Consider the following 72,089-nt stretch of genomic DNA (forward strand, 5'->3'; position numbering starts at 1 on the left):
GTTCCACCCAGACAATCCACGACCGCAGCCAGTTTTGGTTGAGGGGGAGCCTGAGTACGAGGTGGAGCGCATTCTCGACTCACGATACCGCAGGGGGAAGCTCCAATACCTCATCGACTGGAAGGGGTATGGGCCTGAGGATCGTTCATGGGAACCAGTGGAAAACGTCCACGCACCTGCCTGCCTCCGTGATTTCCATGCAGCTTACCCCAGCAAGCCTGGTCCGGCCCCTCAGTTGAGGGGGAGGCCTGGGAGGGGGGATGGTGTGATGGCCTGGGAGTCAGACTCTGATGCTGAACCTGAGGGATCCCAGCCTGCACAGGATTCCCCGCCTCCAGAACCAGCTGAGCCGGGGCCAGGGCTTGAGCCTGAAGGATCCCCACCTGTGCTGGATCCCCAGGTGCAGGCATCAGCAGAGTCTGCTCTGGCTCCTGATGGGAGGGAGGACCCATTGCCTGCAGGTGCTCCACTCCCAGCCTCTTCAGAGGAAGCTGAGGCATCCCCTGGGTCCAGTAACCCACCAGCCTCTCCTGAGCTACAGAGGCTCAGGGCAGAAAGGCGAAGGGAGTTAAGTGTCTGCAGGAGGAGTGCTCGCCTCCAGGCCCGGAGGAGAGGCGAGTCTCCAGAGGATCGGGGCGGCCCTAAGCATAGGGCCAGATAAAAGCCAGCCAGACCCAGCCCAAGTTGCGTGAGCAACATAGTTGCAAGCGTGTGCTCAACCTGCAACCTTGTGCCTGAACCTGCCTTGGACCTTGACCTGCTCCCTGCCTCGCTCCCCGCCGGACTGACCTCCTTTGGACCCCTAGACCCAGGACTGGACTTGGACCTCGCTTCATGGACAAACCCTTGGGGCCAGCACAGGGCACTTCCCTCCTAAAAAAAAGCTCAACAATTCTGGGCAATCCACCCACCCCACGCACGCTTCTCCTCCCTCTAATGACAATGGGTAGATCACTGCCAGTTTTTTTTTTTTATATACTGGGAGTAGATCACAGTCTCTTGGGAGTTGGACATGCCTGATCTAGAACACCCAGAGCCAAGTCACCCCCCGTGGTTGAGTGCCCGGCCTCTCCACAAAGACCTCCAATGACAGAAAGCCCACACTCCTCTGAATTATTTGTTCCATTGTTAAACCGTGCATTACCTGCCCTGTCTACATCAAATATATGCAGATTGGTGCATATGTCCAATATTAAATATATGCAATATATATTGCATATATTTAAATTGGCAAAGCACGGTCAATGGGAAAAAAATCTGATACAACCGTTTATGAGTGCATCACAATGCTAGTGCAGTGTTTCATTTTTACCTGTGTCCTCCTGGACATCAGTAAAAAATATGATTAAAACTAAAGGGGGGCTGTCAGCACTGTGCTAGCAATTCCCCCCTTCAGTTGTCCCTCCAATGGGATTGTGTAGTGCAGCCACATGCATTTTTTGATATGCAACAGCAGTACAACTCACCACCATCTCCACTGTGTCCCCAGATGCCCATTTTGTGTGTGTGTGTGTGTGAGAGAGAGAGAGAGAGAGAGAGAGAGAGAGAGAGAGAGAGAGCGCACTGTAGTGGCTGCCCGCTAACTTTGTTTACCCAAAACGCAATGTCTCGATCTATAGATCTGTGAAACTAGGTCGGGACATCGCATTTTGGGCTAGTTAGACCGGTGAGGGACCTTCTGAGTCCCTGCAATTCTCAGCCAGTGCATAGCTTAGCTGACTGCTGATACCGGGTCTGCTATGTACAAAATTAGGGCTCACCCTATCATTAGGCAAAGCAAGGTACCAAGCTTCCTACCAAACTCCTGCTGCCCCTAGTTTCAGTTTTAGTCTTCAACATTGAACTAAGGTTCAGCCATCAAATTACTGGGCTTTTGTACATAGAATTATATGAGGTGGCCTTATGTCCTTTGTCTCAGGAAACAAAATGCCTTGGGCTAACCATGTTGCAATCCTACATGCTACTCATCCACAGTGTTCTGTTGCAGGAAGGACTAGATAATTGGAGCAGTGGAACATTTTGTTCTGTTTGAATATCAAACCACGCAATTTGGAGAAAGAGAAATCCTAATCCAGTCAAAAAACTCAGATGTGGAGACTTTTAGATATATTCTTACAAAATTCATTGGGAATGGGGGGGGGGTTAACACTTTCCTAATCATGAATACACATTCTTGCACATTGAATTATGGAAGGATTTAACTTCTACTGGACCAACCTTGTCACTGATGCTTTGCTGCTGAGCAACTTACTGAATGTCATTTTGCGGCTTGGACGTCCAGGAATTCCTCAAATCTCTCCAGAACAAGGAGCAGCTTCAAATAAATGTGTTTCTCTCAGCAAGGAACCAAATGGGAGTCAGAGGTGAGAAAAGTGACTGGCAGTTTGAATTAGCTTTTTGGTCTTCCGGTTTTCCCAGTTCACAGAATCGTACTGCTATTAAGGGGGCTCCAAAGGGCCACTTGGGTTTAAGCTTCATACCAAGTGCAGGTTAATCACACCAATTTCAGCACTGACAAACCACCACCTATTCTCCCTTGTTGTATGTGATTAAACCTCCACCTAAAATAAAATACGCAACCAACAGCAGCATCAGTGGAGGGAACCCATGTGAGTTTGATAACTGTATGTGTGGCAAAGATTTGTTTATAGCATTTAATGAACCAGTTTGATTTGCCTGTGCTCTAAAATGAATGCATCCCAACCAATAGGCAGTGCTGGCTGATGCCCATTTGGGGTGGAAAGCAGGGAGAGCAACAGTAGGTGGCACCAAAACCAATAGCAGGCAGATATAACTAATTCTCATTTTGCCCCGCATCTTCCCTGCTGGGTTCCACATGGGGCAATGCTGAGACTAAGGAGGAAGAACCTGCAAAACATGTCACCCCTTGGACTGGAAGTAAGAAAGGCGGCATCAGCATCATTATTTTTTATTTGCATTCCGTCTTTCCACAGTTAAAAACAATGCTCAAGGTGGCTTACAACATAACAAGATTTACATAATTACAAAAATCAAAATAAACAAACCACATCAAAAAATACACAACCAAATGGAAAACGATTTCCACATAAATCAAAATCTAAAACTAAGAATACAGCATTAATATCACAGTTTAAAATGACATAGGTAAAAAATAACAGAAATGTAAACAAACAAAATGGAGCCTTCTCTGCCCAGCAGCAGCGGCAGCAGTCCTTTATAGAACCCATCAGGCCCTGCCCTAGGCCAGGTGGTGAGTGGCAGGACTGGGGCCCTCAGGCACTGAGCAGGGGAGTCCTCCTGGGTGGTAACAGCCACAGCAGTTCTTATAGGCCTGTCAGGCCCCACCTTGGGCCAGGTGGTGAATGGCAGGACTGGGGCCCTCGGGCGCTGAGCAGGGGTTGGTTGAGGTTGGTGGGACAGTATTGCATTCTCTCTAACAGACCAGACTCCACTGTTGATGGGTACCAATGAGTATTTGTTCTGCTACTATCATGGCATTTGTAGTACTCATTCTGGTAGCTCTCTTGCCCCAGTGTGCCCCAGACATCTTTTGATGCCCACTATTTTGAGGGAGGTGGATCCTAAAAGGTTAATACATGGCGCAGTAGCAACTCTCAGGTCCCAGGTATAGAGACATAGGGACCAATGTTTGTATTTGATGGAACAGAGGAGAGGAGATATATATTGCAAATTTAAAAAAACAAGAATGGAAAGTTATAAATGGAAAGAAACTATGAATGCTGAAGAATTCTGATCTTTCCCCAAACCAGTGCTTAACAGGGAGAATTGGGTATTGAGGAATGTTGAACATGTGTGTGCCCGCACCTCTGCAAAGCATAAAGAACTAAGCATAAAGAATCTGGATGTGCATGCTTTGGTTCATGTTGTGTTGTGACCCCTGCAAAATAGCTGCCAGGCAGATTTTATGAATAAGGAGAAGGAAGGAAAACAATGAAATTTCTATCATAATGCCAATGAAGACTTAAAAAAATATAGGTTTCTCTTTGTCACACTCTAGTGTGACTATGAGACAAGACCTTGATATCAAACCTGGTTCTCAACACTTTCTACAGAACCTGACCATCTGCACTGTGGCCTCAAGGATTATTCCCTGATGTGGGCAGATAAAAGGGGCAAAGCAGAAATCTGCCCCCCCCCACAGTAGCAGGGCAGGAAAATTGATTGAAAGCACAGCAACTGCAGAGCACTCTCAGGGACCAGTATAGTGAAAGGAGATTCCTTTGACCAGAGGTAGCTAATGTGGTGCCCTCCAGATGTTGCCGGACTTCAACTTCCAACGTCACTGACCACTGGCCATGCCGGCTGGGGCTGATGGGAATAACGTCTGGATGGCACCACATTGACCATCCTTGCCCCAAAGTTGCCACTCAGGGCTGTGAAACCTAGGAGTGGGGAGGGCAGCCCCAGGGCATCCCAGTTATTAGACTTGGTGAGGCAGGCACCTCCGATGGAAGGCTAGAGACAGCTGGGGGAGCCACAAATGCAGTCCCCATGAGGAACATACCACTTGTGACCTGGGAACAGTAGAGCCACTACTGCCACAGCCTGCTATTCACTGGCCTCCTTTTTTTCTCCCCCACTGCCTTCAGCGTATACTGGAGTTTCCCCAGGCTGTTTCTAGTGACCTCAGGTGTTGGTAGTGGAGGGGGGCATTATTAATATATTGTCCACCCACTCAGAATATTGGGAATTTGGCAAGGATCATGTGTCAAGAGAATCTCCATCCCCATAGGTGTGGCCAGCTGTGGCAGAAGCAGGCGAAACGCTACTTCCAACTAAGGGCAGGTTCATCTATAGCCAAACTTGATCAGGCTGGAACTACTGTTAATGAGACTAAGGTGGCTACCTCAGGCAGGTGGTTTTGGGTATGACAATAGAGCAGCCAATTGTTAGTTACTTTTACTGCCAGGGAGAAAGAAGAGTGCTTTGGAGATTTTCTGCCTTGTGCCAAAATAAATTGATTGGCTTTCGATACTCTGCACCATGGCTCTGAGGGAGGGAGGAGCATCAAATGCTGTTCCTCCCTAGCATCAAAATACATTGCAGCGGAGGTCATAAGGTCGCTGCTGTCTGCATTTCTGCTTAGCTGACATACTGTCCTGCAGATCTCCTGCATTAATGTTAAAAGATGTGGCCTTCGATTGCCGAAGACATGTGTCTTGCCTCTTTATTCCAGGTGTGGGTGCAAACGGCAGGTTTGATTTACACCATTCAGAAACTGCATAATGAAAAAGAAGAGAAATGTACAGCAGCGTCAACTTCTCCCCCACCCTGCCAACTTTTCTACTTTGCATATTACAAGCAAAATGTGTGCTTATTCAGGTACTAAAATTCATGCTGTATCCAGGGGGAAGAGTGATTTATAACCTTACTAAGATCAGACGGGAAACAGAACTGCTTGACACTGAACATATTTTAATTTTTCAAAGACTTGCACTGCACTAACATCAAAACATTATGGGGTTTTTTTTTGGGGGGGGGGAGAAGGAAACAGTAGATTCCAGACATAATAAAAATGGTGACTGTGGGGAGAAGAAATATGTTTGCTTCTCTTTCTCATGAAAGAGAGGACAGGCTGCTTCAAATGCAGTTTTTCCTTAGAACCCAAGAAGACCCTTGGTGGATCAGGCCAGTGGCTTATCTAGTCCACAATCCTGTTCTCACAGTGGTCAACTGGATGCCCATGAGAAGCCCTCAAGCAAGACCCAAGTGCAAGAGCAATCTCCACTGCTATGTTCTCCAACATCTAGTATTCCAAATCATACTGCATGCCACCATGGAGGTAGAAAATAGAAGTGGGGTGAAGTGGGCTTATGCATGCTCCACCAACACGCATGGTGCCGTGCATGATGATGCAACCCTCTGACAGACAGGGCCTATAGAATCTACCATACCTAGATGTGTGACGAAACAAGCTTATATATATATATATATATTCCTAGCTGGATAAGGAAATACATAAACAAACATATTTTATGTGGGGTTCATTCCATGATCAAGCTGCTTGGAAAGGTCATAGCTCAATGGTAGAGCACGTGCCTTTCATGCAATCCTCATCATCTCCAGGTAGGACATAGAAAGACCCCTGCTTGAAAGCCTGAAGAGTCACTGGCAGTCAGTGTAGATAATACCAAACTAGCTGGACTAATAATCCGACTCAGTATAAGGCAACTTCCAGTGCACAGCCTCTGTGTAGAAAATCAACTCTATGGAAAGGCAAGTGGAGACTGAAATTAAGTTACCCATGTTCTCCTTTCCTTACCAAACAACCGATCAGCATGATTGCTGTTCATTTGAAATGCGCATGTGCAGTGCGATCACCCAACATGTACAAAGTTCTGTTTCAGTTATTTGATTCTGTTCTCATCTATCCTAAAGGTTTAAGTTACACCTCCCTTTCTGTAGTCGGAAACTCATAAGTTATCGGTCTGTCCCTGGTGTCTAAGGACGGATAATTGATTCCCCTATTGGTTTTGTCATCTTTTTCAGATATTAGAAACTTGCCAACATATTTCCCCTTAATCATTTCCCCCTCAGTGAAATATTGCAGGGCCAACTTTCAACACCCTTTTGTGGGTGAGATTGAACTCCTAGCTGTTTAATTCTTAACTGCTTTTCCTCTTGAGATTTTGCATTCATCTTCATAAATACAATATTGAGAGAAAAGCATTGTTTTAACTAAACATTGAAACAAAACAGTATTCTGATTCTTATAACTATAACCACTCATTGCATTTTCTCATTGATTTATTATTGTTGTTGTTATTGAGACATGTGGGCTTGAGAAAGCCAGATCTTCCCCTTTCAGTTTTGTTCTTATTTGCCATTTCAGGGGCAAGAGTGCTGAATTTGGACGCATCTTTTCTTTTAAATCTTTCAGCTATCAATTTTTACATGGGTAGAGCAGATGACAGAGTTGCTGCCAATCGGTAGAGACAGTACTGAGCTATATTGATCAACAAGGCACCTTCGAATAAGGCAGTTTCCTATGTGAGTTTTCATTTCTTGTATTTCTTGCTTTTGATTTTATGCTTTTATGGTTTATTTTGTATTTACATTGGGGTTTTTTGTGCTTATTTATTGTAAGTCACACAGAGAACTTTGTCATCGGGTGGCATGTGAGCTTTGGGAAGTTGCCAAAATAGGCAAGCTACCCTCAGCTTGGAAAAGATTTCTCCCCCCCCCTAACTATATAAGACTGTGTCTAACTACAGAATCTGACAGAGGCTGGATAAGAAGAAAATAATCCTTACCATGGCATGGTTAAAATAAAGCACTGAAGTAAAGGTAAAAATACACACAGCCCAGTGTTTTATTTACAGAAATATATAACGATGTGGAATCAATTATTTAAGAAATGATTTCACACACAGGGGTGGGGGAATACTCACACAGCTTCTTGCAACATGGGTGTGCAGTGAGAAGAATAATGTGGTGGAATGAATTATTTATTAAGTATTATATGACCAGTTCCAAAAAGGAGTCCAAATAGCAAAATGCAGTGGCAACTTTATGCTTCTGTTCAGGTTGCTGTTCTGTTTCTAACACTTACTTTCAGGAGGATAGCACAAAAGGATCAATTGCCATTCAAAAGATGTATTTTGCAATGTTTTGTACTCCATTCTCCCAAGATGTTTGTGGCGATGACTCTTAGGAAGAGCGCTATTGGGTCAGACTATGGATCCATTGAGTCCAGTGATTCTGTTCTTCAAAGTGGCCAACAACTTGTCTCTGGGAAGCTTGAAGGCAACCAAGGCATGTTCCACTGTTTGAGGATCCTCTTGGCAGACTGGCCTGCCTTAGACTACTACATGGGGCACGGGTGGCACTGTGGTCTAAACCACTGGGCTTGCTGATCAGAAGGTTGGTGGTTCGAATCCACACAATGGGGTGAGCTCCCATTGCTCTGCCCCAGCTCCTGCCAACCTAGCAGTTCAAAAGCACATCAGTAGAAGTGGATAAATAGGTACCTCTGTGGTGGAAAGGTTAATGGTGTTTCCGTGCACTCTGGCCTCTGTCATGGTGTTCCGTTATGCCAGAAGCGGTTTAGTCATGCTGGCCACATTTGTCTTTGGACAAATGCCAGCTCCCTCAGCCTGAAAAGCAAGATGAGCACCACACGCCATAGTCGCCTTTGAATGGACTTAACCATCCAGAGGTCCTTTACCTTACCTTTTTACCTTTACTACAGTAATTTCCCACAATGACTGAATTATGCTGCTATGTTGGGGACATTGTGCAAAATTGAAAGGGTCATTTATAGCAGCTGCCACCAGGTAGATCCTCAACTGACAGAAAGTAATCTCAATTCCTCAGCCAACAAAATTATGAGATTTTAAAGAAACGTTTAATTGCCCTGCAGTTGAGGGAGAAAATCCCCAGAAACTTGTTTGTGGAGGAGAGGGGGAGAAAATCTATGAGAAATTAGGGGACAGGCTTCAGCACAGCAGTGCTATAGACAGATGGCAGCTTCTTTTTGATAAGGTCATTTCTCTCCAGAAAACTTATTACAAGCGTTGAGCAATGAACAGAGATATTCAAACATCCCAAGCGATACAGCTCAACTTCCAAATTATAGCTGCGTCTGAAAGGCAATGACTCCACTAGATGTTTGCAAGTTATGGCTCTTAGTTAAAATGGTGGTAGAGGAGCCCAAGAAAATGACCCATCTTAATCACCATCAGGTAATTGGATGAACTACTGCCAAGGATCAGGGGGCTATAAAGCAGTCACCATTACTCTCATGCTTCCAAGACAAAGATAAGATTTTATCCATGACACATAATCAAAAGGGTATTACTTTTTAAAGATAAATACATCATGGTATGATGAGATCTACATCTAATGAACTGAGATGAAAACCTGACCCCTTGACATCATGAGATGTTACTATTAGAAAAGAAGACATTGATTTTCTTCTTTTACTACATTTTCTGAAAATAATTGCCTTATGTATACCTTCAGCTGTTTATACTTTGAAGTTTCAGATACTAAAGTTATCATCCCCACCCTGCAATGTTTAGAAGGAACAGTAAAGTAGGAAATGCTGGCTTTGGTCTTTAACGAATTTCATAATAAATGCAAGGGGTCCATATTCTGTGGAAGATGGCATAGCATGCTGGATTTGTACATGAGGTCCCTGGTTTAAATCTAATCTCAGAACAGAACTTATTCAGTAGCCTTAGGGTGCATTACTATGGGCATCTCAAGGGTAATAGAAAAGACTTAATCTATGCCTCTGACACTAGGGACAGAGCTTCAATGTCAGAGCGTGTGGAGAGCAGGGAATTGCTCCTCTATCACTCTGGCCCAAGTCACATTGGAATTCGGATGCCAGTAGGGAAAAAAATCAGGTATCTGGAGAAGGAATGAGAGGGAAATTCAATTCATATTTACAGCCAAACTTTCTAAATTTACACATTCTAAAACAATACATAAACTGAAAAATTCACACTTTTCCAAATTGTGCAATGCAGTCCTCCAGCCAAGTAATATGTACAAACATGCATATACCAGGGGAAAGTGTATAAATGTATATATTAGTAAAATAAAAATGCAAAAAAACATTTTATATTGGGGTAAACTGCTTTCCAAAAATGTATCTTGGCTGTTCCTAGGGCTGAAGTTTGGGCAAGCTGTGAAGGGTGGTCTCTGTTGGGGGTGATCTCTATGGGGGAGAGGGACATGGTTTGGGAGAGCTGTAAGGGGATGCAGTTTGGACAAGCTGTAAGGGGGCTCACAAAGTGAAAAGTGAGGAGGGTTTGGCAAGGTGTAAAGGAATGGGTTTGATGAAGAGTTGTAGGGCTGGAGAGACGGGGTAAGCAAGGCTGGCAGGCAAAACAAGCAGGGCTATAGCTCCTAGTGCACATCACACAAAGAAAAGTAATGTTTCTCTTTCCCTCTTTCATGATGTTAGATTCCATTTAAAGTGAATGCTAGGAGATTTGGGTAAAAGGCAGCCCTTCCTCACAGAGAACATGGTTAAACTATGGAATTTGCTTCTGTAAGGCATCCTGGTAAAGGTGTTAAACAAATTTATGGAGGACAAGGCTGTCAGTGACTCCTGGTAATCACGGCTAAATGCTACCTCCATTGAAAAGGGCAACATGTCTTTGAATATCTATTTCTGAGAAGCAATAGGAGGTTGGGAAAGAGCATTTTTTTCTTCATGTCCTGCTTGTGGGGGCCCCATAGGTATCTGATTGGCTACTGCATAAAACAGGGTGCTAAACTGGAATGACTTTTGGTCTGATTCAGATGGGATTTGCTTATGTTCTTATGAGTGCCTAACTAGATCTGGCCCATTGCACCATTCCCCCTCCCCTCAATATCAGTACCCCCACATTCATCATTGTCATCATCGCAATCATTTTTATATGACACAGAAGAGATGAAAAGGGCAATTTTATTAAGCTCGCTGAGTAACAATTAAAGCAGACGTCTCCAGGATGCGGCCTGAGAGACTTGTTTATCTGGCCCAAGGCAACCCCCACCGCCCACTGCTGCCACCCGCTCTTACCGACACAGCGCAGCGCTGTGCGGCTGCCCACTTCCGAGTCGGAGGAGCACCGGAAATAACATGTGCGCACGCATATGGGTGCGCGCTCCCCCACCTTCCGGCCCGCTGTGCAATCGGCACTGGAGGCACCGCCGGGTAAGTTTGCCAACCCCTGGATTAACGCTTTCCAGTGTTGTGGTTTTGATCTGGTTTAGTGTGTGTGTCCGTCTGTAGTACAACACAGATATATTAATCCCAGATTAAAGCTATGCTACTCAAATCAGGAGAACCATGTAGTTCAGGGTTGCAGAACCTGTTATTTGGCTACTATTCCTGGCATCTTTAACCACTAACCAACAACATTTGGAGAAACACAGGTACCCCATGCCTTATGTGTATACAGTCATACCTTGGATCCCGGACGCCTTGTGACTTGAACGTTTTGGCTCCTGAACGCCGCAAACCTGGAAGTGAGTGTTCTGGTTTGCGAATATTTGTAAGCTGAATGTCCGACAGGGCTTCCACGGCTTCTGATTGGAAGCCGTGCCTTGGTTGTTGAACATTTTCGGAAGTCGAACAGACTTCTGGAACAGATTCCATTCAACAACCAAGGTATGACTATAGTGCAACTCTGCCTGAATTGTACCACTGCCTATATTGTACCACAGGTTAGAAGCCTTGCTCAATCATTTACTCTGAAAAATACAACTTTCTACAGATTGGGGGAGGAACCAAGGCAGGGTGTAGCATATATGGATTTTCCCTTTCCCAGCTTTGAATTGTTTGCTACATGCAGGAAAGTGTTCTGTTTGGGGGGTGGGGGTGGGGGTGGTAGTGGATGGCAGCATACGTGCTCCCTTTTGCAGTCTGAAATGGAGCAGTCTAGCAAGAAGTAAACCACAACACTCTGCTGTTGGTAGATCCTAATTCTTCAGCTGTGCCTTGCACACTCCATGTTCCAAAATGGTGTTTCATTTATAGTACAAACCGTCCTTGGCATTTTAAACCCACTACAGATGTGTTTGGATCTACTTGCCTTCCATGAACCTTTGTTCTTCTAAACAAATCCGTGTCATTCTATTTCTTCTCTTCTCTCTCTCTCTAAAAAAAAAAAGCAGTATAATTGTCCCAGAATAAATTCATGTTCATAAATGGTCAGAGTGAAAACATTTCAAACAGGGAAATTGTCATGGTAATGGAGTGAAGGACATTCAATTTCTCAGCTATGATATACTTCACCTAGCATTTGCTATCACCTTTATGTGTGCTTTATAGCAAGATTTATTGGACAAACACAACTGCTGTTTAACTTCTAAGTTTAAAGGGCAGAATGGTGGATACAATTGGATGATTGTTGATTACAAAAATTGAGTTTTGTAATCATATTGTTATGGCAACCACAGCTATCTTTGCTAACAACAACCAAAGCAAGGTTGAGATTCTAATAAATGTGATCTCCAACTCCAATCCCCAGATTCCATCGCCAGAACTGTTAATTTATTTTTAATAAATGCTTGTTGATATTAAAATGCTTTCTCCATTGGTTCTTTATTATTTAAAGTTGCTCATCAAAGTACAATTAATTTTACAGTCATTGTCTTGCTTTGCTGGTGTTGTTTTTTTTGGTCTTTGGTTCAGCTTCTGAGTTTTACCTTTAAATCCAGGCCACATAGATTTTTGTCCTTAGCCCTTCTTCTTAATTAGGTCCTTTTGCAAAATGATCCATATGGAGGTTGCGTCCTTGGGCTTCTGCCCCAGGAATCCTCAGGCTCCATATGAACATTCCGGTTACATTTGTGGGACTATTCACGTGGGTGTTTCCCATTGGATTAGTACCAGTACAGGCTGATTTGTTAGTGTGAATTGAGCACCTCTCCTGCAATGCTAGCCAGGACCCACCTGCCTGCCTTCTTACTTACATCCTGTTATCCTTGTCCTCCTTAGTCTTTAGTGGGCTGTGCCCTGATCCAAGGTGGGTCATAACAGGAGCACTACTACCATGCAAATATAGTATGATAAAATAGTAACAAATGCATACTATAATGCCTGTTTGGGTTAAAATGGGGTATGGGGTCTAAAAAAGTTGAAGATACCTGGCCTTTGTAGAACTCAACGAAGTGGAGGATGGGGTCAAAGCTAGAATTAGTTGACTCAACCTGTTGGCTGCACCTGTTGGCTTCTATTCCATCCACCCCATCAGTCACAATGGGCACCAGCTGTCAGGGTTGAGCCAGATGAGGAGGAGTGGTGGCAAGCCCCCGCTGGCGAGGCTGCAGCCACGGAAGAAGCTGGGGAAATGGAGGAGTTCATACCTGGAGAAGACTGGTGGCGGCACTCCTCGGAAGAGAAAGAGTCAGATGGAGAGGGGGAAAGACCAGAACAGGAGGAGGAAGAAGTCGAGCCAGAATCAGGCCCTTGTGAAGAGAGAAACCGGCAGGGCCCCTCCCCTCCTCCCTTCTCAGCTGTAGAGCTTAGAGCTGAGCGACGCAGGGAACAATTGGAGGCAGCTACAACTTGTAAGAGACGTGGTTACAGGCCAGCTACTTAAGAAAGGCCGGCTGCTCCCTTCGCTAGCACCTGCAACTGCTGTGCTGAGTGCGTGGTTGCTCTTGCTTGTTCTGTTCCTGTGTTCCTGACTCCTGGCTTGTTCCTGACTCCTGGCTGGTTCCTGACTTGGACTGTTCCTGACTTTGGCTTCTCCTGACCCTGTGCTGATACCTGACTTCAGCTGGCTTCTGACCCGGACTGTTCAACCTCGGCTTATCTGACTGTGACTGCTGCACTTGTTGGCGCCCTAACACCAGCTAGCACTGATGTGCATTCTTGCTCCCCCTGAGAATACATATTAGATGGGAAAGTCCCAGTCAGGTCTCTCACATGGATGTGGCTGCACTGTCATTTAAGCACCCTTCACACATCCATGCACATATACATACCCCTAATACCTAGAAGCAATTTCCCCATGGTTTAACTGTTTTAAATGGGCACTTAGCCCATAGTACAGCAAGATTTGACTCTCCCAGAGAAGTACACCTGTATTTTGCAAAGATAAAGTACACCAAAACAGTGTTTCCACTCCTCATGGTTCACTTGCAAGGCTTGAGCATCAGGTGAGATAGACTGCTGGTCACGCGGGGGGGGGGGGAGCCTGAACCAGAGCAGACAGCATTTGTACCTAGAATGGTCACCAGTGTATCAGTGTATCAGAGTAACATCAGTGAAACAGGTTTTCATAGAATCACAGAATCATGTAATTGTAGAATCTGTAGGGACTCAAAAGGTCTTCTAGTCCAACCCCCTGCAATGCAAGAATCCTTCCCACAGCCATTCCTGGGTGGGCTTGAACCAGCAACCTTCCGGTTAACAGCCAGAAGCACTGACCCATTATGTTTTCATTTTCACAGATGTGCCTGGTTAGGTTCATCCATGGCTCCATCAACTGAACATCAAGATGTTCAATCATTTGTGCTCTGAGGTGGCTCCAGACAGTTGCTGGAACAACATGCCTGTTCCTCTGTTTCTTGGTATGCCTTGAATCTTGGTTAGGTCTTGATTTGAAACAATCACACAAAGAGCTAGTCATAGTCCTCAGCTGATGTAATGCAGCCTAGGCCCTTACCTCACTTGGGCATTACATCCCTTCAGATTCCACACTGGATCGGAAGAGTCTGTAGAATCTGTCTTGAAAGATGGCTTACCATTATGGCTGTGCACAGCCTTCTGATCTACCCTATGGCCACTATATGGGGTACCTCAATCAGCCTGCTCCTTCTCAAGCTGTTTCTCTGCAGGGAATCCCGAATCGGGTGACAGTGAGCTCCTACCATCTCCCAAAAAGACAGTCGGTGGTTACGTAGATCTCAGCCTTTTTTGTGGGTTTTCCCATCCAATGCCTGCCTCTCCTTCCTGCCTCATGCCCTGACAGCCCTGGATCACTCTGAACCATCTAACCTGACCTGCAACGATCCATGGCTGGCCTAACAAATGCCCCAATTCTTCCGAATTGGCTTGGGGCTCAGCCATATCCAGTGCACAGCCATATCCCAGAATTAGGCCTAAAACTTGTACTCCTATTCATCTGATCTATTAGCTTTGGCATTGATTTGCCCAAGCCCTGCATATCAAGAGAGACTCATCTAATGTGCAATATCTGATTTCCTGATTTCCCCCACAGATACAACATTGAGAATAAATATCTTGCTATATAAAATACATAAATCTTGCTGCATAAAATACAGTTTCATTCTTAGTTGGGCATCCGTTTACATCAACCTTGAAATCTCATTCAATATTGTCTACCTCAGGTGTTGTCAACCTGGTCCCTACCACCCACTAGTGGGCATTTCAGGATTCTAGGTGGGCGGCAGGGGGGTTCTATGGCACAAGCTGAATCCTCCTTCCATCGAGCACTGGTGGGCGGTAAGGAAATTTTACCATCCAGAAAGATGCATTAGTGGGTGGTAGGTATAAAAAGGTTGACTACCCCTGGTCTACTCCAACAAGAAGGAGCTCTTTGTTATCTTAAGATGAGGTCCATTGCAGCCCTGCAGACTGAGATTCTGTTACTTTCCATAACATTTCATGCCTTTCTGGTCCATGCCAGATGTTTGTAACATGAATCAGGTACTGTTTTTTTTTCCTTTCCCAGGAAATGTGCAATTTGAATTGGGAACTGCTTTTAGGAAACTTGAATTAGCTACATTTAAAAATCTCTCTCGAACAGTATCTGTCTCCGTCTCTCTCTGTGCCTTTCACCCTTTGTAGCTTTTTTCCCTATTTCTTTCTTCTCTCCATACCTGACATTGCATGGCATTGTTCTCTCTGGAATTGTAAAGCCCAGGTTAAATATTGTCTGGTTTTCCTTCTCTTCACTGCAGGGGTGTTAAAAAAAAAAGTCCCATCAAGTCATAATTAAAAATGCAATACATATGTAAAAGCTTCCCTGATTTCCACTGTGTTCCAATCACTCTTGATATCTCAAGCATTTTATTTAAGATGGGCAGGGAAGTAGGGTAGGGGTGGGGAGCAGCAAAGGCTCCACAGGATCTTTTGTGCAGGAAGAGGGCAGTAATATTTTCGCAGCAGGGGGGAAAGGCCTGATAGATTTTGATAGTGCTGTATGTGAAGCAGTTACACATTATTTTTATATAATTGTATGGTATATTCCTTTGTGTGTAAAGTAAAATGTTGGCAGCATGCTGTGGCAGAAAAAAAAATGACGACTCTCTCTTTTCCTATTTAATGCTTCATTAAAAGAAAAAGAAAAGAACTTAAGGGCATTTATTGTAGACTCAAGTTGGGTGTCTGTCTTTGACTGGATATAATTTATGCTTCTTTCAAAATGCATTCTTTGCAAACAGCCTCCACAAATGGTAAACTAATTATTGAACAAACAGATCTACAGTGGATGGTCTGCTGCAGAAACATTAATCACTCTGTTCCGCATCTCAGAAAAGCTATCCTGCCAGCAAGAAGACAATTGGGAGCTTTCTTCAATTCACTCTGAAATCTACCAATGAAATGAAATGAAATAATGAAATGAAATAAAATAAAACATACACTAATGCAACATCGTACATCGTCCACACATCCTAGAAGGAAAGCACAAGACTAGTATGGTGAGCCACAGCCTAAAGGATCTGTTGTGGAATAAATAGGTGGCTGTTATGTAGCCCAAAAGATGGTTTTAAAAGATTAGACAAACGTGTGTGTGTGTGTGTGTGTGTGTGTGAAAGAGAGAGAGAGAGAGAGAGAGGGAGGGAGGGAGAGGGAGGGAGGGAGGGAGAGATGGCATAGTTATTTGGGTACTGGCTTTTTAACAAAGACTGTAAAGTGAAACTAAAGTATATCAATTTAAGACAACATAAGACATTTCACAGACCTATTTGATAAGGACAATTTTATTTTAAAAAAAAACTTTCAGAATGTCTCCAATTATATGTATGGTTCAGCAATTTCTTGTGTTACATGACACCAATACATCTTAAAGGGACTCCATTTCTCAATGAGCCGGGTGCCAGGACTTTATCTTACTCGGTGTTAGCTTTATCAGATCCATAGAAGAAAAGGCCATCAATAGCTGCTAGCCATGATAACTATATTCTACCTACAGTACTTGAAACCCTGAAGTGCCGCTGCTGGTCAACACTGAGCTAGATAGACCAATGGCTTTACTCGAAGTAAAAGAGCTTCCGTCGCTGCTATGTTCTAGTGTATTTCTCAGCTCCAAATTTCGTAGCTGCAAAAAGTCTCTCTCTCTCTTTAAAAGTGGTACAGTTGTGCTAGGGTGACAATTTTAAGCCACTTTAATTGCATGAGCCCAGCATGCCCTTGAATTCCTTCTGCAAAAATAGTAACAGTTTGGAGGCACCCGGAGTTTTTAGACAGCTTACAAAATCAAAACAAGAATAGTGGCTAAGCACTGGTTTGTTAAAACTCTTTATGGATTTAAAGGAGGGGGGGAGAACGCAAGTCAGTAGGGGCCAGTTTGGGATAATGCAGGATTTTGTTTCTGTTGTTGGTCAATAAACACAGACCTCCATCTTGCAGGGTTATTCATTTTGTAGTATAACAATGCCTCTCTTCCTTTGTGTTGCTAATATCTGGCTTGCCCAGTAGTTGGAATCACTCTGCGCACCCCCACTACCTCCTGCTATTTATAATCCACTCTACCAAGTTACTTGTCAATTATTATTTTTAATTTTTTTTTGCCACTCCATGCTATGCTATTGATAGGCAGTTTATCTTTATGCTGCATTCTCGCAGCCCGCGGACCATTGCTTTGAAGAGCATCTTAAAAGCGTCACTACTTAAAGATACTAGCCAGGGCTTCATCTCTAATCCTTCACATTTCTCGCCACCAGCTCGCTCACTTTCTCTTCTTAACTGTGCTCTCTCCTGGGCTGCATATATAAAACATGGGATAAACCTTGCAGAGGTTTGAGATCTCATTTTCACCATTCTACTCGGAGCTATTGAAACATCCTTATACATATGGGAACACAAGAAAGCTGCCTTGTACTGAGTTACAACGTTGGTCCTTCTGCCCCAGTATTGTCCGTTCTGATTGGCAGGAGATCTCCAGGATTTCAGACAGGGTTCTCTCCCAGGCTTTGCTGGATATGCCGGAGATTAAACCTGAGACCTTCTGCATGCAAAGCAAGTGCTCTACCACTGATCTACAGTTCAGTTGCAGGATGCCTTTTCCAAACACCTTTTCTGGGTGTTTTTGCTGTTATCAGAAAAGGTGCCAGCTTAAGGTTATTTTGTTTGCTCAGGCTGAGTGAATCATGAGGTTGATTATACAGTTGTTTTAGATTTTATCAGTAGGTAGTTTTGTTGTTTTATCATTTGAAACTGAATTCTGTTTTTATTGGTTTGACTGAATTTGTAATGCCATGTTATTCTAATGTTTTACTCTTGTTTTATTTGGAAGCCATTTTTTAAATGAAAAGGCAGGGTACAAATTGTGTTTATTGGGTTAATGGAAGTTAACGAACATGGCTAACTTTGTGAAGTTCATTAATTTCAATGGTTCTACTCTGAGTAAAAATTTGCTGGCTACAATCTATTTCTGTTAGCAATTCTGTCTGCTTTTCACCTTCCTAAGGTGGCTACCAAAACTCCAGCAATCAAAATAATAATTAAACGTGTCCTTCAAATAATAAAATAAGGATCACAACAATAATACAAACAGCATTAAAAAACACAGACCTTGAAAAGTAAGTCAGTCAGTAGTGCATGACAACTTAAACAGAAACAGAGTGAAAAGCTATCTGATTGGTTACAATGAGTTTGGGAAACTTACCAAAGAAGAGTTTCAACTAATCAACAAGCAGGTTGTTGTTGTTGTTGTTGTTGTTGTTGTTGTTGTTGTTGTGTGTGTGTGTTTATCAACTACTGGAATTAAGGGGGGAAATGGAAGGAAATACTATCCCCAAGCAATTTATTTTCTTCAGTTGAATTTATTCTTGTAAGCATTCATTTTACTCCAAGAATAATGAACAGAATCTTTGGATTGAGCATGGGTGAAGAAGGAGAGGAAGGAGGAAAGGGGAAAACAAACAACAACAAAAATCCATTACAATGGTACCTCAGTCTTCAAACAGCTTAGTTCTCATACTACTTGGAACCCGAACACTTCAAACCCAGAAATGAGTGTTTTGGTTTTCAAACTTTTTTCGGAAGCTGAACACGCTCCGATTTGAGTGCGCACTTCCATTTTGAGTGAGTGGCTTGTCCCCAGCAGTGACTGCTGCTGCTTCCTTCTCTTCCCTTTCCTCTGCTGGGAAGCGCCTCTCTCCTTGGTACAAAGTGGAGTTGGGTGGCTCCTTGGAATGTAAGTGACTCCGGAGTAGGGAGACTTCAAAGTTGGCTACTCTCCCCCAGCACGCAGAGAGGTGGTATGGGGCGGGGCGTGTGGTGGGGGAACTATGCTGGGCAGGTTGACCTTCCCTCACTTTCCCTTCTTCCCCCCATCCCAAGCCCAACCCCAAGCGAAGTCCAGGCGAGGCAGTGCAGGCGCCGCATTCCCAAGTTGGGGATCGGGGCACTCACATTACACACAGGCTCTAGCCCTCCTCTCCATGCTCTGGTGCTGCTGCCGTGTCCTGGTGCTGCCATGCCAGTTACGCACAGGCAGGAGAGAGAGAGAAAGGGCTGGCTTGGGCAGGGGGAGAGAACTTTTGCCTCCCTTTCCCTCCCCCCCCACTTAAACTCTCCCTTCCCACATCCACTTGGCAACCTTGTTCCCCACACGTATTCCTCGTTCCTCCAGATTGAGTGCTCCCCCCCTTAAACACCCCTCTCCCGCCTCACCCCTCCAATGGCAATGGGTAAATCACAGCCAGTTTTTGATACTGGTTAGTAGATTGCAGCCTGGTTTATTGGTTTCATTTTATGGATCAATGGTCTCATTAGATCGTAAAATTGATGTTGAATTGCTGTTTTAGGGGTTGTTTTTAATTGTCTGGAATGGATTAATCCATTTTGCATTACTTTCTATGGGAAAGCACGCCTTGGTTTTGGAATGCTTTGGTTTTGGAACAGACTTCCGGGATGGATTAAGTTTGAGAACCAAGGTACCACTGTAATTAACTGCTATATAAAATACATGGCTGTGCATAAATACTATTTCAAATATTAATATTGCACAGTTTGAAGCAACTGGATGCATAAAAACTGGCTCTTCTTGGAATGAAGCATTGTATAGGCCCATTAGATTGTTCAAAACTTTACTTGCAGAACGTTATTCAACAAAGAACAAAAACATCAAAGATACATCCAAATAATTCCATACAATATCTTGTTCAAGTCCAGCACTGGTTCATCTTCTTAGAAATAAAAGATATTCCATCTATCTATACAAGCTCCATTTTGCTGTTTTCTTGGAGAACTTCATTTATATGCTCACTATCACAGAGCTTGGGAACAAAGACCGAAGGGAACTCCCTTTCAAAATGGAGTTTTGCAACTCAATACCTTTGTCATCTGATCTAAGGTTAAACACTCGTGTTAGCTAGCAGAAAACAACAATAGTTAATTATCAATCCATGAAGGAGTTCAGAGATCACGTAGTATATTCCAGTAGAATATTCCGACATTAAATCTTTCAGCAATACACACAGACATTTTCAATTAAACTTTGTCAATTAAACAATCCTACATAACATAAACATATATACTCAAGAGGGCAGTTTTGATATTCCAATAATACTCAACCTTAAGATAAGAACTTGAGATAAAAAAAAGAATCATTACTGAAATGAAAGGAAATAGTAAAAGATGTAATACTGATTTAAGGAGAGTCCGTTCAGGGCAGTCTATTCAAGAAACAGAAGCTCTAAGACTATTTACCTCTTCGTCTATAGCCCTCTTCAGGTGCTCAAGCCTGATGCAATTATTGGGACTGTAGAACCGAGGCTCCTGCCTTCTGTGGGAGAGACACTCAGTTTGTGTTTAAGGCCAAACTTACCAAATTCACACTTTCTAAAACAATCTGACAACCAAAACACAGCCAATTGCCACTTCTCTTATTCTTTTCAGTACATTTCTCCAACCAATGCAACATATATAAAACAACAACACTTATGTTAATGAAAACAACAACAACAACAGAATTATATTAGATGAATTTTATTTATTTATTTTTTAAAAAGTATTTATGATAAAGGTAAAGGGTAAAGGGACCCCTGACCATTAGGTCCAGTCATGGACGACTCTGGGGTTGCGTGCTCATCTCGCTCTATAGGCTGAGGGAGCCGGCGTACAGCTTCCGGGTCATGTGACCAGTATGACTAAGCCGCTTCTGGCGAACCAGAGCAGTGCACGGAAACGCTGTTTACCTTCCCGCCAGAGCGGTACCTATTTATCTACCTGCACTTTGACGTGCTTTCAAACTGCTAGGTTGGCAGAAGCAGGGACCGAACAACAAGAGCTCACCCCGTCGCAGGGATTCGAACCACCGACCTTCTGAACGGCAAGCCCTAGGCTCTGTGGTTTAACCCACAGCGCCACCCACGTCCCTCATATTAAGTGCACATTAAAATGTGGATCAATTTCCATGGGGACTGTCAGAAACCCTTGAGAGTCTTTGCCAGTCATGACAGACAGTTCTGAGCTAATGGTCTTACACTGTATAAGGCAGTTCCCCATGTTCCAAACTTTGCGTCTCTCTGGTACACACTGCCTTGTTAACAGTTCTCTTGGGCTTTCATGCACTTGTCTTAGCTTCTTGTATACTAAAACATGTCTTCTCCTCGACATTCTATGCATCAGTGGCTCTACTTCAAAGCTGAAAACTGGTATTATCTGGAACTCTGCTGCCTTCTTGGCTTTGTGACAGTGCTGTTTAATTTCCAACTAAATATATTCTTATCAGCCGAAGCCTCTTGTTCTGCGTATCTGTGTGGCACGCACATTAGAAATCATTTTGATGCTGGCAAACATGAGTAAAATGAAGCCAATAGATTTTTATCCATCCGTGGAAACGCCAGCTATCATGATTGCTCGTCAGATCCACTCCCGTTTATGCATGACATGGGCTCATTTGAACCAGCAGGAAGAGAAATCCATAAACACTTAAGAAGATAGTTATTATTTGTCTGCCATGTAAGCTTCCTTAACTATTGGGGGGGATTGCTCCCCCTTTTGCATGATAACAGAGAACTGCAGTGAGCTACTGGGAGATTGGCAGGGACCAATTGATTCACGGTTCGGAACCATTGGTTCAGAGGAGGAGGACTTTGCCATTCATTCAATGTAGGCAGTCCCTGAAGCATTTTGGCTTCAAGTATGCACAGTATGGGTTGTATCTAATGCTAATCCTGCTCAGCATAGATCCATTGAAAATAATGGACTTGAGTAACTTAGGTCCATTATTTTAAGTGTGTCTCCTCTCACTTGGACACAACTCTATGCTCCTATAGGAACAGACAGCAATTTCGATAGTGGTAAAAGTAGTAAAATTGGGGATAATTGGATGGGTGCAGAAATCTTTTGACATCACAATGCAGGAAACATAGAACCTGCAACATTTTTTAAAAAACAAACAAACAAACAAAACATGTAGTAGTAGTAGTAGTAGTAATTATAATTATATCTTATTATTATTTTACAAAATAAGGATAGGTCTTAGCGGTCCACAGAAAAATGGTACTGGGCAGGCAATATATGACTCATAGATTGTAGGTTATCCACCCCTGCCATAAGTGCTCCCCTGATTCTCCATATTTTTTCTTTGGGATTTAGCAGGCTTTGCAGGGGCTGAGTGTGTTCTTCTGGGTCAGGTCAACCCAGGTTTAACACAATGACTGTGAGGAATGGGAAAAGACAAAGGATCTGTGAAGGTACCATCTCAAAGCCTTAGGCTTCTCTCTCCCTATTCCTTCTACAATGTTGAACTAGAACAATGCTAATCTTTTTGTTTTCTCTGTTTTGTAAAGAGTGGGGCATCATGCAGGCAGATTGTTCTCTTAGTTTTCCTGGTTATAATGCTAGCAGTTTCTAGTCCAGATTTTAACATTTACACTGCAGTATCCATTAGCATTATGGAACTGCATACCCTCCACCGTGATAAAACCAGGGTGCCATCTTCTGGGTCTGCAATCTCCCAGGTGAGTCATCTAACCCATTCAAGATTGCACCCCTAAAAAAAACACCACATTTTTCAGGCACGGCACCAAGAGAGGGGGGGAAAGTGTGTTTTAGGCCACTGTGCAAGATCACGGCCCCGAAAAAAGCACTTGTGGGGGAGGGGGCAAGTTCGCATCCTGAAATTGTGCAAGAGCATGACACCCAAAATAGCTGCCGTGCTCTCACATGAAAATAACTGGATGTCCTGGGTTTTGGGGGGGGGGCAGCTGAGGGGTATGAAACTGTGGCTTTTTCATTGATATAACACCATGTCACGCTATATTCTAAATGTCAGGAAAGAACTGTTCATGATAATGTCCCATAGTTACACAAATGAAAATCCAATGCAGAAGTCCAGTGATTTTTCAGGTTAGCAGGGTGGCAAATAAATGCTGCCACTCCCCCCACCCCACCCCACCCTACCCCGAAAACAAACCCTAACATGGAAATGAGCACTAAACGTCTGATAGATTTCACTTGCTTTCCTGAAGTGGTTTTTGCTTTTGTGTGAAATCACATAAAATGTGGAAATTACATAAGGAAATGTAGGGGGAAATGGAATAAATTGCTCTCTAAATGCAGCCCAAGGTTGTCACTTTATTACTCTTTCACAATTAGCTTTTACATGTGCATGTTTCACCTTTGGTCACTAGGTGGCAATGTTCCAGATCAATGAGTTACGAGTTATTTTGTCTGTTCTGTGTTTGGGACTGATCACTTGGAAAGATTTTTATTATTATTATTTGAGAAAGAGAGAAGGGGAAAAAATACTGTTTTCATCCATTGTTAACTGTTATGATCACTAAAATGAATTTAATTCAGTAGCACACATTCCCAATGTGTCACACATAATCATGGGATGTCACTGATCTGAGACAAAATAGCAGTGTCTAATTTATTTAATTATCAAAACCTGGTTTAAAACGTTCTTCTTTTCTCCGCTGGTTATTAAAGTGTTATTCACATCCAGTGTGTACCTCACAACTTGAAATATTACAATGAATAGAGTAAGCTGTCAGTGTGACTGACTCTGGGTTTTAAGGCCTGTTCTTTGACAATCACTCTTTCTCAACCCGGAAGGGCCCCAATTTGCTATCTGGCTCATTACTTTTTCAAAAAAAGGGCTGGGGGCTGGGGAGAAGGACACTGGCTATAAAACTAATTAGGCCATTAGAAACCTGTTATCTTGTCTGGGAGGATTTGATTTTAAAAGTGAATGCGTTTCCCCAGAAGACTGTAGTTGGTTTCCACTAAAAAAAAATTTACAATGCAATCTTAGCCATGTCCACCATATAGAAGTAAGTCCCATTGAACTCAATGGGGTATGCTAGATTAGGACTGCAGTCTTATTTCCCTTGTATCTGGTTCCATATTGCCAGTTCTTACACCATTCAAAAATGCAGACAAGCATACCCTCCAAATGTCCCAATTTCCAAGGACAGTTCTGGGGTGAGCTCCCGTTGCTCTGTCCCAGCTTCTGCTAACCTTCAAATGCAAACCAGTTCAAGTAGATAAATAGGTAGCGCTGCGGCAGGAAGGCAAATGGCATTTTTGTGCGCTCTGGTTTCTGTTGCGCCAGAAGTGGTTTAGTCCTTCTGGCCACATGACCTAGAAAGCTGTCTGTGGACAAACGCCGGCTCCCTTGGCCTGAAAAGCAAGATGAGTGCCACACCCCATAGTCACCTTTGACTGGTCTTAATCGTTCAGGGGTCCTTTACCCTTTTACCTACCAAAAGACACCCCAGCTTCTGTTTTAATCCCAGAGTCTCCCTATTTTCCCCACCAGTGCTGCTGCCACTGAGCTCAGGGAAGAAGATGAGCTGGTGCTTGCCCTGAGTGATGGCAGCAGCGGTGGTAACAGCTGCAGTGGAACATCCCATTGCCTCTCCATAGCCACCACCACTAGCCTCCCCCCCCCTGGGCAGCTTGTAACACCTGCTGGAGACAGCGGTGGAGGAAGCCACTCGGGCGCCTGGGGCAGCGCACCCAGAGGCGGGGTGAGCCGTCCATAGGGGTGGGGTGGGGGTGGGGCAAGCCGTCCATAGGGGTGGGGTGGGGCAGGGCGAGGCGTACCGTGGGGCCTCCAGAGTCTGCCTGCTTCCTCCCACTCAGCCGCCCTACAGCTTGGGTGTGGTGTGCGCCCAAGCCACCACGTCTCTCCCAGGAGAGACATGTGGCTCAGGCACATAGCTGTCAACATTTCCCTTTTCTTGTGAGGAATCCTATTCAGAATAAGGGAATTTCCCTTTTAAAAAGGGGAAAGTTGACAGCTATGCTCGGGCATGCTGCAGCGGGGCTTGGAGGGGAGGAGGATGGAGAAAGAGGGTGAGAGTTGCAAGAGGAAGGAAGGAAGGAAGGAGGCAGAAGGGAAGGTGGCAAGTGGGTGGAGGAAGGAAGGCAGGCAGATGGACCAGAGGAGCAGGAGCAGCTGCAGAGCAGACCTGTTCCTGGTGGCAGTGGAGAATTCACTGGTTCTTTTTTAGTTTCTGGACCATGGTCTCTCCCGGCTTCAAGGGTATCCATACAGCGCCATGCCAAGAAGACAAGGGAGCTTAGGTAAGCCTTTGATGGAGGCAGCTGTCCATCAAATTCTGCCCTTCTCCAAATTTTACATGTATTAAAGGAAAGTGCATATAAAAATGTGTATTAGTGGGGGAAAGCATGTAACATGCTTCATATCAGAGAAAACTGCTTTGCAAAAATTCCTTATAAAAATGTGTGAATTAGGAAAACATTGCACTAAAATGCCGATAGATTTTCATGTGGATTTTTTAAAAAAATAAAAAAATGGCAAACTGATGTGGGAATGTGGTGAACTGATCTGAAGACTGGAAAACTGAGAAACCGTGTGGGGGGGGGGATATATAGATGTGTCAATCCATATAACTGAGACAAATCAAAAGGTGCCTATCTTCCTGGCTGATGAACAGCATGGGTTTCAGTGAGCCTGGCTAATTCCCCTAGGGCAATGCATATAGCCTGCTTTCCAATTTGTGGCTCAATTCAGTGCTTTGGAGTGACTCCAATCCCAGATCAGAGTCCTGAACCAATTCAGGGGTCTTGTACAGTCAGAGCTGGGGGAGACAGGTCATATGCAGCCCAGTTCAACTATGGATATGAGATTCAATCAGATCTGGTGCAGTGCCCAAAATTCCTGTTGCAGAGTGAAAATAGGATAATGGTATGTGAAGACCAATAAAAAGAGACTAGAACCTACTTCACGCAATTAGCCAGGTCACGTGTAGACAAAAGCACCCAAAGTCTCCGAGTATGAATGACATTTCTGCCTCCACCCCAAATAACTGGGTAGGCCTTTTCCATCCTCAGCTTTTGTGTGCTTAGCACAAAGGTCCCAAGGAGCTCCTAAACATGAAAAGGTTGAGTAGAGAGGTTGCATTCAGTAGCAGTTTTAGGGGAACAGTGTGTGTGTGTGTGTGTGTGTGTGTGTGTTAGCACTCACTCCCTACCACCACAGCCCAAATCCTGAAGAGAGTCTCTGATAGGTGCCATCTGCATTTTTAGGAAAGACACCTGCCATATTAAACCACATTTCTAATGCCATGTGTTATTTGGCCCCGAGTCTTCCTGAAAGGAGGTAGAGTTCCAGGTCCCAGACCAAGCATCTCTTGCCAGAAGCTCCACTAGGAAGGAACCTCTCTAAGCTGTCCTGAGTCTATTCAAGAGGATACCGGTACTTATTTGAATAAAGATACTTAGCCAGATGAAAATCTGCCATTGCACAAACCTTGTTTACATGACAAATCAGATTCCTCCGATGCTTTGCAAACAAAACCATCAATTTAGTTTTGCAGAATAGTCAGAATGCCATTAATTAGCAAAAGAGCTGATGAAGCACAAAACATAGATCTCTCCACAATGTGAAGATGACAGTAAGCTGATCTTGCAGGTTTGCTGTGTTTTTAATTGTCGGCTGGTGGCAGGTTGGGCCAATATTGCTGCAGACGATACACATTGTGCAGAAGGCATTTGTTCTATTAATATATTAAGATGAAACTTGCCGGGAGAGGTGAGTATAACTATGGCGCAACTGCAGACAAGCTGTTGCAAACCTCATTGGCTTGCTGTTCCTTTTGGGTAACCTTGGCAGAAGGTGTTAGACGGCTAGGAATTGATCAAGCAAATCCCATGCTGGGTGAATACCATTCCCTCCTGGTGTTGTGCTCTCAAAAATCCACAGGGTTTTTTTTGCTGACTTGCTGCTGTGAAAAGCCTGCTATAATTTGGTGGCAAGCATTCAGATAATACCTTATTATGCAGTAGTTTGGAGTGTTTCATAAGTAAGCTGCTAAGCACAAAATAACAGGTAACAGCTAAGCCAATAATACAGGGCCACTCTAAGGCATACGCTCAAACTGACCCCTTTCCCCAGGAGATGCCCTTGTTTTCTGGTACTTTCCCATGGAAAATTGCTGTCCCAGTGGTGCCTTTTTAAAGTTTTGCTGGAGTGAGAGATACTAGAGTCTTCATTCTTCAAAGTTTAGGTCCCTCCTCAGACTTCTCAGAAATTTATGTTGCAAGCCTATATACCCTTACGAAATAGTAAGTCCCATTGAGCTCAAGGATTGAGTTAGACAAGCATAGGATTGTGTGGGTTAAGTGTTTAATATGGGCTAGTAGCCATATTCTACTCTGATTCAGTTGTGTCCATTAATTTCAGTTGTTCTACTTTGAGCAGAATTAGTTTTGGATACATGCAAATGGATGCTAAAAGATGATGCAGCACATTGCTGCCCTCGCACAGAGTGCAGCTGCTAATGTATGTCAGGGGCGGGGAAACATTTTTTCAGCCCCAAGAGCCACACCCTCTGCTCAACAACCATCTGGGGCTCACATGTCAGAGGTGGGTGGTGTTAGCTATGTTGTCTGCAGATGCTGGAGGAATGCCAACACTAATGCAGCCCCCTTGTATTCCAACATCAAATGCATTCCTCAACACAGTTGCCCTCAGTGAAAAAAACTCACCTCCATGTTACAAGAAGCCAATAGTCATCAGGCTGGGGCAAAACTAACTGAGTTTCATTAGCAAAGAGGGAGTTCCAGCAAGGGCAGGAAACCTGCAGTCTTCCAGATGTTGTTGGACTCCAACTCCCAATAAACTCTGGACAGCATGGTAATAGGGGTAATGTGAGTTGAAGTCTTAACACCTCTACCCCTGGTTTAGAGCCCTTACCTCCAAAGTGGAAATCACCCATGGATGCTGTCGCTTCCACACATGTCAATATTATAGGAATGGCAGTAACTCTTTATTAAAATGCAAGGATGGGATAATGGCCTTGCTCACATTCAGTCCATGTACCAATGGATTTGATGGATTGTATCATTATTCCTGGAAGGTGCCTTAAAAAATGACATTTAAGAAGCACTGGATTAGCTTTTATAGCATGGAAATGTCATTCGCAAAGGCACTATGTTTTATATGATGGACACGGCTGTGTCTTCGAAGGAAGATGCTGTCCAGGCATTGATGTGGGTTGCACAATGCCGCCAGGTTTACATGTTGTAGCCCTTCAGTTGCTGATTGTGTGTTGCATTTGCTGAGTCGGCTGCTGACTGTGACACATTGGGGTGTCATATCAGTAGTGCTTATTAATAGACAGCCTTCAGCTTGTTCCAGTGCACATTCCCAAACCCTTCTGAGCCCCAAAGATCCTGATCTCAACATTTTATTTTATTTTGAAATCTTCAAGGCTAGCTTCTCTTAATATACAGATTTTTATTTGCAATTTCCACTAATATAATGAAATATTTTGTAAGCTATTTTCACAAATATATGCATTTTATGCAAAATTTTCCAGTACATGTATTTTTGTACACATTACTTGGCTGGAGAAATGCATTGCAAAAGGGTGAACTGGAGAAGGGTGAATTTCAAAGGATGGTTGGGTTTGGGTACACACAGTTTTAGGAACTGCAAAATAGGTATGTTCATTATTGAATGCAAACTGAATAGAATTTCTCCTCCATCCCTACTTCTGACTAGTGGCAATCATACATTGGTTGTGGGGTGTTGCCTGACACTGAGTTAGGGCTGCCATATGTCCAAGAAACACGTAGGAATCGCTCAGGAAAATGGTGTCCGGGCGTATTTTTGCTGAATCGGCAAGATAAAAATCAAAGAAAATCAAAGAAAAGCCCAAAACTAATTCTTTTTTGGGGAGATGTTCCCAAACAAAGCCCAACAACTTTGACAAAAAACAAAAACAAAAGACTGCCCGGAATTTTACTTTTGGGAATATGGCAACCCTACACTGAAGGAAGGGCTCACTCCTCATATTCCTTCTTGGCCCTTCATATAGTCATACTGTATCCCTGGAGGATTGAAAATTGAAAATTCCATAATTCAAAATGGGAGATCTTCTGAAGCAACCCTAATTGCACACACTTGGATTCCAGTTTTGAATCCCTGCTCAGGTGCTGAGACAGACTTAGTCAATGAAGCAAGGGTTTCTGTTTTTGTACAATTTGTTTGCTTGGTGGTGTTGTGGTGGCATCTTAGGAAAGCTTTATTTCCTAGATCTCAATGGAGATCATTTTTCCAGGGGTGCAGAACCGGTGGCACAACTGTTGCTGAATTCCCATCATATCTGACTATTGGCCATGTTGGTTTAGCAGTTGGGAGTTCCAAAGTCATTTAAAGCAGTGATTCCCCATTTTTTTCAGGCCATCTCTCCTTTTGCTCCATCAACTCTTCCCAAGTGCCCCCTACCCTACAGAAAGCAATATTCTGGATAGCAGTGTCCATGACCCACTGATTGCATATTTATTCAAAATTCATTTAAAACTAATTCCACTAAATTGATGGATCAATTGTTACGAGCTTTTCAAAGATTGATAGCCATTTATACCTCTAGCACATCCCAGGGGGAGGTACTGCCCATGTTGGAAACCACTGATCTAGAGGGCCATAATTTTCCATTCTCTAGTTTCATGGTGTAATCCTATCTACTCCAGACATAAACCACATTGTTTTTAATTCTTCTTATTCCCTACTCCAAGTAAGTGTGTATAGGGCTGGAGGAAGGGAGTATACAACTACACAACAAGCTTATACCACAGTAAATTAATGCTGCTAGTATTTTTAATCTATTATTTTTGCATTATCCTTCTTGTTTATTATTTTATTGGGTAAAATCCCCCTTGCTGCCCCCCACTCCCCGTCCCTGGTGAACTGTTCTGGAAACATTTAAGTTGAAGGGTGTTACATAAATTCATTTTTAAATAAATTCATTTCCTTATGTCTCACTTATATTTGGAAAAATTTATGAACACGTTTTTTTTTTTTTCTTGGCTCAGAGGGAAATTGATGGTGGTAAATATGTAGTATCCTTTTTTCTTTGTTTAAATAAGAAACCATCAGGATTTGCCAATACAGAATCCATTTGAGTGCAAACAACCCCTTTCTCTCTGTGTGTTGTGTGTGAGTGCATGTGTGTGCACACTAAAAGTAAGTAACATTGATTCAGGCTTATTTTAATACCATGACAGGGATGGGAGAGGGGAAAGTCCATTTCAGGTGCCCATTCTATTGAAACTTGTGTGATTCAGTGCAAATAGAAACTTGCTTTATTGATTCGACATGTACTATCTGGTGGCAGATTCATTGCCAAGGTATTCAATACACAATGTTTTTAATTTGACATTTGCCTCTTGGAAGCACAGAAAAAGCACTGTTAACTGATTTGCACATTTCCAGACTAGACCTTCTGCGTACTGTTGCAAATGTAAGGTTGAAGTGGGAAAGGCAGGAAGAGAAAATGACTGGCTTTTGCACTGACTTTCAAAAACAGCTATGGAGTCTTAAAAGGTAAAGGTAAAGGGACCCCTGACCATTAGGTCCAGTTATGGACGACTCTGGGGTTGCGGCACTCATCTCACTCTATAGGCCAAGGGAGCCGGCATACAGCTTCCAGGTCATGTGGCCAGCATGACTAAGCCGCTTCTGGCGAACCAGAGCAGTACACGGAAACGCTGTTTACCTTCCCGCCGGAGCAGTACCTACCGGTATTTATCTACTTGCATTGTGCTTTTGAACTGCTAGGTTGGCAGGAGCTGGGACCAAGCAACGGGAGCACACCCCGTCGTGGGGATTCGAACTGCCGACCTTCTGATCGGCAAGCCCTAGGCTCTGTAGTTTAAGCCACAGCGCCACCCACATCCCCATGGATTCTTAAGTTCTGTTAAAAGAGAGAGAGAGAGAGAGAGAGAGAGAGAGAGAGAGAGAGAGGAAATTTACCATCCCTGCACGCTCTTGCCTGGCATGATCGCTAGGCTGACTATGTATCCTTCTTTATAGACAACTGTTCTTTATCTGAAGAAGTCCTCTGTTTGATGGACAATTCTGTCTGAGGCTAGCTTAAAGACTTGGAAAGGAAGAATAAGGAAGTTAGGCATCAACCATTAGCACCTAGTCAGCAGACTGAGCAATTACATTGCAGCTGGCCACAGACTTCTCTAACTCTGTGTTATAAAGATGGCCACAAATATGACATGAAGGCTGGCAACATCAACCCCACCATGTGGGAATCCCTTGCAGATGACCACAGTACAGAGCCAGACAGGTCATGAATCCATGGCAGTGACCAGAGGAGGAATGACTGCTCAGATGATTGCAGAGATAAAAAAAAAATGCCATGGTGTATCTGCAACACCACAACCAGATACCTTCATCTACCCCAGCTGCAACAAAATATGTCTCTCCCATATCGGTCTCTGAAGCCCCAATCGGCGCTGTAAATTTACAACAGTTTTTGTTTGTTTTTCAAGCTTACAATTGTTTGACTCCTCCATTGTCTCCAGAGACAGACAAATGCCAACAAGTGGTTCAGTGTTCAGTGATCACTAGTTGCAATTCTAGCAGCCAGGAGTGCCATTACCAGTTGCAATTATCAGGAGTGAGCACATTTGGGCACCTGTTCTATCTCATGCCCTAGCAAGAGACTATCCCTGTACTTGCTCCTTCTCTTCTTCATTGCTACTTGCTTGCTAACCTGCCCTCTTAGGAGAGGTGAGCAAATAATGAATGGCAGGGGTGAAAAAGAGGAGTTGCATTTTCCCTGTAAGTCATTGCCATGGCTGATTCCAAGTTGCCATTTTATGATCAAAATATGTGTAGCAACAGAGGTGGATTTAGGGAAGCATGATGGCTTCCCCTGCACAGGATGCAAAGCTGAGTGGATGCCTTCCTGCACCCTTCCTAAAGCCCAGTTAGCACTTGCCCAACTTTTGGAGGGAGATAGGAGGGCTCTAGGACCCTGCCAGAGCTCTCCCAACTCCTTCCCAAAGCCTGGCATCTCACTTATACAGCTTTGGGAATGCGGCACAAGGGCTGGGGCGGGTGTCTAATTTTGGCCTCGCACAGAGTGCCATATTACCAGGGTCCTCCCCTGCTAGCAAGGAAGTATTGATTTTTCAGATCCACTAGGCAGGGCTCAAGAAGGAATAAAAACTGATCTGGTGTGGCTTTGCTCTGCTCACAAAAGAGAGTCACATGGTAAGCAGCAAATGCATGAAATGAACCTTGTAACTCTCAAATAGGCAAGTGTTGTTTTGTGTACAATGCTGTCAAATGCACACTAGATGATTTAGAAAGTAGCTCTTGGCAAAATGTGTGTGTAGCCAATATGAAGTACAATTGTAGCGTATTGATGATTAACCTTCAAAGACAAGTTGGTAGAATCCAAAAGGATGTATTCATTTTCTGACCTGAAGCTTTCCTTCCACAATTGCACCCAAAGCAGAACCTTGCTCTCTTCAGACAAATGGACTACACTGCGTTGGACAAAAGGGAATGATAACCTTTGTGTGCTGCTTCTGAAGCATAGCAGGATTAATTCTCTCCAGCTTTCCTTTTGTGTGGCATACACTTTCCTGTTCCTCACCACCACCTGAGAGCCACAGTAAATAGCTCCTTTATAACATTTGTGTGCTGTTCTTCATCAGCAGACAAACTGTACAACAAGAATGACTACTTTCATCCACTGAGGGGTGGGGTTTTTTTTAGGGGGGGGTTGAAGTTTGACCTCTCTAGTTCTGGTCTGAATTTCCAACCATTTTGCCACAGGAACTCCCACTATTTACCAAAATAGTCTCATCAACTGGCTAGTATCTTGTCATATAGCAACTGTGCCAATAAGTCCTATATTCTACCAAGCTGTCTGTGATCAATCAGAGATAGCCCACAATTGTCCCCCAGGTGTACCAGGTTCTGCTCTGGCAGATCAGTATTTCCAAAATCTAAAACATGCTATGATCTATGTAATAATGCTCTTTACCGCACACTGGCAGGAGACACAGGAACAAATTCAAATCCCCCCCCCACCGCAAATTGAATATGGCTGGTACTTTAGTACGCATGATCACTGAACAAAAGGGAACGACAGGCTATGGCAATAGCAATAGTAGTGGAATGTAGCAAATTCTGGACACCCAAGCCAGAAGAAGAGCAGAAAGCAAAGGCACCCATGCCACCATATGTCCAGACCTCAGTGAGGGTGAGGCAGAGGCACTTACATGACCTCTGGAGGAGACTCTTGAGAGTCCCATGGACTGCAAGAAGATCAAACCTATCCATTCTTAAAGAAATCAGCCCTGAGTGCTCACTAGAAGGACAGATCCTGAAGTTGAGGCTCCAGTACTTTGGCCACCTCGTGAGAAGAGAAGACTCCCTGGAAAAGACCCTGATGTTGGGAAAGATGGAGGGCACAAGGAGAAGGGGACGACAGGGGATGAGATGGTTGGACAGTGTTCTCGAAGCTACTAACATGAGTTTGGCCAAACTGCGAGAGGCAGTGAAGGATAGGCATGCCTGGCGTGCTCTGGTCCATGGGGTCACGAAGAGTCGTGCTAATACACAAGTAAGAGTGCCATATTAGCTCCCCCCCCCCAATGCATATGCACACTGCCGACTTCTTCACTGCTTTACCACTCCTGCTCTCTCCTGGTAATCACAGCAGCAGTGTCACTACTGAAGTCAGATAAGTGCCACCACCCCACCCCATTGTCTGTTACTGTGCTCGGGACAAAGTAAATATGAAAGGCTAAGTGCAATGGGAAACGCAGTCAGGGAGATTCGGAAGCATACTTACATCAAGAACCAGGATGTGCAAAATCTGAAAGGATTTGTACAGTTCCTTGTTATTTTTTAAGAAGGAAATGTGGTACTGCATTAGTAATTACTGCTGGACTCCAGATAGGAGACATATAAATGAGAATGGGTAACAATTTGTGGAAACCATTTGGGCATTTTTCAGACAGCCAGTGAACCACACAGGCTTGACATCTATAATTGCAATGCACTGCTTTTCAACTCACAATGGGTAGGTGCGGCTACTTTGTGCTGCCTTATTGTATATCCAACAATAGATGACATTTCTTGTACTTGACATATTATACCCTTAGGTCACTGACAGCAGACTTCTTGTAGATAGCGTCTTTTATGGCTTTCCCCCTACCTTTAATTATTTCAAATTTTTAACCTTTATATTCGTTGTGGACTTTAAGTGAACTCTTCTTCTCTCCCCCACCACTAGAGAAAAATATTCCAAGATAATAAGATCCTCCACAGTATAGTATAAACTTTATCCATTTAACTAATGATAGAGGTTATGCTTGTGGTAACCAGGGGTAGGGGGAACCCTGGTGTATAAATCACTCTGCTAGGGATCCCTGTCAGGCACAATTAGTTGGGCTCCAACGCACCAGGTGTGGTTGGTTATCTGTGGAGTTCTGTTATGGGTGTCCACTTTGAGTACCTGATGCTGTTTTCAAGTTCAGTTCTGCCCCATTTCTATAATGCAGATTTTTACAAACTCTCCATGTTTTTGTTACCTAAATTACATATAATAAGATATGACTATGCATTTGTGAAACCCTGAACCATTAACACATCTTTAACCCTACATATTTTCATCCCTTTTGCACTCTGGCCTCTTCTATCAATTCATATGAACTAGGACTTGATCTCACCTCTTCTCTCCAATATCAAATCCTAGGGGTGAAGAAATAGCCAAATAGGAGGTCCCCTGTCAGAACTGCTGCATGAATTCATGAAATTTAGCCCCTGGGAATTTAGGCAAGGTTTTCAGCCAAGAGGCTCAATTCCCACATTCAGCAAAGTCAGTTGATTGGAGGGGGGGGGGAGTCTCTCCACCAAATGGCAGTAGAATTTGATTGATAGCAATTTCCTTTCCCTTTGACGTTGTTAACAGGGTCTCATTAGGCCTGCAATGAAACTGAATTGCCATCGTAATATTACATTATAAAGGCATATTAACAAGATCTCCGCAGCTTTCTACTGGAATTGTTACACACATGCACATACCTCCTATAACCGTGAGACTGATCATGTTATCTATAGCTAGAAAAGCTCTCTCTCTATCTATACATGCAACTCAATCAAAGGCTGTAATTCCCATTTGCAAAAGGTGAGCTGTATAAATCACAAAGCACAACCTATTGGAAATGGTCAACAGTGATCTTCAGTGACCATTTCAGTGTTCCATTTATGGTCACAACTAGAGATGGGGCAGATTTTTGTTTTAATCACATTTTAATGTGAACTTTCCTAATCTGCACTTCCTCAACCAATATATGAACCAAAATGCAGTTATCTGTGGAAATGCACTCTTCTCTGAGTTTTGCAGTGTAGTTCTCCAACAAAAGAAAAGCTTGCCAAAAAAATGTATATTAGGGAACCATTGGTGCAAAAATGCTTGTAAGTGGATAGGATGTACAAAAATTACAACCTATTAGATTAAATTGCTTGCAAAAATGCATATATTAGCAAAATTAGATACAAAATATGTATCTTTGTTAAAGTAACATATGGAAATTTGTATACAATTTCATGAGGAGAGAACTTTAAAAAAATCACAAACTGATGTAGGAATGTGACGAATTCAACTGAAAATTGGGGAAGGTATGAGCAATTGAGAGAAATAAAAATGGATAGATTTGCCATTTTTGCTCTAAGGGAACCCTTTTAACTCACCCCTCACACCTTTGAGACTGCAGAGACCTAGGGGTAGCGGTGATATTTTCTGTCTGGTCTTGAAGACACCCATTTTTGCCTACCCCCTATTGCAAGTATATGTGACTTAATTGATCTGGTTTAATTGGCTGCCCAAATCCACAAGTGCTGTGGGCAAGGGGGGGGGGGTTATGTTAGCTGTCCTGGTGAATTCTCACAGGCACCAGCATGGTGAAGGAATCCTATATGTCTATCTGTCATTATGATTATAATTTGATTGATTGATGACTGATTGGATTTCTATACCACCTTTCAGCCAAGGAACCCAAGGCTTTTTACAATTTCAAAACACTAAAATAATTACAATATATAAGATGTGAAGTGTCAAGAATTCTCTTAGGCCAACTGAGCCAGTAGTGTGTATGTGTACTCCCTGGCCTTCATACCTTCCCTCAGGCCACACAGGACTTCAGAAGCCCCAGGGAAGGTGAGGGAAGAGATGTGCCAACATCTCTCTTAGACCACTGATGATTCTGTCAGGAGCCAATGCTATGTATGGTTGTGTTGGGATTACACTCTTCCCAGGCTGAAGATATGTGGATTGTTGCGTGTCACATGTCTGTTTACATTCCAGCACAGATTGCTGGAGTCCGTGAGCGGAACTTCCTCTCTGTATTGCTTTTGTTTTCAGTCTCTCTCCGAGAAGACGGCAAGGAGAGAAGCCATGCTTCTTTGTCTAGATTTATGTATAATAAATGCGTAGTTTAGTATTGTGTCCATGCCTCAAGCCTCATCTGTTGCGCAGTTTACACTGCTGAATAATGTGTGCTCAAGCCTCCTCAGCTTGAGTCACAAATGCACGTCGGAGGAGCAGAGGTCGATGGATCTCAGCAGCGGCAAGGCTGAGAGGGTCCAGCTGGGGCCGAGCCAGCTGGCTTTTCATCCCTGATTCCGACATCAAGGTAATGGGCCCAGATCCAAGGCTTTACACTGGAGTAGGACTGCTGTTGGCTGCTGCAGCATTCCAGATATTTATGACAGGTTGCTGGCTTGGACTCACATGCTTCTGCCTGTTTAACTGGTTTTAATATTGATTGTTGCAGCCCAACCTGAATCCTTATGATGAAGGGTTTATGGGTAAGAAGTAATAATCATCATTCCTTGCATTGTATGGTGAAAAAGACCTTTCTTTCTTTCTGATAAAAACACCTTCCCATCCTAGTTTAATCAACCCTGACAAATGCTTGAGCATTTCAATGAAGTTACCAGCCTGACATGTTTCATTTATTTTATATTATATAAACACACACACGAACCTCTGCCATCCTTACCAAAATGGGCATCCTTTTGTATTTATAGAACTGCTTTTCTTTGATCCATTAATCAGTGTTAATTGTGATCATTCAGGGAGGGGTAGCTTCTTAAAATATGAATCAATTTCCTGCTCTTGCTGAAACATTTCAACTTGACAAAAATATGCTGTTCATGTTAAAGTTAAATATGTAACAAGAGAAACTTCCCTCTTTTGCACATTAAAACGCTGTTGGCATAGTCACAGCAGGAGGTTTTCCTGTGTTTGGGCTGCTGACAATATATAAGGATTGTTTTTTCATATTAAGAAAAGAAGAAGCTTAGAGGCAGCTCTGGAGTTATGATGGACTTCACCCCTTTTTCCGTTACTTATCCATTACTCCTTTCTCCACTCTCTTTCTCCCTCCCTCCCTCCCTCCCTTCCTTCTCTACTGGACAATCTCTTCAAATCCACAATCAGCAAAATAAAATTAATTTAGGGTGAGTTTGAAAACACTTTATAACAAGAGCTTTTTTACAACAAGGGGTAATTCGTATATCCCCTCTGCGCTCAAGGTTTTTAATGCCAAAATTATCGCACAATTGCTCTATGGCATTCCAGTCTGGATCCCAGGGTTCTCTCAGACAGTAGAACGAGTGCAATCAGTCTTCCTCTACAAGATTTTTTCAGTCCCACGATGCGTACCATATGCAGTTTTATGTCTAGAGGGAGCTCAACATAAGGTGGAGTCTGTTGCCTGGGTAAGATTTCTCTCATTCTGGCTAAATATCTGCCTTGACTCTGATAGAGACCCTCTCCTCCAGGCAATGTTATTGGACACCTTCCTCCCCTCTGGGTTACAACACTTCAAAAGGAAGGTTCAACAACTGGGGCTATCAGTGGAATTTCTGCGCTCAATGCCCTTACTATCTGCCAAGGCCACAATAAAAACTAGGTTGTGGGACATTGAGCGCCAAGAACTCATAGAGGCAGCAGGCAAAACTTGTTCCCCTCTCTATTTTCATCTTCTGTGGGCACACGAAACAAATTGTAATTGTCTTGACTTTCTACTGAACCCCCCAGAAAGAAGGGCTTTTTCGTTGGCCAGGTTCAACGCAAATCCATCGAACCTCCTATGGGGAAGGTTTTCAGGCAGGGTGGAGGGCGAGAGGATTTGTCCATGCGATGAACATCAGGTGGAAAGCCTTGTTCATATGGTTTTTCACTGCAAACTTTACGTCGATCTCCGCCAGCAATTCTTGGACCAGCTCTGTATCCCTAGAAGGAGACCAGAGCGGGAAGTCTTGCATTTCCTACTAAAGGGGACTGACCAGGAGCTCACCAAATTGGTAGCTCAATACCTACATTTGCTCTTTTCTCGTCGTAATATTCTGCAGTCGTCTGAGTTATCAGGAGTCCCAGAGATGTGATCGTGGACAGCGGAGTCTTGTCTCTTTTCTCTTCTAATATAGTTTGCCCCACTGCGAAAGTATTACTTTGCTACTGTTTTGTAGGTATGTATGTATGTTTGTTTGTTTGATGCCAATAAAAGGTTGATGATGATGATGATGATGATGAACAAGAGCTGCAAGTGATAAAACATGTAATTATGATATTGTTATGTTGTCATTTGGGGTGCAGCCAAAACACTTTGTGTGCTCTTCTTTGGAAGTATGAAGATACAGTGGTACCTCAGGTTAATAACTTAATTCGTTCCTGAGGTCCGTTCTTAACCTGAAACTGTTCTTAACCTGAGATACCACTTTAGCTAATGGGCCTCCTGCTGCCGCTGCACTGCTACCATGTGATTTCTGTTCTCATCCTGTAGCAAAGTTCTTAACCCAAGGTACTATTTCTGGGTTAGCGGAGTCTGTAACCTGAAGAGTCTGTAACCCGAGGTACATATCAGTAGCATTGAGTGTGTTCTTTGGGATGCAGTGTTTTGATAGGTTTCCCTATGCCCAAAGCACCACAGCAGTAGTGGGGAAACAGTGGCACTCCAGGTGCTATTGGGTTGCAGCTTCCCATCATCAGTGGCCACTAGCCATGCTGGTTGGGATGGATTTGGGTATTGGAGGTCAACAACATTAGTAAGAACTGCAGGTTCCCCAGCAGTGCAGAACAAAGAGTTGGAACATTCAATTGTCATTCATTTAAATGGGGTATACCCTAATGATGTGTACCAGATCTGACCAAAACCTGAATCCCATACCAAACTGGGCCAAATCAGGGGGATCAGGGCCTCAGCCAACTTTGGGGGAGATAACCCCAGATTACCCAAAGTGGTAAAGTGCTGAAAGTACTGCTTCCTGCTCTTTGAGCTTCCCATAATGCATTGTGACCAAACTGGGGAAAGAATAACCCCATCTATTTACACAGAAACAACAATAGCACGTTGCAGATGTCAATTTTGTTGGGAGTAAGAATTAATATGTGCCCTTGGACACAGCTTCTCCTCCAAGTGAAACCAGCATTAGATGGTGGACTTGGGACAAGGAGAATTTGTCTCAAATGCCTGCCGAGCTCTGGAGCTTGTTAAATTACTTTCCTTCTGTTTAACCTATTTCACAAAGCTGCTATGAGAACATAAATAGCTAACTTCATGTAGGTGCTTCTAATAATCTTGAGGATGGTTGAGAGACAAATGTGATTAAATGCCCATTGGCTAGATTTTGGGTTGATCTGCTAAAAACTCAGCTCAAAATCCAACTCATTCTCTTCTGGGCAACAGGAGTCCTTGCAAATTCACATACACTGGATCAGTGAAGAAATCAATATAACTCATATTTGAAGTTGGCGTATTGAGGATCTTGACACAAGCCAGGGGTCTGGAATGAGCCTTGAAAGCATGTAGGCTGTTTGGTGTTTTGAAGCAGTTGAGGGCAGCCCTGGAAAGGACTTCTCCTGGTCCCCAAATGTTCCTAATTTCATTAAGCTATTAAACCTGCCATCTGTTGAGCAGCCCTGTAGGATGAGACTCATCTGCTGCACACAGATTTTCATTTTCATGCCTTTATGTCTCTGGGCTCCCAAAATTGATCCAAAGTAGGCTTTCTAAGCAGTAAATGAAAGTTAGAATAAAACACAGCACCAAAAAAAAAAAAAAACCACACACACAAGTATAGATTTCAATCTTATGGACATGTAATCCTCATCTCTTAACTTTGAACAGCAAACATTCTTTGTTGTCTCTCGTTAGAAATACAAAAGCACATTCATAATAAATAACCTGGTTCATGTTTTCATGTACCGGACACTGGTAGTAAAAAAGAAGAAGAAAAAGAAGAAAGGCTCTTTTGACTTCTCTCATCCTTTCTCAGACATTTTGCCTGAGGACAATCCATTAGTTTTAATGTGAAACTTGTTGTAAGAGTGGTTTCTGTAGAGGTTCTATGAAGGTAATTAAATAATAATGACAATAATGTTAATAACAATATATTCTGAATAAAGCATCATTTCCCTTATAAATTTTTAATCCAGCTAAGTCACGAAATTAGAAGACGCCTGCTTCTTGGGAGAAAAGCAATGACAAACCTAGAAAGCATCTGAAAAAGCAAAGACATCACCTTGCCGACAAAGGTCCGTATAGTTAAAGCTATGGTTTTCCCAGTAGTAATGTACAGAAGTGAGAGCTGGACCATCAAGAAGGCTGATCGCCGAAGAATTGATGCTTTCGAATTATGGTGCTGGAGGAGACTCTTGAGAGTCCCATGGACTGCAAGAAGATCAAACCTATCCATTCTCAAGGAAATCGGCCCTGAGTGCTCACTAGAAGGACAGATCCTGAAGTTGAGGCTCCAGTACTTTGGCCACCTCATGAGAAGAGAAGACTCCCTGGAAAAGACCCTGATGTTGGGAAAGATGGAGGGCACAAGGAGAAGGGGATGACAGAGGATGAGATGGTTGGACAGTGTTCTCGAAGCTACTAACATGAGTCTGATCAAACTGCGGGAGGCAGTGGAAGACAGGAGTGCCTGGCGTGCTCTGGTCCATGGGGTCATGAAGAGTCGGACATGACTGAACGACTGAACAACAACAACAAAGCATGTACAATGAGATTATGCACATGCCTAGTCAGTAAGTTTTTTAACTGCTCCTTTAAAAAGTCAGCTATTTTAAATCCAAGTCCTAATGGCTAATTTTGAAGGAACTGTCACTCACTCATGAAGTTGTGATTATGAAACCTGCATTGGTTGCACACGGTTTCTCAGGGGCACCAACAAAACACATGTCACAATGGGTTAAACAATGGTTAGCTTGGAACTTGATTGTTGAAAAAGCATCATGGGGAGTGGTGCTTCACAAGAAAGCCCCAGGTTATTTTTGAACTACCCTCCTAGCTTATTCACTCATCTGTCTAACAGAGGCTGGAATTGTCTCTCCTATTCCTTCAGCAGATTCTGCCGTCTGTGATGTTAATTAGATTTCCCCCCCTCTTTGCCTTTAGCTACTCAATATCATTCTGCCACACCTGTGATAGTTCCTCCCTGGAGACAAGTGTGTTCTGAAATGTGCGTGTTGGTTTTGTAATATAAGCATCTGTCTACCAGGGCATAGTTTGAAATACTTGGAGGCCATTGACTTGAAAGAACTGCTTAATGTGTTTTCAGAATGTGACTTTTCTCTTTTTAAAAATGCCAACTGGTTTCACTGCCATCTCCTCTAGTACATGAAAATGAGAGTCCTTTTTAACATTTCCCATCTCCTACACATAAGATTGGGAAATCTGTCAATTTTATTTCTTTCTCTTTCTCACTCCCCACCCCCCAGTCTTAAGTTTGGTTTGCCTGATTTCCATGTCCATTTTTGTCTTGTGTATTTCCCCTAATGTACATTTTTTTTGGGGGGGGGATGCAGTTTTGCCAGTATACACATTTTTGCAAGTACCGGTAGCTTCCCCATATATAATACATTTTTGTATTATTTCCCAAAAAATATTTCCACATCTCCTGATATCCGGCTACTAGCCATGTTCTACCTCCACTGTTAGAGGCAGTATGCTTAGGAATATCAGTTGCTAGAAACTGTAGGAGAGAAGAGTGATGTTGTGGTCATGTTCCATTTGTGGACTTCCCACAGATATCTGGCTGGTCACTGTGGGGAAAGGATGACAAATTAGATGGACCATTGACCTGATCCATGATGACAGTTCTTAAGCTCTTTTGATGTGCTATCAAATTTACATCTTTCACCACAATGAACAAATTTAATTTTATTCAGGAGGGTGGTATTATTCAGGAGGTGGTGAATGTCCTGTCTAAGTGTTTGGAGGCAGTTGGAAGATTGATGGCAGGTTGAGGTTGAACCCCAATAAGATAGAACTACTGTTTCTAGGGGACAGGGGTAGGCAGGTTGCGGGGACTCCCTGATCCTGAGTGGGGTAACAGTGTCCCTAAAGGACCAGGTGCACAGGTCAACTCTGTGTCCAGGGTGGCTGTCTTCCAGCTCTATCTGGTACATCGGTTGAGATACTGCCTACCGGCCCACTGTCTTGCCAGAGTGGTACATGCTCTGGTTATCTCCTACTTTGGACTACTTCAGTGCACTCTATGTGGGGCTGCCTTTGAAGGTGATTCAGAAATGTGTAATCCAGAAATGTAAGGTGATCAAGAATGTGGCTCCTCCTACTTCCTGCTGGCTTCTATAAGGGGCAATAATGTGTCTGAGGAGGAAAGTTACAGGCAGTGTCACATCTTTAACCAACTGCTAAATAGAAAGGTAGGCAGATCTGGGGCTGGCTGAAGGTAGAATGAGATTGGTGGGCAGTGCCTCATTTGCCCTAATGGACCAGCCTACAGTGTTGAGAACGACCATTTGACAAATAGTGGAAATTGCTGAGGAACAGAACTGATTCATTACTGAGCAACCTTCTCAGTTGTCATAAAAAGGCTAGTCCCCAACACCTCATTTAGATGGCTGCTTCACTAATGAGGGATTATTGGCATTTGTGTTTTATGATAATTAATTTAGGAGTTACTGGATGTGGGTGTAAAGAGCTTCACCTGAGAAAAGCATTTGGGAATGCCAAATAGTAACAGGTGGTGATACAGAAACTGTTGCCTGTTTGCTGAAATCTAATGTTCTTGCAGGAAAGACTTGTTTTAACAATTTTCTGCAAATGTTTTTATTTCAGGACATCTGGTAGTTAGATGGTAAGATACTATTTTTTATTTTTTTTTATTTTTTACATCCTCTTCTTAGAATAGATGAGTGCATTTCATGACTTGGGTGTCACGGTCCGGTCTACGGGTAAACGAAGTCCCAGCAGAAGACATCAGGACCGGGGGCAGGATGGCGAGGTGGGAGCAGGAATGTGAGTCCAGAAACCAGGGGTCCGAGGGTCAGGAAGCAGAAGGTCATGAAGTCAAAGGTCTGGGGGTCGAGAAGCAAGGAGTCACGAAAGCGAGGGTCGGGAAGCAAGGAGTCCAGAAGCCGAGGGTTGAGAAGCAAGGAATCACAAAGGCGAGGGTCGAGAAGCAAGGAGTCCAGAAGCCAAGGTCTGGGGATCAGAAAGCAGGAGGCAGGAATCAGGAGGCCAGACACAGCAAGGCAGGAAGCGTGTTGCTGTGACAAAGAGCCGAAGGGAAATGCTGACCTAATATCCCTTCCCGGCTCTTGCCACCAGGTGCAGTGAGTTACCAAGCAGCCTCACCTGTGCGGCCACACCTTGACTCTCCAGAACAAACTTAGGAAGGCCCCAGTCCTGCGAAGCCCTGCTGGTCACGGGGCCTGGCTCCTGCATGCACTCCTGAAATTGGGCCTTTGCATTTTCTTTCCAGCTAGGAGAACTGTAGGATAAAAATGTTTTAGCTGCCTACATTTAGCAGCTTTGGGGAAGCCAAACATGTGAAGCATTCTGCTAGAAAGAGGAATACAATTGGCAGACCCACCTCTTCAGATTCTACTACTCTCTTTCTGTCTGCCAGAGTAAATTTAATCAGTATAACTGCAATCTGATTTAATAGTTATTGGACAAGGCAATCATGGTATACACATAACTGCATTGCCCTGCTGAGCTTGGATTTTGCTATTTTTTTTCCTTCCCAAAAAGAAATCTTACAGGAAAAGAACACAATTTAGTCAAATTGTGTGGTTCTATTTGGTAGACCAGTAAGTTAGGAACAGTTAGAAAACTCTGAACAGAACATTTAATGGTGCTGCCTTGTGCCTATTGGGACTGGTGAGGCAAAAGGAAGGAAGACCAAGAATAAGGGGAACCAATGACAGGCAGAGCCAGCTAATTCTAGCTTTGTCTCTATTCTGCTCCCTGTTGAGTTGTGCAAAGGCAAAACTGAAGCTGGTGCTTGCCTCCCTTGAGTGATTTTGAGTAGGAAGAAAAACAGGTAGGGGTAGAATTAGGATGGTGGGGCACTGCCCAGATAGGCCAACCTCCATTAGCATTTCACTGGCTTGAATATTACTTTGTGAGTGCCTAGAAATAGGTTCATATGACTGATTTCAAGAGAAACCAAGAAAATGTATTGCTGAGTGTCATAACCCCGGGCTCGGATTACGCTTATTCAGGGGATGAGATTGGGGACCCTGTGAGTCATATTAAGATACTCACACCATACATTTAGACTCATAGAATTGTAGAGTTGGAGGGATTCCTGAGGGTCATCTAGTCCAACCCCCTGCAATACAGGAATCTCAATGAGATCATCCATGACAGATGGCCATCCGACCTCTGCTTAAAAAGCTCCAAGGCAGGAGAGTCCCCCACCTCCCAAGGGAGTCCATTCCACTGTCTAAAAGCTCTTACTACCAGACAAGCTGGAACATGTGCAAGATGATCCAGGGTATGGAAACCATGTCTTACAAGGAACAGTTGAGGGAGTTGGGTATGTTTGGCATGGGAAAGAGGAGACTGAGAGGAGCTATGATAGCCATCTTCAAATATCTAAAGGGACATCACATGGAAAATGGAGCAGTCTTGTTTTACTCCTACTCTGGAGAAAAGCACCCAAACTAATGGCTTCAAGTTACAAGAAAGGAGATTCCGACCAACATCAGGAAAACACTATCCATATTTGAACATAAAATGAGAAGCAATTGTGTGCAGCTCCAAGGGATCATGCCACATAGATGAAAAATGCAGACTTATTTACCATGCACAATGATAGCTAATCAATGGAGCTTTATCCTGTTCACCTGTGGTATCAGACTTTTGGGGTGGGTGTTTCCAGGGGAATTAACTTTTCTACAAAACAAGGGGGGGAGAGAGAGGGAAATGTCTGAAAATTTCAGGAAGGGTTTGCTGCTTACAACGTGGTCAACAGTTTTATATTTTTCTTGCTTTTTAACTTGAAAAGAGAGAATGTTTTCAGGAAATGGAGTGGTGGTGACTTTAGCCCAGCCTTAACATCGAGGGATGGAACATTTGCTTTCAGAGTGGCTATGGAGGAAGACCAATAGGACATCATGAACTCTCTCTTCTCCAGGGCCCCAATCTTCACACAAGATTTATAGCTCATAGATTCTTTTGCAAGAAACACAAGTGTATGCCAGAGTCTCCTGCCTTCAGTTGTGAACAAATGCAATATCAATGCCAAAGTTTTCTTTTTTATATTTCTCTGCCTTCAAGGAAGCATCTATTTCTCTGCAAGCAACAAAAAAGAACAGCTACATCTTCACAACAAAACAAGGGAAACTGTCCACTACATATTGATTGTTGGAGAAAGGAGAAAGGGGGAGGAAAAGATACATAGCAAGTTCATCATCGCAGAGCCTGAAAGTCTTGCAAGCTGGATACTTTGGAGAAACTAAATAAAGAAATTGCACAACCTTGCATGATTGTATATTGGGTGTTTGTGTGGTGGAATCAGTTATAATTGCTCATTATATTGTTGCCATTTATCTTGCATTTATTTTTAATTTTTAAAAGAGAGAGAGAAACCCACCCATTTGTTAACCAGGGGCTTAAAGGTGGATTAGGAGCCGTTTAAAAGAAAAGGATTGTAATAAGAATGTCTAAGTTACATAGCTATCCTTATGTTGAGTTGCCGTACGTCTGGGAAAACCCAGACATGTCCTCTTTTTGGGGGGGGGGGCAACATGCACATCTAGGTGAATTTTTACATTTTAAAGAAAATGTCTGGGTTTGGGTTTTTTTTTGGGGGGGGGGGTAGGAGGGCACGTGCATGCCCAGGAGGGCATTGTGCCACCAAAGCAGAAATGCTGGAGTAGAGTGAGGCCATCACAGTGAAGATCAGGAAGGAACTGGAGTACTGCCTCCACTGGGGGGGGGGGGAGCGACTTGGGCTTGGGCTGCTCTGCACACTACAGCTGCTGCCAGCCCAAGCTGGGGAAAGATGTGTCTGGGTGTTCTGCACGCTGTGGCCACTGCCAGCCTCAACCATGGAAAGAGATGCTCGGGCTTGGTGGCGGCGGCCCCATGCACCCAGACTCATACGCCCCTTTCCCCGGCTTGGGCTGGCAGCAGCTCAGGCTGTTCTCTTTTTTGCTCTTCAAGATATGACAACCTTATATTCAGCACCTATATTTCTGATATGAATAATTCACAGATCCTAAAATCCACCTCATATGCTTGGCTATATATTTTGTTCTGTAACTTCCTAGACAAGTGGATGAAAATATAGCATCTTTAGATTTAGTCTTGCTTTCCTTATGCAATATGTGAACAACAGTGTGGCATTTACACTCCTGTGCACCTGAACCAGGCATCATTTTGTTCTCCTTCCCGAACAAGACCTGAGTAGGCATCAGTTACATGAGTTAAGGAGTCTGTCTAGGGAAGTGGGAAAATTCATACCAAAATGCTGATTGCTATTAAAATATGGATAACTAAATTTAAATGAGAAACTGAGATAGCTCCTTTGTTCTAGGATAAAAGAGCTACACAAGATCCCTTCAATGACTGTAAACAGTTCTAAGGAAACACAAGTGGAACTGTCAACAAAATGTAACTATTATCCTCACCTTCCAGCAAGAGTGTTCCTCTCTGGCCAACCATCCATGCCTGCTATATGATACAATGAGTTAAGGCATTCAATAAAGCTGTTCTGCATACCCCTTAAATTTTCTACCACCACCACCCCCCATTGACTTTCAAAAGACTGCAGCTGCCAAGCATGCTCTGTCATTACCTTTGTAAGTGGGGATTTTTTCAGCTTTTAAAATATACCTGAAAACTGCAAGGGTTCCCTCAAGCTTGCTGATTTCTCCATCTTGTTTCTTAGGTCCTATTTTGGTTCCAGTGCTGTGGGCACCCATCACCAGAGTTTTCAATTAAAGGAAGTAGTGTTCATAAGCCAACTTGTATTACTCAGACCAGTATCTGTGAGTGAAAGCTGTTCTCTAAATGGGAAAGGCTAACTTTGGTCATCTGGAGTTTTGGAGTACATTGTCAGCAATATGCTGATGACACACAACTCTACTTCTCCTTTACATCTGCAGCTATGGCAGTGGATGTGCTGGACCATTTTCTAGCCTTGATAATGGACTGGATGAGAGCTATCAAATTAATCTCAAACCAGGTAAAACTGAGGCACTGTTAGTGGGCGGTTCCCTTGATTGACTGGAGGTTGCCTGCTCTCGTTGCGGTTATATGCTGAGAAGGCATATGGTGTGGAGTGCTTCCATCAGCTTCAGGTTGTGGCCCAGTTGCATTCCTATCTGGACAGAGATAGCTTAATTTATGTTGTTTATGCTCGGGTGACCGCTGTGTTAGATTATTGCAACACATTATACATAGATGGTTTGGAAACTTCAGCTGTTGCTGAATTCAGCAGCCAGGTTGCTCACCAGGGTAAGATGGTTTGAGCATGTAAAGTCAATCCTGACCTGGGCCCAATTCAAAGTGCTGGTTTTGACCTATAAAGCCTGAAATGGCTCAGGACCACATATCTCAAAGACCACCTCTCCCCATATGAACAGACCCACACCCTGTGATCATTATCTGAGGCCCTCTTCTATGAGATGTCTGGAGGCTGGCAACACAGGAACAGGCCTTTTGTGTGTTGGCTCTCCACTTGTGGAATACTCTCCCCAGAGAGGCTTGCCTGGTGCCTTTGTTGCATATCTTTAGGCACCAAGCAAAAACATTCCTCTTCCTCCAGGCCTTTGAGTAATTAAACAACCCACAGCCTTTTAAACTGTGTGTTATTTTCTTTCCCCCCTGTTTACTATGGTATCCTTTTTGTGTTTTTATATTGTAAACTGCCTTGTGATCCTTGGGTGAAGGGAGGTGCACAAATATAATAGAAAACAATAACAACAACTTTTGATCCAACCCATTGTGACCCAGAATCTAGTAGCAAAGTATAAAATGACTTTGTTTGACTTTGAAACATGCATCCATCTGTGGCATATTCGGCCTCCTTAGCCCTGTCCATGGGCGGATGCTTTCTTAATGGGATTATTCTTGTACCGGAAGATTAAGACCCTTGAAGAGAACAGCTGAAGAGTGAAAATACATCAGCTTCATCATTCATGGGAACCATTAAGGATGGTTTTTACACACCAGTGGCACGGTGGGGATATAAATGGCACTTATCATGCCAAAATGTTACATGTGCCGCACTGCTTGTACAATCTTTAATGGTTTCCTGTAATTATGTGGGCACAATTACATATTCCATTTTCAATAAATAAGGCTCTAAACAACTTGGGATGCACCTCTCTGTAATGCAATCCTTTTCACCTATATCTGAGCATGATCTTTTACAGTGATTGATACATTTCACTGCATGCCAGTTCACTGCAAATCTTCATAAATTATTTACTGGTTATAACATTCTGTAGGGGTACTTTAGGCAACATTTTGATGGTAACTTTGCTGATCCATTCATGTATCAAGTGCATTCAAAGAGTTATTCTGGTAAATATCAGAGATCAATATTGTTGACAATAATTAAGCAAAGTAGGCCCAAGATCTTTAGGACTTTGTGGTGGTGCCTAAAAGTCACCACTGCCACTCACCTCTCTGCCTCCAATCCTGCGGATTCAGCCAGACTTGCTGCCAATCCCTGCAACTCCAAAAGTCATGCTTGCATCCTAGTGAGAGGCTGCACCCACCTGGCAAGATAGTGTAATGGGTGATGCTCCCATTTTGTCACCCCAGGAGGGAGGAAAAAAAGAGTCCATTTTGTCCTGATTCCTACTTAATCTTCTATCTAATGAAACAAAACCCTGCCCCCCAAAATAATTATAATTGCATCTAAAAGCATCTGCATTGCCTCAGAACATCAGAAGTATGAAATCCAGTGGATACTTTAGCACACTGTCCTTCCGTTTCATTGATTGAACACACACACACACACACACACACACACACTTTGAAAAGAGTTGCATCAGTTCAGTGAGCTATGAACATTGCAATTATCTCTTTCGAGCTTATACCTACATCATATTCAGGTTCCACTGTTTATTCCCTACCAAGATGTGAACCAATCTTCATACACGATTCGTGCCTGATAACATTTTATCAGCATTTATAATGTGCTTATTATCTTTAGGGATACTATGTGACTGCCTAAGCCGTTGTCTAAAGGATTAAAAGCCTAGCAAAATGTTGAAACTTTTTTTTTTTAAGCTGAGATCTAATAGCTTTAGAGATTAGTATTAATTGAATTAGACTTTGATCTTGGGTGTTAGCTTAAAATAAAAAAGACAAGCTTGGTGTAAAAATAAGAGAGTGTATCTAAAGAATGATTATCTTCTCTAAATGGAAAGTGTTATGACAACATCATTTCAGAATATACTGCAGAAGTAACAATAAAGTTTTTTAACAACTCCAAGTCCAGTGTGTGTGTGTGTGTGAGTGTGTGTGTGTAAAAGAGAAAGTATACAAAACAGACAAAAAACATCAAGAAACAAACATCATCTTGCTTCATATTGGGACTTAAGGTCTATGAACTGAACAAGTTTTGCACTCATGGCTCATACACACCTCCATTTGCCCCAAGGGAAAGCGGATCTTTAGTGCGGAATCAGAACAAATGGCAATTGGGTTTTCCACAGAGTTCCATTGGTTCCAATTTAGTGCTAAAGAGTGTGCTTTCTGTGGGAAAGCAGTGGGGCAAAGGCAAAACCACTGAGACCCATGCATGGAACCGTGACTGAAAAAGTTCTCTTTCCAATCACTACCCTCTGCACTTCTGATGGAGAGTCACTCTGATGAGCTTCTTAATGCATTATCTTAAGATCCTAGTAGGTTCATATGAGAAGAGACATTCTTCCAGGCACAGAAACCCTCGTTCCAAGTCCTGTAAAGTCTTAAAGGTTACCACTAGCAACCCAAATTCAGCAAAGAAATGCACTGGCAGCTTTTCTAGAGAGCTATGACATGTGGGTGCTTTTTTTTTTTTTTAAAGCAAGTCCAGATTGGGTGTCATCCTCACCCAGGCATGAAGGTGCTTTATCAGCCCAAAAACAACATTATGTGGGTTGCATGGCAGTGAAGGGTTGGGCTAAAGGCAAACTGGGTGAAGTGATGAATATGAACTTTCTCTTCAAACAATAGGCTAATTTCCAACTCTACAATTCTATGATTCTATGATTCTTCATGCATGATCAGGCACTACTCTCCCACCTCCATTCTGACAAGAAAGAATTCAAGGACACATTTCAGCCAGACAGATATGTTTGGGGTGTGTGAAGCAAGGACAGTGAGGGGTGTGACTTGGGGCAGTGAGTTGCTTCCAAGGGCCAGTTAGAGAGGCTTGGGGGGCAACAATTGGCTCCTGGGCCCCAGGCCAGCCCAATCATAAGGCAAGGTGAGGCGACCGCCTCAGGCAGCAGGATTCACAGGGATTCCCCTTGGTCCTCATGTAGATCTTCATGCACCCCTTCTCCCTTGGCAGGCAGGGAAGCACCATTTTGTGGTTTGCCTCAGGTGCCAAAATGTCTTGGACTGGGCCTGCCTGGGCCTGAGGTTTCCCATCTGTGCTCTTGACTTTTTCTATCTCTGTGGAAGAGAGGAAAGTTTCTTGCATATGAAGATTAACTTCCCAGGCAAATTACAGCCACATTTCACAATACATTTTGTGATGCCCTCACACAATGTTTTGACTGTGTCATTTCTAATTGGGGAGATGTTTGCCTAACATTTCCCCTGTATGAAAATCTCTGGATTCTGTATGCTAGAGAAATCACAAGGTCTGTGATACCTCAGACATTAATGTATGGATGCATCATATATAGAAACTAACAAAAAATATTCTATGGTTGGGCAGAGCCATATGTTTCTGTTCCAAGTTAATTGTGAATGTGTTCCTTTAATAAATCTTACCATTTCTGCATTATGTGATGGCTTTTTAAAACACAAAATCCATATGAAATTTCATATTCTAATATTTATTTTCTTACAAAATACCTATTTAAATCCATATCTTATCTCAATGTACACACTTCTAAATGCATTTCATTCCAAAATACGCCATATATATATATATATATATATATATATATATATATATATGCCTCAGTCCACTTTTGAGCTGAGACCTGCATCGCAAAACTTGCAGAAGCCCAAGTCAGAATTTCTTTTGGTAACCTGTGAGTTAATCTAGGAGGTTTAAACTAGGCCAATCCATTTGCAAGTGTAGACTGTACTAACTTCTCCATCCCTGTATGATACTCATCTCTGTCAACACTTGAAACACTGAGCTTATATTCAGCTATTTATAAATGAACTGTTTTGCTTCATCTTCATTCCTCCTCCTCCTCCTCACTCTAAACCAAGATAGTTTGAAAGCATAACACTTAATTGCTGAGTGGAGCCAGGCAAAGTAAAGAATCAAGCTGTGAATGCCACTGCTATCCTTAGCACTCAAAAGATAATCAACATGCCATGGGGTCTTCTTGACTGCCTGTTTTGCTACAAGGTATGTTCTTGATGAAAACTTTGTTCTTACAATTTGGTTGCATTTTATTATTCAGAAAAGCAAAAAAAAAAAGAACAAAGAACAAAAGAGGGGAGTGTTATGTACTGAGTTGAATAGGATCGAAAATGCAGCAGTCTGATTGTTCCTAGAACAATAGGATCCAGAATGCAGCAGTCTGATTGGTCCTATAACAATAGGATCCAGAATGCAGCAGTCTGATTGGTCTGCAGGAGCCACCCAATCCAGCTCCAGGTGGAAGTGAATCCGCAACCCGATTGGCATATAGGAGTATCCCGGAATTAGCCAATCACGTGGGCCCCATTGTGTAAATACTGTATATAAAGCTTTGGGGGAACTGCATTCCTCATTCCTCGCTACAATGAGCTAAATAAAGAGCATGAAATCAACACTTGACTCTGAGTATATTTCAGGGAGAAAAAATAGCTAATTGTCGGGTGCAGAGTCTAGGCTTGCTGATCAGAAGGTCGACAGTTCGAATCCCTGCCATGGGGTGAGCTCCCGTTGCTCGGTCCCTGCTCCTGCCCACCTAGCAGTTCGAAAGCACGTCAAAGTACAAGTATATAAATAGGGACCGCTCCAGCGGGAAGGTAAACGGCGTTTCCGTGAGCTGCTCTGGTTCTCCAGAAGTGGCTTTGTCATGCTGGCCACATGACCCGGAAGCTGTCTGCGGACAAACGCCTTCTCCCTCGGCCTATAGAGCGAGATGAGCGCTGCAACCCCAGAGTCGGACACTACTGGAACTGATGGTCAGGGGTACCTTTACCTTTTTATAAGAATGCAAATTCCTAATCAAACACCCTTGACTGTCATTGGTGGTGGTATTCTGTCTGCAAAGGGTTACAATTACTGACACACACAAGACAAATATATTTAAAGATTGTGTTCAGGTATTTGTGGCTAGCCAAGAGCTACCTGCTGGTATCTTAGCAACTCCTACAATTTATTAAGGCAACTTTAATTATAGTTCTCAATCACTGATGTCTGCTCAAAAAGAAGAGGTTCTTCAAGCATCGCTTTGGACTCATAGGGTACTTTACTCACTGCTGTTTGTTAAATCATCTGCCATTTTTATTGTGATAGAACTATTCACTCATTACTTCTAATTATTAAGTAGGACTCCCAAATTTAGTCTCTGTCATTAAGACACGGTCAAAAACAGATCAAGTTGAAATGAAAGTGTGTAGCCAACAGGTGGATATCATAAATTTATTTTTATTTAGACAACAACTTTTCTTCCATAGGCTTCAAAGCAGTTGTATAAATGCCCATGTTCACCATGCTCTAAAACCAGAATCAGAGCATCCATTAAGAAGCCATCATTTTTTTTCTTGTAAGCATTACCTATGCATTACCTGGCTTGGAATGTCATAAAATGTATATGAACATCCTAAGTACTTTTGAACAAGTAGAACATTCGCACACAGTGAAACTAAATTCACTAAACAATTGGTTGTTAGCAGGGAGTGGCAGTCACAAACGTTTACTCAGAATCGCGATAAGATGGAGATAGTAGCCAGGTTTGTGCAACATGCAGTGAAGATTAGTGAATGCTATACAACAGTATTTTAATTGTTAGATGCAGATTCTGCTGAGCGATTTTATTGTACTGAACCTTTCAGTATTTTGTCTATATGCCAATAAAAAGTTTGAGATTGATTGAGATTGATTTATTGTGTTGAATAAGAGAAATTCACACTCAAATGCCACCTGCCCCATACATGTCAATTACAGATGTTCTGAATGTTTGAAAAGGGCTGGTGTCTTCCCTGTTTGAGTCTTGTTCTCCTTTAAAAAAAACCAGAAACAGAAACAAAACATCCTGGGCACCTAGAGTTCCCACTGGGTAACAGGCACACCAGTATGTCAATACCATTAATTTCCAGTCAGAATAGAACAGATCTTTCAGACTTCAGATCAAATTAAGTCAGTCTGGGAAGTTGGGTGTAGATTTGCTCATTAGGGAGTAAAATGTGAAGACTCTGTTATCCTTTTTTCCCCCTTCAAGATAAGAAAGTGAGATTAGAGGGCCTGACCTAAGGATGCCTTTGATCATAAAATGACTTATTCTTCAATTGATAGAGGTGAAAGGCTCAACGCTGGCAAACTTCCTTCACTGATTGGCAAATATAATAGAATACACTGCAGAAAGATTGAGGTCAGCCATTGATGGATGTCCCTTCAAGGTCTCATAACAAGACATGCACTTAAGGCCCAAAAGAAAAAAAGCCATGGATATCTGCAGTATACCCACTGTTATCTATTATGCTAACATTAAAGATCATAGAAGGTCTATAAGAAAAGTACATGATGCTAAAACACTCTTATTTCAACCTTCACCATATTTTTCCTCCTTTTTGTCTTGTAAAAAACTTGTCATAGTTAGATGCAGAAAGTTTTGAACCAAACAATATATAAATAAAAAACACACCAATTATGGTTTCAAGAGTCGCAGATTGTTATACCACGGGCGAATGTTGGTCCTTGCCAACAAAGTTGGTCTAATAACACACTTTATGGTATTTTGTTTTGTTTATTTATGTCGGTACTTGGATAGGGTCTAAGGTGAAGCCCTAGGTTTCAAGGAAAGGGTTTCAGAAGGTGTAGGTCATTTATTTTGGCAGGTCAGGGTACAAAGCCTTGTGGGTTCTTAAAAATAGGTACAGTGTTGGATCCCTGGCCTAATGTTCTAACATGGAGAAGGACCATAGTTCAATGGGTAGAGCGCATGATTTCCATGCAGAAGGTCCCAGGCTCGGTCTCTGAGCAGGAATTCTGCTTGGCTTGTCATACCTCCATGTTTGATACACACGGATGTTCCAGGCAAGGCATGTCCACCTGCCCTGCACCTGACATCATATTTGACATCAGATGTGCAGGGCTCAACTGAAAGGGACTTTGCAAGCACCACCAACATAGCTCCTTACACAGTGCTTCTCAAGCACCCAAGAGTCAGCTGATTGTCACATGGTTTAGAAACTTCCTAAGCACCAAACAGAGGGTTTGCAAAGCCTGTGAGCAGCACCTCTCAAGTGCTCTGCAATCAGTATGCAGTGCTGAGCAAATCCAGCAATTACATTGTATATTTATGATGTCACAAGATTGACAGGTAGGTAGTCCTGGCCATCTGCCAAAGATGCCTTGCAGAGATGAGGGGAAATAAAAAAAATCTGACCCCAACCCTGAAGCAGAAGGTGATTGGAATGATGTTTTTTTCTTTCTTTCTGGGACTGTGGAAAGCTTCTGCCAGTCATAGCAAGCAGCAGTAGGCTAGTTGGATCAGGTATAAGGCAGATTTCTGCATTTGATTCAAAGCTTTATGCACTGGAGCTTATTGTATGCTGAAAAATGGGTTGGGGCTAGATGGGCACTACATTCAGTTCAAGGCATGGCTGTGATAGTGTCTCTGGAGCTCTGTACAGGAGATAGATGGAACTTGACCCTGAAGACCTGCAACGTTCCTTCTCTCCAGCAGCATGCTTTACTCAGCCTGATAAATGTAGGCCAGAACTACCATGTCCCAGAAAGGCAATTCAAGTACAAAAGAAGGACAAAAATTAACAAGCTGAAAAACAGAGACTTAGGCCACATTCACACCATATATTTTAAGTACTACGATATCACTTTAAACAGTCATGGCTTCTCCCAAAGAATGCTGGAATCAGCAGTTTAAGGGTGCTAAGCGTTGTTAGAAGATCCCTGTCCCCAAACTACAATTCCCAGAGTGGTTAAAAAATTAAATATTGTTAGCAGCTTAAGTGATTTAGATTGAAGTAATTACTTACAGTTTCTGGAGTTCAAAGGATTTATTCATGCAGGTACTATTTACATGTGAGTAAAGATAGGAGAGAAATAGCAGCCATATTGTTTGGAGAAAACAGCAAACAAAATGTCTCTGTTTTTAGGGGGTGGAGTTAACTTACCATAGACAGAGAAGCTACAAACAGGGGATAGCTAGATCACTAGTCAAATAGTACCCTCTTCTGGTTTAAAGTAATAGAAGTAGAAATTCAGGAGAAGGAAATATATTTGTTTTTCTCCAACAAATACTCCCTGTCTGAAACAATGGAATACTGAGCTAGATGGACCAATGGTTTGCTTATGCATAAGGCAGCATCCTATATGCTTATGTCCCTAATTTAATACACTTTGAATTCACCAACACAAGTGTTTGTTTGTTTTGGCAGGTGGGTTTGAACTTGTATTGTACCACTGAACTTGAATATCATAAAATAATAATTTACATTAGAATTGTATTAATTAGTCCCCAAATTCCTGATGAACATCTTACATCTTGCAGAATGCTTATAGCAGAGGGAAAGTTAATAAATTTAATAGTCCCATTAAGCTCACATGATGCTACTTTAGAATGCTAATGTTAATACTACCTTTTTAAAAGTGCAAATCACCTTTCCTCCAAAAGTGGGAGGAAGAAGAAGAGTTTTCATTTAGTTTGGGTAAGCCTATTGCTTGAGGCATTTTGCTTAAACCAGAGAATCTCAATTTTCCACATGATGGGCTACTTTCTAATTTATAATGATGTTTTAATCAAGAGATGTCCATCCATTTTGCAAGGGAAAGGAAGGCAAATAAAATATATTTTTAAACAAATGAAATGAAAAAAAATCATTTCTGATGAACAAGACCTGTTCAAAACAAGGGGGTGCTATTTCTCTGCCCCTTTGACAGGAAGTTTTATTCGGTTGCAAAGTTTAGTTTGAGAGAAAGTTTATGATAAATGTTTTCAATGTGAACCAGCAAGTGATAGTCAGTTGTGATTAAACTTAAGGATGCTACAATCATATTTCTGGCTTACGTTACTGGCATTCCGCCCCCACCCCCCTTTTAAAAGGATTTCAGCTGATTACTTTGTTCTTTTCTTCTTCTTCTTTTTGATTGGAAAGGCCACATCAAATGAAACACCTTGGAGAGATACTGTGTAAAAATAAACATCATGGATTTTGATTAACGTTAACATGGGGCAAACACTTCAGAAACATAAAAGACATCTGTAATATTGCAAAGTATCCCACTGTCTATAGAGCAGGTTAAAAAAAAATCCACTCATGTGTTCAGAATATATTCTCAAAAATGGATGGTGAGGAAGGTGAAGGGAGTTCACCACCAACCTGTTTGTATTGTTTAGAGTCGCTGAATGCCTTCAGCTATGGAACCTTTCTGAGCCTAAGAGTTCCATTCCCTCATTGTCAACTTGCTGATTACCAGTAGTGGGGAGCTCCAGAAGCAAAAGTGGACAGAGCAATTGATGTAGCACTTAGGGCTTGCCCACATTTCATGCTGAGAAAGCACAGCTCAAAGTAGATTTCCCTTTACCCCGCTTCTTTCCCATGGAAAACCCGCTAAATCGGAGCAAACATCAACCCATGGAAACCCGAATTGCCATTTGCTCCAACTAAGTGCTAAAGTATGGTTTACCCTGGGGGGAAACCGCAGGACAAGAAGAAGTGTAGATAAACCCTTACAGTCAGTTTCATTCCATCCAGGGCAAGAGACATTATCAGACACATTTCAGCCAGTAAAAATCATTCATTGTGGATGTGGAACAAGATTGGTGGCCCAGGGAGAGTGGGTGTGACTGGGAAGAATCCTGAGGGTGGACAGAGAAAACTGGAGGGCTGTGTACTTAGCCTGAGGGCTGGATGTTCCTTATTTGTGGTCTTGGGGTTGTGTGCTATGTGCCAGGTTAATGAAAGAAGAAAGGAGAGGCAAATATAATGATGGCTCTGTATCAACTGCGGCTGATAGCTAACTTAGAGAGGATCACCCTCAAAAGTGGAGAATGGCCACAATAAAAATGATGGTGTTGCCCAAGATGCTCTTCCTCTTCCAGACCATTCCAATTGTGATGGGACAAAGCCAATTTAAAGAATGGCAGAGGGCAATATCCAGATTTATTTGGCAAAAAAAGAAGCCTAGAATTAAATTTAAGATCCTAACGGATAAAAAAGAAAGAGGAGGCTTTAGTGTACCGGACCTCAAGATATACTATGAGTCGGCCTGTCTGGTATGGCTAAGAGAGTGGTTTAAAATTGACAATCCAGAATTGTTGGATCTTGAGGGTTATATGAACAGATATGGCTGGCACGCATACTTATGGTATGGAAAGGTCAAGGTGCACAGAGCCTTCCTAGATCATGTAATAAGGAAACCACTTTATCTGGTTTGGACTAAATATAAAGATTGGCTTGAAAAAAGAACACCAGGATGGTTATCCCCACAAGAAGCGCTCTCTGTCAAAAAATCAAACTCAGCAGAACGATGGCTTTCCTATAGAGACATTCTAGTGGAAAAAAATAACGAATTGGTCATGAAATCCTATGAAGAGATTAGAGAGAGAACGCAAGGATGGCTGGAGTATCGCCAAATCCATAGTTTATATACAAAGGATAAAAAAGAGAAAGGGTTTGAACAAACTAAATCAATATTAGAGAAAACAGTCATAAGTAACAACACTAAAAACTTATCAAAAATTTATGATTTTCTACTAGAATGGACAACCAAGGACGAGGAAATTAAGAGCTCGATGATTAAGTGGGCCATGGACTTCGGGTACAACATTGATTATATTAAATGGCATAAACTGTGGAATGTGACAATAAAATTTACAGCATGTGTCCAATTAAAGGAAAATATATATAAAATGATCTACAGGTGGTACCTCACACCAATGAAACTGTTCAAAATGTATAAATCAGGCGACAAAAAGTGCTGGAAATGTGGAGTTAAAGAAGGAAGCTTTATACACATGTGGTGGCACTGTGAGAAAGTTAAAAAATATTGGGACCAAGTCTACAATGAATTAAAAAAAATCTTCAAATATAATTTCAAAAAGGTACCTGAAGCCTTTCTACTAGGAATGGTTGGGGAAGATATTGAAAAAAACGATGTAAGGTTATTCCTTTATGCGACGACAGGAGCTAGGATCCTGCTGGCCCAATTCTGGAGACAGCAAAGGATCCCTACTTTAGAAGAGTGGTGTCAAAAGATGGTTGAATATATGGGGATAGCAAATCTAACATCCAAAATTCGGCAACAAGGAGGTGAGAACTTTGGGAAAGAATGGGACAAATTTAGGAAATACTTAAATAAGTTGTATACAATATAAAAAAAAATGTAACAGTCATAGTTCAGAAAATAATTCTTTATTGGAATTTGAAGTAGATTATATAATATCATCAAAGTATAAAAAGTACAAACAGTATGAGATAATAATCTGTAAGTTGGGCATGCATGGATAAGAATTGTTTATACTTACAGAATGTATTTTAAGTTATTAGAGTGTAAATAGATGACAGTAGACATACACAATAAAGAAGGGTAAACCGCGGAAATACCTGACAAAATAAAACAGCGGAAGTTTGGGGGGAAGCAGAAGGGGGGGTAATATGGGTTTGATCTCTGTTTATTTTTTTTTAGTTTTTTTTTTTTGTTCTTCTTTTGCTCCAGTAACAAACAACGAGCATAAAATATATTTGAGATATCTTAATTGAACAGAATACATCTTAACAGCTATGTGACAAACCATAGAATCGGTATAAGGGAGAAGCTTAAGAATAATCTTTTCTTCTTTTCATTTACCTGGAGATACTGGTATAGATCTATGTGAGATATAGATATCATACGGTGCTGTATTACTATTTCTGTTATTTTTTCTTTCCTGTTTGCTGAAAATTCAATAAAAAATTAAAAATAAAAAAATAAAAGTGGAGATCTGGAATGAAAGTTGAAGCTTAGAACTGAAGAAGAAAGCAGTGGAGTATTTCCTCTACTTGGGTTGTTTCTCTCCCAGATTTTCCTGCCATGATAAATCTTACAACAGCATGTGTAGAGGAGTGAGATCTGATGAACCAGGGGCGCCGACTTGCCTCACATGAGCCCCTCTGTTGTCCTGCCCCTGCATGGCGCACGAGTGCTCACCTGGCAGCAGTGGGGGATGGGGAGCACGGAGAATGATCTTCACCCTCCCTGCGTCCTGCTCCTGCCCACCACGGGAGCACTGCCCGGTAGCAGTGGGATGTGGAGGATGGAGGCCCCCTCTATATGGGGGGGGCCCTCAGTCCCCTACTCACAAATATTGAGGTGGTTGAATCCCCTTCCACCCCTATAGTTGGTGCCCCTTTAATGAAACCATTCCTAGGGATAAGGGCCAAGTTTGTTTTAGTTCACACTTAAAGGCAAATCTGCATAATTTGTGCTTTTAGAACCAATACATGAACTGAAAAACAGCCATCCTTCGAAATTCATAGGATTTTGAAATGCCAGGTGCAGTTTACAAAAATGATATACTGGATCAGAATGCGTATAAATTTCGGTATGCATTTCATGCATTAAATTAGGGTCAATTGCAAAGATGTGTATATGATTAGGCAACATTTCACACAAAATGTATATTGTTGCACGTCACCCCAATCTCTAAGCGGTGCAAGATTCTAGGTGTTCAAGGCACTTGCTCAGAGTCTGTGCTCCTTTCGGAATGAGGGACAGTGGAGACTGTGGTATCTTTATTATATATGGTTTATTTCTACATATATACAACCTGAGCCCATGATGGAGGGGCTCACAGCATTAACACCCCAAGAGGGTCTATCTCACATAGCCACAGCCTTGGATTGCAGGAGAAATTAGGCATGTCTCTCCCTCACAGGCTTTAGCCTGCTTCTTTCTCAAGCTTCTATCTTCTACCTTACACACACACACACACACCTCCAGCCTTTGTCCAACAAGTGAGGGAGTGGGGGACCACCCTTTTGCTAACTGGCACACATCCACTTCCTTTCTTCCTTTAATGTCCCATTACCTAGGCTATCACCTCATCAGGAAGGTAGATAGGCTACTCTAGGAATGTTAATCCTTGCTTAAATTTTAACCTTTGCTGGATGAAGGAATGTTCCTTCACAGCCCAGAAAGTGAGCATAGTAGATGAACAACATCTAGGGCAGGCATAGGCAAACTTGGCCCTCCAGATGTTTTGGGGATACAACTCCCATCATCCCTAGTTAACAGGACCAGTGGTCAGGGATTATGGGAGTTGTAGTCCCAAAACATCTGGAGAGCCGAGTTTGCCTATGCCTGATCTAGGGTATCAAGGTTCCATACTGCTCCCTTTTGCATTAGTCTCCAGGGCTGCCACCTCAAATTAGGTCATTAAGGTATAATGGTTGTGGCTCAATGGCTCAATGGTAGAGCATCTATTTTGCTTGCCCCCCAGTATCTCTAGGAAAGGCTGGAAATTTTCCATCTGAAACTTTGGAGAGCTGCTGCAAAGCAGCACAGACAATGCTGAACTAGATGGACCAATGGTCCGATTTGGTATAAAGCAGCTTCCTTTGTTCCTGAAACATTTAGTTGGTTAAAGCAAATCACCCATTCCCAATAACTGAACTGTACACTCTTCACTTGTAAAAATTCTTCTGCTTACTTTGTTTTAGCCACACACTGAATCCACTATTTCAAAAATTTATATGGTTTGAAAAATAAGCTGAATTTTCTGCGCTTCAATATTTCATGAATAAACCCAATTAGCTGAAGACATTGTATATTCAAACTCATTCTCACATTGTCCCCTAATTAGTTTTATTCATGAAATATTGACAAAGAGGAAATCCAAATTATTTTTTCACCATGCATTAAATTTTTGGAGCGAATTCAGTGGTTAAAACAAAAAGAAAAAGAAACACACCCTACACAAGACAAAATAATTGATTAGTTTTTACTCTTAATGCTCACAAAAGTTACTTTCCTGCCCCGCTCTAAGAGCATTGTTAGACACTCAGGGACACTCATTGTTAGAGAATCAGGGACACTCAGCAGCAGCCTTATGCTGGGTATTTGTGATGTCATGAATCAGAAATGCAAGGCAGGAGTAAAAAGGGACCCTTGACCATTAGGTACAGTCGTATCTGACTCTGGCGTTGCTGCGCTCATCTCGCTTTACTGGCCGAGGGAGCCGGTGTACAGCTTCCGGGTCATGTGGCCAGCATGACTAAGCCGCTTCTGGCAAACCAGAACAGCGCACGGAAACGCCATTTACCTTCCCGCCGGAGTGGCACCTATTTATCTATTTGCACAATGTTTTTAATTTGACATTTGCCTCTTGGAAGCACAGAAAAAGCACTGATAACTGATTTGCACATTTCCAGACTAGACTGTGCTGGCCCCAAGGGTTTGTCCATGAAGCGAGGTCCAAGTCCAGTCCTGGGTCTAGGGGTCCAAAGGAGGTCAGTCCGGCGGGGAGCGAGGCAGGGAGCAGGTCAAGGTCCAAGGCAGGTTCAGGCACAAGGTTGCAGGTTGAGCACACGCTTGCAACTATGTTGCTCACACAACTTGGGCTGGGTCTGGCTGGCTTTTATCTGGCCCTATGCTTAGGGCCGCCCCGATCCTCTGGAGACTCGCCTCTCCTCCGGGCCTGGAGGCGAGCACTCCTCCTGCAGACACTTAACTCCCTTCGCCTCTCTGCCCTGAGCCTCTGTAGCTCAGGAGAGGCTGGTGGGTTACTGGACCCAGGGGATGCCTCAGCTTCCTCTGAAGCGGCTGGGAGTGGAGCACCTGCAGGCAATGGGTCCTCCCTCCCATCAGGAGCCAGAGCAGACTCTGCTGATGCCTGCACCTGGGGATCCAGCACAGGTGGGGATCCTTCAGGCTCAAGCCCTGGCCCCGGCTCAGCTGGTTCTGGAGGCGGGGAATCCTGTGCAGGCTGGGATCCCTCAGGTTCAGCATCAGAGTCTGACTCCCAGGCCATCACACCATCCCCCCTCCCAGGCCTCCCCCTCAACTGAGGGGCCGGACCAGGCTTGCTGGGGTAAGCTGCATGGAAATCACGGAGGCAGGCAGGTGCGTGGACGTTTTCCACTGGCTCCCATGAACGATCCTCAGGCCCATACCCCTTCCAGTCGATGAGGTATTGGAGCTTCCCCCTGCGGTATCGTGAGTCGAGAATGCGCTCCACCTCGTACTCAGGCTCCCCCTCAACCAAAACTGGCTGCGGTCGTGGATTGTCTGGGTGGAACTCGTCGGGCGGGGTGACTGGACTAAGTAGGGACCGGTGGAATACTGGGTGAACCTTGAGTGATGGAGGTAACTGGAGGCGAAACGCCACCGGTGACACCTGCGCAGTGATGGTGAATGGGCCGGCAAACCGTGCATCCAGCTTTCGTGAGGGCCGAGAAGGATGCAGGTGACGGGTAGAGAGCCACACCCGATCGCCAACATGGAGTTCTGGCCCCTCCTGACGATGTCGGTCAGCCTGGGCCTTGTATGCGTCCTTGGCCTGGCGCAGTTGCTCCATCAATAATTGTTGCTGGGACTGAAGCTCCTGAAGCCAGTCTGTCACTGCGGGGACCGCGGAAGCTGGCAGCACGTCCGGGAACAAACGTGGATGGTAGCCGTAGGAGGCCTGGAACGGGGTCTGCTGGGTGGAGGCGTTCACTGCATTGTTGTAGGCGAACTCCGCCAATGGCAAGTGATCGACCCAGTCATCCTGCTGGAAGCTGCAGTAACACCGGAGGTACTGCTCCAGCACCGCATTTGCCCGTTCCGTCTGGCCATCGGTCTGCGGGTGGTGGGCCGAAGATAGACAGACCTCCGTCCCAAGGGTCTGGTGCAGGGCTCGCCAGAAGTGGGATGTGAACTGGACGCCGCGGTCAGAAACCACACGCTCGGGAAGGCCATGCAGGCGGAAGATGTGCTGCATGTACAGTTGAGCCGTCTCCTTAGCTGTGGGTATGGACGGGCAGGGGGCACAGTGCACCATCTTAGTGAAATGGTCTGTGAAAACCAGGAGGCAGGTACAGTGACGAGATGGGGGCAAGTCTACCACAAAGTCCAGTGAGACTGTGTGCCAGGGACGTGGTGGGACTGGTAATGGCTGGAGCAGACCGGGGGGTCGCCCAGTAGGACCCTTGGCCCGCCGGCAGACATCACAACCAGCAACATAGCGTGCCACATCAGCCTTCAGGCGGGGCCACCAGAACTCCCGGCTTACCAGATGAGTGGTCCGGTACCGCCCAAAGTGCCCTGCTGCTGGGGCATCGTGGGACATCTGGAGAACCTCAGCCCGCAATGGTCCTGGTGGGATGTATAGACGACCCTGGTGCAGCAGTAGGCCCTGGTGCAGGGCCAGCCCTGGATATCGAGGGCATGACCCGTCAGACAGTTCCCGGAGCCGTTCCTGAGCCCAAGCGTCGACCCGTTGCTGTTCTCGCACCCGAGCCTGCAGTGGCTTGGCCTCCTGAGTGGCCAGGAATGTGGCTGGTGGTAAGATAGTCGTCGGTACTGCCTGCTGTACAGTGTCTGCGACGTCCTCGGGTTTCCGGGACAGGGCATCCGCTTTCCGGTTTTGGGAGCTAGGGATGTAGCGGATCCGGAACTGGAACCGGGAGAAAAACAGCGCCCACCGGATCTGCCTTTGGTTCAACTTGCGGGTGGTCTGGAGGTACTCCAGATTCCGGTGGTCCGTTCTCACTTCCACCGGGTGTCGTGCCCCCTCAAGATGATGGCGCCAGACCTCAAAGGCCACCTTGATGGCCAGTAGTTCCCGCTCCCACACGGTATAGTTACGCTCCGCCGGAAGGAGCTGCCGGGAGTAGTAGGCGCAGGGTAACAGCGGCGCATCGGGTCCGTGTTGCTGAGACAGGATGGCACAGAGAGCCGTACTGGAGGCATCAGTCTCCACCACGAAGGGACGAGAGGGATCAGGATGCTGTAAAATCGGCGCCCTCTGGAAACAGGCTTTCAACCCCTGAAATGCCACTTCAGCCTCCTCATCCCAGGAGAAGGGTGTCTTGGGGCGCAGCAGTCGGGTTAATGGGGTGGTGCGATGAGCATAATCTGCAATGAAGGTCCGGTAATAGTTGGCGAACCCTAGGAACCGCTGTAAGTCCTTGCGGTTCCGGGGCGCTGCCCACTCTCGAACCGCAGCCACCTTCCCAGGGTCCATCTGCACCCCGTCAGGGGAGAGTCGGTGTCCAAGGAAGTCCACTGACCGCTGGTGGAACTCGCACTTGCTGAGCTTGGCATACAGGCGGTGCTCCCGCAAGCGCTGCAACACGGACCGAACATGACTCTCGTGACGGGCTGGGTCACGGGAATAAATCAGAATATCATCTAGGTACACCACCACGTATTTGTCTAGCAAGTCCTGGAACACGTGGTTGATGTACCATTGAAACACGGCGGGTGCGTTGCATAATCCGAACGGCATAACCAGGTATTCAAACTGCCCATACCGGGTCCCGAATGCCGTCTTCCACTCGTCCCCGGCACGGATCCGAATCAAGTTGTAGGCCCCTCGGAGGTCCAGTTTGGTGAACATCTGCGCCCCCTGCACCCGCTCCAGCAATTCTGCAATAAGGGGCAAGGGGTACCGGTCTGGGATGGTGATCTTATTCAGGGCCCGGTAGTCATGGCAGAGGCGAAGCTCCCCACACTTCTTCTTAACGAAGAGTACAGGAGCGGCAGTGGGTGAGGTAGAGGGCCTAATGAACCCGCGTTCCAGGTTCTTGCGAAGGAAGTCCTGCAAGGCTTCACGCTCTGGCTCCGAAAGAGAATATAGGCGGCTTACAGGCAGGGGTGCCCCAGGCTGGAGGTCTATGCCGCAGTCGAAGGACCGATGAGGTGGCAGCTGGTCTGCTCCCTGTTCCTCGAACACGTCTAAATAGTCCTGGTACACGGCAGGGAGCGTTGACACAGCCTGCCCCATGGGGGCAGCTGCTACTAACTCGGACTGAGCATGGGAACCCGGGTCTGGGAAGCGTACAGTCCGATTGACCCAGTCGATGTGAACATTGTGCGACTCCAGCCAGTCCATCCCAAGCACCAGGGGAAACCGGGGCATGGTGGCAATGTCCAGGGTTCGCACCTCCCGGTGCTGCTGGTAGCACAGGACCAAGGGCTGGGTCTCCCGAGTAACAGCGCCCGAGCGTAGGAGCCGTCCGTCAATTGCCTCCACCTGTACTGGTTCCGGCTTGTTCTGAAGCGGCACCTGATGCTGAGTGGCGAAGGCAGAGTCCATATAGGAGCGGGTTGCCCCCGAATCCACCAGAGCGTGGGTGAGAATCCAGGGCCCACCGGGGGGGTATAGACGCACCGGTATCATGAGGTGTTGCAATTCCACTGGTGAGGGCCCATCATGCGATGCTTGGGGCCCCAGGTAGCCTGGGCCATCGGCTACTGGGGTTGGCCGTTTCACCTGCGGCTGGTGTTTCTCAGGGCAGGTTCGGGCGTAGTGTCCACTCCCACCGCAGTAGAGACACAGGTTCCCCTCCCGACGCCGAGTCTTTTCCGAGGGGGAGAGGCGAGGCCGCGCTGCCCCGAGCTGCATCGGCTCCTCCAATGACTCAGCTCTGGCCACGGAACTGCAGGGAAGCACCGGCGCTGGGAGCCCGGAGTGCCGGCGGCCCCGGGCCTGGCGACGGTCCTCCAACCGATCATCTATCTGCAGACTCCGTTGGATGAGGGCATCCAGTGTGGCAGGGCGATCCAACGTGGCCAGCTGATCCAGTACCTCGTCTGAAAGTCCCTCGAGATACTGGTCCCGCAGTGCAGAGTCGTTCCAGGTCAAGTCCTGCGCCAGCAGCCGAAATTCTGTGGCGTAGGTGGCCACTGTGGACTTGCCCTGTTTCAACCGCCGAATTGCCCGATTGGCTTGACTCCCCTTCTGAGGGTTGGAAAACGTGGTTTCCAGAAGATTGCAAAACCCCGTATAGTCTGTCAGCAAGGGGGAGTCTTGCCGGAGCAGCGGCAACGCCCACTTGGCCGCCTGGTCCTTCAGCAAGCTGATCAGGAAGTGCACCTTGGTGCGGTCGTCGGGGAAATCCCGAGCTCGCCCCTGAATATACAGCTTGGCCTGGGCGAGAAACATGGGAAAGCTGGCTGGGGACCCATCAAATTTCTCTGGCAGGGCCACGGGGTACTTGCCAGGAGCTGGGGCGGCGGCCCCAGGAGCCGGTAAGGCATCCAAACGCTGCTGAAGCGCCGTAACCACATTGCTTAGCTGCTGCACGGTGTGGGTCAAGGCCTGGTTCTCCTGGGCCAATGCCACCAGCGCAGCCGCCTGGTCAGCCATGGCTATTAGTTCCTCCCGAACGCACCCCAGCGAAGGGGGAGTGCGGGTGTGGCGTGAGCAAACTGTGCTGGCCCCAAGGGTTTGTCCATGAAGCGAGGTCCAAGTCCAGTCCTGGGTCTAGGGGTCCAAAGGAGGTCAGTCCGGCGGGGAGCGAGGCAGGGAGCAGGTCAAGGTCCAAGGCAGGTTCAGGCACAAGGTTGCAGGTTGAGCACACGCTTGCAACTATGTTGCTCACGCAACTTGGGCTGGGTCTGGCTGGCTTTTATCTGGCCCTATGCTTAGGGCCGCCCCGATCCTCTGGAGACTCGCCTCTCCTCCGGGCCTGGAGGCGAGCACTCCTCCTGCAGACACTTAACTCCCTTCGCCTCTCTGCCCTGAGCCTCTGTAGCTCAGGAGAGGCTGGTGGGTTACTGGACCCAGGGGATGCCTCAGCTTCCTCTGAAGCGGCTTGGAGTGGAGCACCTGCAGGCAATGGGTCCTCCCTCCCATCAGGAGCCAGAGCAGACTCTGCTGATGCCTGCACCTGGGGATCCAGCACAGGTGGGGATCCTTCAGGCTCAAGCCCTGGCCCCGGCTCAGCTGGTTCTGGAGGCGGGGAATCCTGTGCAGGCTGGGATCCCTCAGGTTCAGCATCAGAGTCTGACTCCCAGGCCATCACATAGACCTTCTGTGTACTGTTGCAAATGTAAGGTTGAAGTGGAAAAGGCAGGAAGAGAAAATGACTGGCTTTTGCACTGACTTTCAAAAACAGCTATGGAGTCTTAAAAGGTAAAGGGACCCCTGACCATTAGGTCCATTCATGGACGACTCTGGGGTTGCGTGCTCATCTCACTCTATAGGCCGAGGGAGCCAGTGTACAGCATCCAGGTCATGTGGCCAGCATGACTAAGCCGCTTCTGGCGAACAAGAGCAGTGCACAGAAATGCTGTTTACCTTCCCGCCGGAGCAGTACCTATTTATCTACTTGCACTGTGTGCTTTTGAACTGCTAGGTTGGCAGGAGCTGGGACCGAGCAACGGGAGCTCACCCCATCACGGGGATTCGAACTGCCGACCTTCTGATCAGCAAGCCCTAGGCTCTTTGGTTTAACCCACAGTGCCACCTGCTGTGTAGATCTTCCTTAAAAAGAAAAAAAAATGAGCAGTTTGGGTAGTTCTCGTCTTTATAGGAAGGAATTCATTGGGAATGAAGAACATGCTGAGGAAGGCCTCTTGAGCTCTGCTACAAATAAGGATGAGGGAGAAATTTGATTCAGTTTGCCTGTCTACCTAATGTGTGCTTTCTGAAGCAATATGTGAACTGAAACAACTTAATTTCCTTACAAATTCAGAAATACCAGGTTTAGAAATACATTCAGAAGAATCTGGGTATGAAATTGCTCAGCAGTGGTCATAATCACTGAAAACCTTTCACTGGTGGGTCTCCTCACTTGTGGAGGATAAACAATAAGGGGGAAGACGTGTTTCGGTGGCTGTGCCCCGCTAATGGAATTTCTTCTCTTGGGAGATCCATACAAAATAATCTGTGCTGATCCTTCTCCGGCCAAAGAGGGCCTATAGCACAAAGCAGAAAGTGTGGCCTCCAATCAACACTGCCAGGACAGTCATACCTGAATTTTATAAATGCTTCTCTGATTCTGTCGAACAAGTGCTACTGGACTGCTCTAGAAACTGCCTTGAACAGCAACCTACAACACAGCTATGTCCTTTTGTGCAAAAGTAAACAGCAGTTCCTCAACTGGTTTGAGGCTGGCATTAAGGACATGGGACCTTTTATCACTGCAGAGGGTTAGGCTCTTGTGAACTATAATCATGTGTCTTGTGAGAAAACACTTGCTGCGCTGAGAAAGGCAGGGAGTGATGCCCAGTGGATTGCCAGGCAATGTGCCAAAGACTACTGGTTAAAGCTGTGTCAGAGCATTCAACTTGCTGCTGACAGCTACACATGTAGGGAGGTGTGATGGGCAGAGCTCCATCAAGAACCGAACTCATGAAAAAACATGGTCTTCAACACAGTAGTTAGCAACATCCAGACTATGCTTATCTTGGGAGAGTTGGATGTCCCTCTATCAATGAGCTGAAGAATGCCATCAACTCTCAAGTATGTGGTAAATCCCCAGGACAAAGGTTGAATCCCAATAGAAGTGCTGAAAGCCAGCCACAACAGCTCCCTCATGATGCACCTCCAGAGCCTTCTCTTTCAGTGTTCGTAAACAGGATCCAAACCACAAGGCATGAGCAACACCAGCATTGTGACCCTCTACAAGGGTGACCACCATGACTAACAACTACCATTGAATCTCCCTGCTGAGTACTGTGGGTAAAGCCTTTGCCTCTGTAGTTCTCGACGGATTACAGTCACTCACTGACAGGGTCTGTCTCAAGTCACAATGTGGTTTTAGAGCTCAGAGGTGAATGGTCAACATTATTTTCACACTGTCAGCTGTAAGAGAAATGCCAAGAACAGAGAAACCCCCCATGTACATTGCCTTCATAGACCTGATGAAGGTCTTCAACCATATTGGCTGAAAAGGATTCTTCATACTCCTCAACAAGATAGGATGCCCGCCTAAGTTCTACAAGATGATAATATCCTTCCATGAGAATGTGTGTGGTACCATCCAATATGACAGTACAACCTCTGGCACCTTCCCTATAAAGAGTGGCATGAAACAGGGCTGTGCTCTTACCCCAACTTTCTTTGGCTGTTATCCCCCCTCTTGTTCTCATATGCCTTCAGTTTGCATGAAGATGGTGTGGACCGCCATTCAAGGAGCAACAGGGGTCTGCTCAACCTGGCATGTATCCACGCCAAGACAAAACTGCAGTAGGTTCTTATCCAATAAATGTTGTTTGCAGACAACAAAGATGACACAACTTTGACAGTGCACTCCAAGGAATGTCTATAGAGCCCCATCAACCATTTTGCTCAAGCCTGCATGCCCAAGCCTCACCATTAGCCTGATAAAGACCAACACCCAAGACACGATGTTGCCAGCACTCCACACATTAGCACTGGTGACCACACGCTTGAGGTGGTAGACAATTTTGTGTACCTCAGCCCACCATAACAAGCAACTTTTCCATTTATGCTGAGCTGGACAAGTATATTGGTAAGGCAGCTACAGCAGTGGCTAGTCTAACCAAAAGAACATGGCAGAATGTGATGCTAATGACCAATACCAAGATGAAGGTCTACCAGGCTTCAGTGTTTAGCAGGGGTAACCTGTCTCTCCTATATTGTTATCTACAGCCACAGTAGCCATTGTAACGCTCCAATGGTGTGACTTTACCCCTGATGGTGCAGTCTTCCATTGTCACTCGAGACAGATGGATACCAACAATACATGCTGAGAAACAGAGAACAGACAGATCTCCTCCACCTTTGCACAGAGTTCCAGATTTTGCATTGTGTCTATGTTTTAATTGTCTCTTCAGGGTAAACAGAAAGAATCCCTGAGTTGCAACATTTAGGCTATGCATGATATTTGTCAGAAAGCTCCTTTTCCTTCCCCTCCTAATAATTTATATTTTTTTTAAAGGAAGGGTTGATTAATGATCCTTGATTTATTGGAGTACTGCATGAAAACCTATCTTGTTAGTCCTTTCAAGAGATGGTGCCACATGGGATGTGAAATTGTTAGCATTTGATGTCCCTCTGGTTCTAGCAGGCATGATAGTTTTATTAGAAATGTGCCGATTAGTGGTTTTATTTTCTGCCATTTCAGAGTTCTTTCTTCAGTGACCTTTTAACAGAAAAGAGCTGTGGGTCTGCTGGGGATGAGCAGCCTGTTACCTAGGGAAGGTGAATAAATCGTCATAAATCTTTATAGGTTATTATAAACCAGAGTTATCTTATCTCTAGCCAATCTGATCCTAAATTGTAATGACTCAGATTAGTTTTGATACAGCTGCTGCTAAGGCAGCACAGGAAGCCTCCTGAGACATAAGAAAGACTTTGAAAGAGCCTTGATTCAGACTACCTTCTAGCTTAATGTATTTGCCAAATGAAGGAACTGAAGGAAACACAGCCCTTAAGCACAAAGGACAGGAACAGCAGCAGGGGCTAATGTGAGCCAGGGTTAAGCACTGGATTGAATTTTAAATGTCAAGATACAAGCCCAGAACATTTAAAGCCATAGTAAATTCCTTTGAGCATGCATAGAGTGACATACAATCACCCAACATCCATTCCAAAAATTGTCCAAGGACTTTGGTTTGCATTCTGCTACTTAATGCTCAGCACAGACCCTCTGACACAATGTGATGCAGCTTTTGCTTGACTGTAAGGCTGTAAGGACGTAAGACTGTAAGGATGCAGGTGGCACTGTGGGTTAAACCACAGAGCCTAAAGCATGCTGATCAGAAAGTCAGAGGTTCGAATCCCCGCGACGGGGTGAGCTCCCATTGCTTGGTCCCAGCTCCTGCCCACCTATCAGTACAAAAGCACGTCAAAGTGCAAGTAGATAAATAGGTACTGCTCTGGCGGGAAGGTAAACGGCGTTTTCGTGCGCTGCTCTGTTTCGCCAGAAGCGGCTTTGTCATGTTGGCCACATGACCCAGAAGCTGTACACCGACTCCCTCGGCCAGTAAAGCGAGATGAGTGCCGCAACCCCAGAGTCGTCTGTGACTGGAACTAATGGTCAGGGGTCCCTTTACCTTTACCTTTAAGGCTTTAGAAGAGAGTTAGGGAAGCCAAAGCCAAGGAGGGCAAATGTGGCCCTTCAGTCCTCCCTGTCTCACTCCTGAGACTCACCCCAGACCATACTTCCTCCTAAGCCACATTCCCTCCCCGGCCCTGCTTTGCACCAACCACAAGTGTCCTTACCTGGCTGGAATGCTCCCTTGAACTCTTGCTTACCTGAATGGAGGATAGAGACAGGCATGAGTATGTGTGAATTAACTAGCCTATTGTACATAAGAAAAAATTATATTAACCCCCCCCCCCCATTTGGTTCTGGCTCCTCCAGCCACTGGCATGTGGCCCTCAGAAGATTGCTCAGAAAGGAATGTGGCCCCACCACTGCTTTAGAATTCCATTGCTGCAGAATTGCATGTTTGCATACTCCTTCCATTTAAAGTCTATTGTACTGAAAATAAGAATGGCACAGGGAAGGATTGCCACCTAATTTTTCAATTACCATGCTAGGGTTTTTCCCCCTCCTGTTTAGTTCCTGCCTCCCCTGTTATAAAACAAACTTTTCAAATAAGTTGGCTCCCTCCATCCTCCTA

Source organism: Lacerta agilis, chromosome Z (genome assembly GCF_009819535.1).
Source record: "Lacerta agilis isolate rLacAgi1 chromosome Z, rLacAgi1.pri, whole genome shotgun sequence".
NCBI classification, from domain to species: domain Eukaryota; kingdom Metazoa; phylum Chordata; class Lepidosauria; order Squamata; family Lacertidae; genus Lacerta; species Lacerta agilis.